This window comes from Peromyscus maniculatus, chromosome 2, assembly GCF_049852395.1.
Source record: "Peromyscus maniculatus bairdii isolate BWxNUB_F1_BW_parent chromosome 2, HU_Pman_BW_mat_3.1, whole genome shotgun sequence".
Taxonomy (NCBI): domain Eukaryota; kingdom Metazoa; phylum Chordata; class Mammalia; order Rodentia; family Cricetidae; genus Peromyscus; species Peromyscus maniculatus.
Window position 1 is genome coordinate 13050555 of NC_134853.1, and position 72089 is coordinate 13122643.

The window sequence follows — 72089 nt, forward strand, 5'->3', positions numbered from 1 at the left end:
ATATTAACAGAAATTTTGAAAGTGACTTACTAAATCAATTTTTGTAGCTAATTTAAATTTGAAATTTTCAATAAGATATATGGTTTGTGATACCAGGTAGAAAGTACACTTTGGTCTGGCCTAAAACCAAGTTGACAAAATTTTAGTTTAGAACACAGCATAAAAAAATTGTACAAAATAAAAATTAAGTACTTGTGTAAACCTCATATAATATAATGTATATGAGAAATACACATATATTTTTGTCAAAAATGTTTCTGCCTTTGGTGATTCTACATATTATAATTGATTATTGACCTCTAAAATTAAAATCCAACCCTATAAAAAGTTTGTTAATAGAGCATTATTTCTCATTGGAGCATATGTAATCTATGTAGACAAAGACAATGAGCCCTATTCTACTAATATAAAAATTTAAGAATAACCTGAACTTTTAAACATGAGACATAAAATAGGTGTTTTCTCCTTAGAAACACAGATAAGTGGACTGTTTCTTCAAGTGACAAATTCATACAAAGATATAGCTAGCAATTGTAATGTATCTGACATCCATGGTAATGGTGCTTCTGTAGATGAATATAAAGATTACTGGTGAAGCAGTCCTCATCAGTCAAAGCCCATCCCAGGAAAAGAAATGCTGTGAGCAGGGAGAACCACTGATCTGGTTCCCAGCAGCCATGGCTCTGTGGCAGCATCAGTAACAAGGTATCAGAACACATAAAGTGAATAGCCAACATGGTTCCCTTGTCAAGACTTCAAGTTCATTGCCAAAGATCTTGCTTCATATTTTGAGTATATCTTTCCTCCCCACCCCCAACACAATGTCTTTATTAATTATTTGGGAATTTCATATAGTGCACCCAGCTCGCCTGCACTTGCTTCCCATTCCTCCAAGGTCCACTCTTCCATCCTTAACCCCCACCCATCTATATACATATAAAACCAAACCAAACCAAAAAGAAACACCAAACAAACAAACCAACAAGTCCAATTTGTGTTGCCCATATACTCATTACAGCATAATCAAACTCCCAGCCTCCAGCCCCTTAAGAAAACTGAGACTTTTCACCCCACACCCCCTCACCCCCTAAACCCTACTCTGCCAGAAGCCATCAAGTGTGAAGAGCTACACTTCAGCATATCATAATTTCTAAGGATTCTCTTCAATAACTCTCTTTCATGACTCATGTCTGGACTATTTCTTTTTTGCCTGGTGGTGTTTGCACAGAATCCTTCAATGTCTCTTATTCTCAGTTTTGAATCTGCAGTCAGGGATCCCACAGCATAAGATGCCTACTTGTCCATAGCAGCTGGAGGCAGCATGGATCATGGGCATCAACATGGTTTATGGTGGCAGCACAGATCACAGAAGTGTTTTAAGGAGACAACCCAGAAAATGAAGCATTCTTCATCTTGGATATCTTGTTGCTCAGAGTCATGGTGGTCGTGTGGGTGGGCAGCAGGTAGGGAGTAGACAAGATCTGTGAGAGCTCCAGGCTGCTTCACACCACCCTGTGCTTGGTGCCGGCTGCCCTATTGGAACCTGGGCAGGACCGAAGTGTTGCCATGACCCTGTGCTCTCCTTCCATGACCATGATGAGATGAGAAGTAGCATCAGTGGTGGCTTTATGCTGCTGAGCCTGTGAGCCTAGAAGTGGCACCATGCTATCAGGCGGTGATGAGATGAAGAGGGCCTAGCAGTGGCCTGAAACTCCCGGTGAACAAGGTCCAGGACTACTCGGTCTCTAGTTCAGCTTCTCTCCTTCAAGCTGTGTTCTGCCATCTTTTTTCCATCTCTTGAGTCCATCTTTTAAAGTCAGTAGCTTTGGTCAAGTTATTTCAATTCTCTTAACCTCAGTGTGCATAAAATTAGGAAAATAATAGTAACAACTGGAGAAAAGCACTTAAAACAAAGCTCAGAACTGTGCCATGTAAAATTGAGTTCAAATGCAAGCCACACAAATATGGTTGATTGATCTTTTGTTTGTTTATCTCAAACACATATTGCGATGTTTGCTTTAAAATATTTGTTGAGCAAATGAACAAGTTTATTCCATAGTTCTTTAAATGTTAAAGAACACATAGAACATAGAAAATGGTATGTGGGCCACAGAGTATTTATCTACATTATTGTGAGTTAACAAAGTAGGGTTCAGTAATAGTCCTTTGGGAGGTTAAGTTACATTACTTTAACCAAATAGGACTTGATCATCTCTGGAAAAAATAAGTTTTAAATTTTCTGACCTCATTAAGATGGGAAGGTAGATAGACAGAGACAGCTAGTATGAAGACTGACAGACCCTGGAATCTCAGATACATCATTTCCCACCTGAGTGATCTAGATCATGATCTTCATCTATATTATTTGAAAAGGAGTCATATAATCTGAGTTCTCTTTGGAACAGAATGAGTTAAAATATATAGTGATTTGCATAGTATGCAGTATACAGTTGTTAAAATGTGCTCCTCACACATGATACCACTTAATTTATTAATACAGCCCCCCCCATCCCCAAAACCTGCCACATCAAACTGGTAACATTTCACTTGCTAGGAATTCTCATTGTGGTAATAAAGGAGGGAAAGTAAAATGGGAATTAACACATGGGGTCCTATAAAAAGGAACCTGGGGTTTTAGAAGCTCCCAGAAAGTTAAATACATATTAAGTGGAGATAAAGTCAAGGAAGATTTCATTAAATAAGCTCTGTCTAAGCAAGTTATGAACCAAGAGTGGGTTTTGAGGCAGAGGAAGGCACTGTATGAGTATAAAGAACATAGAAGAAACATTGTATATACAGCTCACCATCAACTTTTAACATCTTTGCATAATTCTTTAGAAATTAGAGAGTACTATTATGTGTTTTATTCATTTCTTGACTCTAACCTCAGATTAATTATATTAGATAGATTAGATTCTAACCTCAGATTATATAGAATTCATATCCAAAGTTGAAAAAGAAAGCTATTTCCAGAGTCTGTTTTAGACACTCCATCTAAATTTTAGAGACTGGCTTATCCTTTTGTTTTGAACTAAAAGTTGAGCTATGTTTCTTCTCATGTTTAGTTTCTGATGAGTTCTGCGACAGAAAAGAGACAAAAATCTGAGAGTAACTGTTACTGAGTAACAGTAATTAGGTAATTATCTACTTCTTCCTTAGGTAATAATGATTGATGCTTATTGGGGAATATTATAAGGGCCACTCCACGTAGTTAAAAGGAAGATTTATTTAGTGGATGACTTACAAATGAAAGAATGGATAGGTCGCGGGGGTCTGGGGAAGGCGTCTAGCAATCCAGCGGTGTTCTCTGGAGCTCTGCACAATCAATCTCCACCATCCAGGGTCCAGGCGCAGAGCGCGCGCCCAGAGCGAGCGCTTGCCCATCCAGCTCCTAGGTTTCCAGCACCTCCCCTCGCCCCGCCTCGTAGGCGTGACAGTTGCCAGAGTCTCAATGGGGGTTGGAGCTTCCAGATCCAAGCTGGAATGGCTACCCACTACATCTCCCCCTTTTTGTCTAAATAAGAAGGTTCTAAACTAATACAAGACTATATACAAAGGAATGGTTATCAAATATTGTCCAGAAATAATGAGGGATAATGACCTAGATAAGATGTAACTACAACCAATGCAAACAATATCAAGCAAGAAACACATTCTAAAATCCAGAGAAGTATAGAGCATAGGTAAACGGCATGTTATAAAGATCATTCAAAGGTGTCCTATCCTAAAGAACCTGAATCTAATACTTAATATGTTCTATCTAAGATATTATATATACTAAGTTGTAACTGTAACTGCTAGTCTTCAATCCCATCAAAGACCTGAGAAGGAACATAATGGTACCTGAGAAATGGTAGACGGATGCAAGCAACTTCGGGAATCTTGCAAGAGTAGACCAAGACAGCTGGCAGCCTGGACAGTCACCTAATGTTTCTCAGCATTGTTGGTGCATTCAAATTGGCTACAGGCCTAGAGTATCTGACAGACCATTTTCAGAAGCAGGATTTCTGAAAGACCATCTTACCCTGTCTTGGCAGAGTACAGTGGTCACTTTCCTTGTGTCCTGCTTGTCCAGAAAGGACAGCATTGCATTTGTACTGTCAGCCATCAAGGCAAGGGCAGTTCTTTGCCCCGTAGGCCATTTTGTGCCAAAAAGACAAACTTCCAAATGGAAATGTCTTAGAAGCCCAACATTCTCTCGGGATCAATTGGTGCAGCCAGGAGCAATTGTGCCTCACGTCAACAGAATTCTAAGTTATTTAAATGCCATATTCTCTAGGTCTATGAAGTGTTTGAAGATTACCTGTCCATCTGACCTATGTATCTGTAAATCTGGATAACCTAACTAACGTAACTATAGAGATGACAGACATAGGCGACCATAAATCTATAAATCTTATCTACCGAAATAACCTAAGGACTAAGGCTTCACGTAAATAAGGTAAACAGTCTATAAGCAAATGTATGGTGAAGAACGATGACTTCAAAATTGTGACAATACACAAGATATTTATAACAGAGGTAGGAATATATAGTGCGATATGCAATATGACAATAATCTTAAATATATATCAATATACCAAATATCCTAACAGAAGTAGAACATATATAAAGTATGACAGATATAAATTTACATTTGTATCAATATAAAAATGTTTCAAATAAGAGTAGAAATATATGTACATTATAACAAATATAGTTCTGTATTTGTATCAATATACAAATTATCTTAAACAGGAGTATAAAAATAGTTTACATGTGTATCAACATATAAGAATCTATAACAGTACAAATTACAGTGCAAATTGTCTAAGGTTGCTATTTTACCAAGTTTGTTTACTAGTATATACAATGATTTACCATCATATCTTATACCTATCCGTTCCATTTCTTCCGCCCCCCCCTTTTTTTTTTACAATACTGAGTTAATATTTTCTTCCACCCCCAACCCTACAACCGTCATCCATAACCCTGAGAATTATGAAACCTAAGGGAGAAGGGGCGTCGTTTTCTTAGAATCGCTTCCTGCCATTTAGGGGGTGATGTTATCTCTGTTGGGTACTGTGAGAAAGCTCAGATAGTTAAATCTCAGTTAGACTAACTGTAGGTTCTGCAGCAAGTTTTAGAGTAATGGGTAAGATTGTCTGAAATTCTGGCAAGAAGTGTAGTATGATGATGATTACCATGGCATCATTCTGGATTGGGTAGAGTTGTTGTTGTTGGGGCCCCATCTTCCTTCTGGTGACTTCTGAGATTGCTATTGGAAAAACTTATTTGTTATCAAAAATGGGAGGTTTGGATTTAAAGAGGACATAGCATGTAAGAAAGGATTCTGAGAAATCAAGAGTAAGCATGGAGAGAATTAGAATTTAGAAGACAATGGTCCCTTTTTATTGGTTTCCTTCTGTCTCACACCAGAGGGCTCTTCTGATATGGGACTGAAGAATCTCTTAAACTTTTCTTTTAGCAATATGCTTGGGTTTAGAGAAGGAGTGAGCCAATTCCATCTCCAAAGCCAGCTTGGCTATAATTGAATTGGAACCACAACTTTTCTAGATTGATAGAGAGAAAGATGTTAGACAGTGAGATTTTACCATGTGTAGATAGATTGGTACCAATAGATTCTTCCTTTCTGCTGTAAAGATCCGGATATCCAAGGCCTTATGAGTTTTGGAAGATGGGTATTTCCATTATCCTGGAAAGACAAAAACAGAACCCTACCCCACCCTTTGATTGTTAAATTTTTCTTACAACTTGTAGAGATGTCACATTGGTGGATGATCTTTTACTTCTCTTCATCAAGGGGTTTTTCCTGTTCGAATCGGATTTTTATTAATTTTGTTGGTATCCATAGCTTTTCTTCTCCTGCAGAAACAAAGGCAAAACCCCTTCCCCAACGTAGAACATATCCAGGTTTCCATTCTGAGGTCAGCACATCCTTGAAATAAACTGGTTGGTTTAGCTCAGGAGTTTTGTCTGTCGTCCAATGTCTCTCCGCAGCTGTTGTTCCTTTCTCATTAGCATTGAGAAAATTCAAGGTTAATAAAGCACTATGCAGTCTATTTCTAGGAGTCATTGTTACCTGTTGCTGTTTATTTAGCATATCCTTTAAAGTTCGATTGGATCTCTCTATGACTGCTTGGCCTGTGGGATTATGTGGTATACCTGTAACATGCTTTATATTGTAATAAGCAAAGAACTGTCTCATTTTATTGGAGACATATGCTGGGGCATTGTCTGTCTTAATTTGTACAGGTATTCCCATGATGGCCATAACTTCTAATAGGTGTGTAATCACAGAATCAGCCTTTTCAGAACTCATAGGAGTTGCCCATTGAAATCCTGAATAGGTGTCAATGGTATGATGTACATACTTTAATCTTCCAAATTCTGCAAAATGAAACACATCCATCTGCCAAATTTCATTTCTTTGTATACCTTTTGGATTACTCCCTGCAGGTAATGGAGTTTGGTTATAGATGGAACAAGTAGGACATTTTTTCACAATATCCTTAGCCTGTTGCCAAGTGATGGAGAAATCCTTCTTCAAACCTTTGCTATTTACATGGTGTTTCTTATGACATTCTGAAGCTTCTAGCACATTACCTATTAGTAACTGATCAATCTCATCATTACCTTGTGCTAAAGGTCCTGGTAGACCTGTATGGGATCTGATATGTGTTATATATATAGGATGTTCCCTTTTTCTGATGATTTCCTGCAATTGTATGAATAATGAAGTTAATTCTGTATTATCAGGAATAAATTCAGCAGTTTCAATATGTAAAACAACTCTCTCTGCATATTGAGAGTCAGTGACTATATTGAGGGGTTCTGTGAAGTCCATCAGTACCATAAGAATGGCATACAGTTCTGCCTTTTGTACAGAGTTATATGGACTTTGTACCACTTTACTTAAGTCTCCTGATTTATATCCTGCTTTCCCTGATTTATTTGCATCAGTGTAGAATGTGAGGACTCCAGAAATTGGCTTTTGTCGTACAATGTGAGGAAGGACCCATTCAGTCTTCTTTATGAATTCTATTCTCTTGCTTTTGGGATAGTGGTTGTTAATCTCTCCCAAAAAGTTACTGCAGGCTCTCTGCCAGTATTCATTATCTTTCCATAGTGATGAAATTTCCTCATTAGTTAATGGTACTACAATTTCTGCTGGGTCCATTCCTGTCAACTGACGAAGTCTTAATTTACCCTTTTGAATCAAATCAGAGATCTTTTCTATATAAGTCTTTAATTTCTTATTTGGTTTACGTGGTAGGAATATCCACTCCAATATAATATCTTCCCTCTGCATCAAAATACCTGTTGGGGAATGTCTGGAAGGGAATATGACAAGAATGCATTTAAGTTCTGGATCCACACGATCCACATGTGCTTCTCGAATTGTCTTTTCTACTAGAGCCAATTCCTTCTCAGCTTCGGCTGATAATTCTCTTGGACTATTTAATTCTTTGTCCCCTTCTAGAGTATTAGCCAAATTTTTTAGTCCATCTTTGGGTATTCCCATGATACCCAGTAAGTTGGAAATGCTTCCTAATAACTTTTGAAAATCATTAAGAGTCTTCAATCTATCTCTTCTTAGTTGTACCTTTTGGGGTCTAATTTTTTGTAGCTCTATCTTATATCCTAAGTAATTAATAGAATCTCCTCTTTGTATTTTTTCAGGAGCAATTTGCAGTCCCCAGCGAGGCAAAACTTTTTTTACTTCTTCAAACATGCTTTCTAATGTATCTAACTTTGGATCAGCTAATAGGATATCATCCATATAGTGATAAATTATGGATTGTGGAAACTTTACACGAATTATCTCTAATGGTTTCTGCACAAAGTATTGACACAAAGTAGGACTGTTTAACATTCCCTGTGGGAGGACCTTCCATTGATATCTCTTGACTGGCTGAGAATTATTATAATTAGGTACTGTGAAGGCAAACTTTTCTCTATCATTTTCCTGTAAGGGTATGGTAAAGAAACAGTCTTTTAAGTCAATAACTATTATAGGCCATTCTTTTGGTAGCATAGAGGGCAAGGGGATCCCAGTCTGTAGGGAGCCCATTGGCTGAATTACTTTATTAATAGCTCTCACATCTGTCAGCATTCTCCAATTACCAGATTTTTTTTTAATAACAAATACAGGAGAATTCCAAGGGCTGGTAGATTCTTCAATGTGTTGAGCATTTAACTGCTCTTGAACCAGCTGTTCTAAAGCTTGTAGCTTCTCTTTTGTCAAAGGCCATTGTCCAACCCAGACAGGTTTATTAGTTAGCCATTTTAAAGGTAAGGCAGTTGGTACTTCTGAGAGTTCAACAACAGTCGTGCTCTGTTTGTGAACAGCCTGAATGGTTGGTGACTGATTTTTATAGCATGTTATGATATTATTCCTAGAAACATGCATTGGTCTGTATTCCTTTTCTGAAAGTGTAGGAATTTTAATCTGGGTATTCCACTGTTGTAACAGATCTCGGCCCCAAAGATTTACTGCTACATTTGCTACATATGGCTTCAGCCTTCCTCTCTGTCCTTCTGGCCCTATGCATTCAACCCATCTCGAACTCTGTTTTATCTGAGATAGGGTGCCAATCCCTAACAGTTGGACATCTACCTCTTGAAGAGGCCAATTCGGATGCCATGATTTTGGTGTAATTATAGTCACATCTGCACCTGTGTCTACCAGGCCCTCCAGAACCAGGCCATTAATTCGAATTCTAAGCTTTGGTCTTTGTTCATTTATGGAAGTCTGCCAAAATATTTGTTTTACAGTGTTCTTTGTAAACTGTGATCCATCTATCAAAGCTGTTTTATCATCCATTGCAGTATCGGTTTTTACATTAAGCATTGGTTTATTCAGTTGTCCTGGAGAGGAATTTCTTCCACAGTGGCTGGGAATGTTCGTACTACAATTGATTTGGGGGCCTGCAAGAGGCCCCCTGAGGCGTTTCCCGCCAGTAAAGGGTTGCCTCGTATATCTATTTTTGATCTGCACTCATTGGTCCAATGTTGGCCTTTGCCACACCTTCTACATAATCCAGGAGGTGGTTGGGGTCTCCTGTTTAGGCTATTCCTAGAAGGAGTATTACTCCTAGGAGTACCCCACGTACAGTTTTTACTTATATGCCCTGGTGTACCACACTTAAAACATTTGGTAACACGGGGCCTTCTTTCACCTCTGGGATTTGTCTCTCCTATCCAAGCCTCATTACTGTAGTTAAGAGACTGAACACCATTAGTGTACTGAATCCATTCTTCCAAAGGAGCTGATCTGATCTTTAGTGGTGTAAGTATTCTTCTGCATTCTGCATTAGCATTGTCGAATGCCAAGGACTCAGTTAATACTTTTCTTAATTCTTTATCTGATATAGCTTTTGTTATAGCTGTGTTCAGCCTTTGTAAAAAATCAGTGAAAGATTCATGTGGTCCCTGAAATATCTTTGTGTATACCTCAGTTGGTTTTCCAGGTTCTGGAATTTTTTCCCAAGCATTTAGAGCTGCTGTACGGCATAGGGATATTGTATGCTCATCATAAGTGGCTTGTACATTCCTGTCAGCAAAACATCCCTCACCAAGTATTTGATCTTGGGAGATCACAAAACCTCTGAGTTTACCTTGTTGTTCTAAATTTTTTGCCTCTTCTCTCAACCAGCTCTTCCACTGTAGCTGCTGGCTATATTCTAGAACAGCTGAAATTAACTGATGCCAGTCATCTGGGATGATTCTATGTGAGGTAGACCATGAATTTAACATCTGTTTTACGTATGTGGATTGTATCCCATACGTAACTACTGCTTCCTTTATATTTTTAAAGTCCCTTGTTGAAATTGGTTGTAATGTATATGTCATATATGGCTCGGGGTGTGTGTCATCTGCTGGCTTCTCATGGACGATAACAGGATAAGCCATTGTATGAGAGCTGTTTGGAGATGTTACAACCTCTATGGTCTTGACCTTCTGCTTATTAGTTCCCTTGTCATGTTTACTGAGAGTTTCTTCTAGGGCTTGCAAACGAGCACCTAGGGTCTGTTCTAGGGAGTGAACCTCCTCTCTTGCAAGGGACTCCAGATTTCTCATGGAATCATAGACATTTTTATTTTCCTCAGAAGCACATGATTCCATGGACCTTATCTTATCAATTAATGATAATCTTTCTTCCTTATGCAATGTCTGAGTAGCCATAACTTCACTCTGGAGAGTTAGTGTTCTATCCATTAGATATTCATATTTATTATCAATAAAATCAATTTTGGGTACAAGCCTGTTTTGTAAATCCTGATTAGCAGATTCTAGAGAAAGAATCTTTTCCTGTAAGCCTTCATTACTATCTTTTAAAGCAGATTCCAGAAAGAGAATCTTTTTCTGTAAGCCTTCATTGCTATCTTTGAAAGCAGATTCCAGAAAGAGAATCTCTTTCTGTAAGTCTTCCTTGCCATCTCTTAAAGCAGATTCCAGAAAGAGAATCTTCTTCTGTAAGCCCTCACTGCTATCTTTGAAGGCAGATTCCAGAAAGAGACTCTTTCTCTGTAAGTCTTCATTGCTATCTTTTAAAGCAGATTCCAAAAGGAGAATCTCTTTCTGTAAGCCTTCATTGCTATCTTTGAAGGCAGATTCCAGGAAGAGAATCTTTTTCTGTAAGCCCTCATTGCTATCTTTGAAGGCAGATTCCAGAAAGAGAATCTTTTTCTGTAAGCCTTCATTGCTATCTTTGAAAGCAGATTCCAGAAAGAGATTCTTTTTCTGTAAGTCTTCATTGCTATCTTTTAAAGCAGATTCCAGAAAGAGAATCCTTTTCTGTAAGCCTTCATTGCTATCTTTGAAAGCAGATTCCAGAAAGAGATTCTTTTTCTGTAAGTCTTCATTGCTATCTTTTAAAGCAGATTCCAGAAAGAGATTCTTTTTCTGTAAGTCTTCATTGCTATCTTTTAAAGCAGATTCCAGAAAGAGAATCCTTTTCTGTAAGCCTTCATTGCTATCTTTGAAAGCAGATTCCAGAAAGAGATTCTTTTTCTGTAAGTCTTCATTGCTATCTTTTAAAGCAGATTCCAGAAAGAGATTCTTTTTCTGTAAGTCTTCATTGCTATCTTTTAAAGCAGATTCCAGAAAGAGAATCCTTTTCTGTAAGCCTTCATTGCTATCTTTGAAAGCAGATTCCAGAAAGAGATTCTTTTTCTGTAAGTCTTCATTGCTATCTTTTAAAGCCTGTATCAGTCCCAATAATGACTCATCTTTGTTCTTATTATTAAAGCAGTGTTTGAACACTGTGTGAATTATTACGATGAATGCCAAAATGGTACAGGCCAAATATGCCTGAGGAAGGTCATATATTTCCAGGAGAATGTCATTCATCATACAGGCAAAAAGGTTTTTAAATTCTTGTGAGGTAATGTTGTCAGCCATATTACAAGAATTACTCAAAATTTGTTAGTCAATTTTAAGATGTAAAATTATCAAGTACTTTTACTTGAAATAAAATGCTGGTTTGCTTATCTTACCTTTCTGTGGTATGGGGGGTGTAGTAGCGCTTTTCAACCAGCAGGCGGTGCTGGTACAGCTCCAAAGCAGGGCCTGCTGGCGACCTTGGCTGGCGGCAGCTGGAGGCAGATGGCGGGATGGCCGGGAGCCGGGTGCGGATACCTCACTCGCAGCGGTTTTTCACTGGTCTCGGGGCTAAGCTAGGGAGCTGAGACCGGACTAGCTGCTCCCCTTTTCGGGAATGGACTGGTTATATGGAACTTTGCAGGCGGGTTTAGGTACCCGCCAGCCGGGGAACAGGCTGAGGGCAGGAGCCGCCCAGACCTTTGGAATTTGACCCACGTGGGCGCCAGATATTGGGGAATATTATAAGGGCCACTCCACGTAGTTAAAAGGAAGATTTATTTAGTGGATGACTTACAAATGAAAGAATGGATAGGTCGCGGGGGTCTGGGGAAGGCGTCTAGCAATCCAGCGGTGTTCTCTGGAGCTCTGCACAATCAATCTCCACCATCCAGGGTCCAGGCGCAGAGCGCGCGCCCAGAGCGAGCGCTTGCCCATCCAGCTCCTAGGTTTCCAGCACCTCCCCTCGCCCCGCCTCGTAGGCGTGACAGTTGCCAGAGTCTCAATGGGGGTTGGAGCTTCCAGATCCAAGCTGGAATGGCTACCCACTACAGATGCTATATAGTTTTAGATGTATTATTTTGGCTTTTACTTTGAGACTTCTTGTGATATGTATAGCAGTTCTACTAACTTACAGGGTTTTTTTTTGTGTTTTCTATTAAAAGTGGAAAACAGAAATAGCCACATGAATTCTGGCTAACTGATTATTCCACATGTACACTTTTCTGTGTGTGCAAGTGTGTTTCTGTCCACAATGTGGTTGTACATAGGTATGTTGGTGTATCTGTGTGTGTGTGTGTGTGTGTGTGTGTGTGTGTGTGTGTGTGTGTGTATGGAGGGGCCAGAGAACAACTTTACACGCCATTCTTCAGGCACAATCCATTATTTTGGAAGGGGATCATAGGGTTTCTTTGACCTGCAATTCATCAAGTAGACTAAATTGGCAGACCAGCATGCCACCATACTTTACTTTTAATATAGGTTCTTGGCATCAAATTTGGGTTCATAATTGCAAGGAAATCTTTTCCTGATTAAGCTGTCTTCCCAGCCCCCTCCATATACATTTTTATTGTTAGTTCTTTGAGTATTTTATAGAATGTGTTTTGATTATACCTACCTCAATTCTCCCAACTTCTTTCAATTCATTCCACTTTTCTACCCACCCAATCTCATGTCCTCTTTATTTTTAAACCCATAAAGTTAAATTTGTGGTACGCATACATTTTGGGATGTGTGGCCTTTTACTGGAGCATGGCTGACATTACAGGAGCCTCACTTTTAAGGAAAACTGACTTTTCATTTCCCAGAAGCTGACAATTTTCAGTAGCTCCTCGGCTATTGTAGAGGTGAGACTTCATGCCTACCTTTTCTATCCATGCTGAGATCTGGTCTGGCTTGAGATGACACAGATCTTGTATATGCTCCCATAACTGCTGTGAGTTTATCTGTGAAGCTTACCTAATGTGCCTGGAAAACAATCCTTTCTCATTGTCATCTAGTAACTCTGGCTCTTATGCTCTCTGTGCTCCCTCTTCTACAATGATCCCTGAGCCTTGGGAGGAAGGCACGTGGCATAGACATTCAGTTAGGATTGAGAATTCTGTAGTCTCTTATTTTCTGCATATTGAGAAGGCTTGGGTCTCTGTGTTAACTAAAATCTACTTCATCTATTTTGGTGAAAGTTGAGAGAGGAAGAAATCTAAGAGTTTAATAATAAGTCATGAATAATTTGATAGTACTATGTTCACTTGGCAAAATGATAGTAATAGGTTCTGTTGTATGGCCTTTGACCTGTCTGGTCACAGGTTCTTGGTCTGCTGATGGTGCCATGTATTGGCTTCATCTTGTGAAGCAGTACTTAAATCAAATCAGAAAGCGATTAGTTACTTCAATGATCTTGCCATGATTGGACCAATGAATATATCTTGCCAGGTCAGTCATTATTGTAACTTGCAGGATTCACAGCTGAAAACCCTTGCATAGCATCTCCCAGCATTATGAAAACTAACCAGTAGGGATGAAACTTCCAGCTCAGTACTGCCTTAAGCTTTTTGTGCCGTATGACATAAACATCTACATATATTTGATATCCAAGCAGGAGGATCTGATCTCCAACACTCACATAAAAGTTGGGTGTAGCAGCATGCACCTGTAAACCCTTATGCTGGGGATGTGGAGACATTAGGATTCTATGCACTCATGGGCCAGTCAGTGTAGCCCAGAGAGGGAGTTTTAGAGCAGTGACAGACCCTGACAAAAAATGGAAAAAGATAGAAAGTGAGTGAGAGAGAGAGATAGAGATAGAGATAGAGATAGAGAGAGAGAGAGAGAGAGAGAGAGAGAGAGAGAGAGAGAGAGAGAGAGAGAAATAGAAAGAAGTCTGAAGTTGACCTCTGACTTTCACCATCTATACAAATAGCACAGCATGCCTGGGCACATATGTAAATACATGCATACACCACACACACATAATCATTTCTAATTCCATTTAATACATTTACATATAAATGTAGTGCAATGCAATTTTAAATAATTTTTCTTTTGTGTGTTATTAATTTTATGTATATTAAGTAAAAAATTAATTAGCTCATTGGCCCAGAACAATTACTATAGAACTACTACGTACCAGATTCTGTGCCAGGCATATCACAGGTCATATGGTCAAATTCTAGTGACAATGTTCTGTATTATCTTCTTTTTATAAATAAGAGAAAATGATGGATTTTACCAAAGTGACTAACAAGTAACAGATACGGAACTTCAAGCCAGAATGCATCAGCTCTGGATTCCAGTTGATTTTGTGCAGTCTAACTACTCATTAAATTTCTACCTTTGTATTGTGTTCCAAATGTGTGCATTTTCCACTTAAATACAGGAAAATTCTTCACCTGGGAAATTCTTGTCCCTACATTTTGAGTTTTGGTGTGGTTTTTGGGACATTTAGCATACTATTTTCTTTCTGCTCATTCCTATTTTGCATTTGCATGTGTGCCTGTGCAAAGTACTACTGAGTTCATCACTCATCAGAATCCCTTCCGAACACTGATGATTCCAGTGTGGGTTTCTTCTTGCTTCTTATCTCCTTTTATGAACCTTTACTATATTCACCTTTTTCTTTTACTTTTGAGATTGTAATATACTTACATCATCTTTCCCTTCCCCTTTCTCCCTCCAAACTCATATACTCCTCCCTGCACCCTTTCAAATACATGTCTTTTTTCATTAATTGTTGCTACATGCATATATGCACATGCATGATATATATATATATATATATATATATATATATATATATATATATATAATGTGTGTGTGTGTTTATTTCTAAATATAACTCACACTTAATCTGTATAATGTTACTCAGATGCATGTTTTCAGGACTGACCATTTGGTCCTAGATAACCAATTGTGTGCTCTTCCCTGGAGAAGATTATTTCTCCCACTCTCAGCATTCCTTAGGTGCCTGTACTTCCTTGGGTTGTGTTGAGTCCTCATGTGCTCCTTCCCCATCGACTTTGGCATGTCCATTGGTGCCATCCTTGCTCAGCAAACATTTAGGCAGTCATGTTGGCAAGTCTTTATGGATGTAGCTTCTGACTAGGAGACACAATCTCACAGCAAACTCCTTGGTCCTCTGGCTATTACAATCTTTCTGCTTCATCTTCTGCAATGAATCCCAAGCCTAAAGTATGGGAGTGTTGTACAGATGTGTCCCATAGCCCATTCAATATGAATGAGACAGTTTTATCCTTTATGCCTAAGAATAACTTGTATTTACTGATTACTAAATTAACCATCAAATGTGCTTTACTGAAAAAAGATTTTCAAGCCGGGCAGTGGTGGCGCACGCCTTTAATCCCAGCACTCCGGAGGCAGAGGCAGGCGGATCTCCATGAGTTCGAGGCCAGCCTGGTCTCCAAAGTGAGTTCCAGGAAAGGCGCAAAGCTACACAGAGAAACCCTGTCTCGAAAAACCAAAAAAAAAAAAAAAAAAAAAAAAAAAAAAAAAAAAAGATTTTCAAGTAAAAACAACTTGGTTTTTGTAATCCAAGAATAATGCATTGTTCTGAATTCATGCTGCTATTGGAGAACAGCTATTTGTTTTATGTTTTAATCTAGGTTAAAGAGACTAAATTAATATAAGATCACTGAGCCTGGGCAGTGGAAGGAGTTGCCCTGAAGGCTTTCAAACAAGATGTAGGCAGCATCTGTGCTTTCAGTTTTGTGAGACGGAAGTACAGTTTCCTTTAGAACATGGCAGGAGCTGTGAGATAGGGGAAAACACAGCATCACATTCTGGTTCAGAACATTGCTTATCATCCCTTTGCTGTCTTTACAGCTTCATTTCAAGTGTCAGGAGAAGAGAAAGAACCATGAAACCCATGAAGTTCTGGTTGTTTCCTGTTCCTTCATGGAGTATGATCTACAGAGAAATATTAAATGGACTATAGGTTCCTAATGGTCATGTCTCAGAGTTCAACGGCTGTGACTGCTCTATACACAGCTCTGTGTGTAACTGAGGATGACTAGAACTTTGATCCTGTTCTCTGTACAGAGAAAATGTTTAACAATTATAAGACTTTGATTAACACCATCAGTGTGCTAAGGCCTGTTTTATATCCCAAACACTGGGGAAAATATGCTTCCTGCTGTGAAGACTGTGATTCCCTCAGCACAAAGAGTAAAAGCCTGGAGGATTTCGTATGTGACAAGAACGAAAGGGTGTCTGTGAAACCCCAGTTGCATATATTACTGATCTGCTACAGAGAAGAGGAAATTACCCAGTCAGAATAGATATGTCTCTGTAGCCTTGTATCCGCATTCTAATAGCCACAGAGTTTATCTTAGTCTGAATGGAGCTCTAAGTTATTAATTGTTTTAATGATTTCATTGATTTCTGTTAATCTAGGTAATGTGCCTTACTAAACTCGGTAGTTTATTTTACTTTTCAATTAACCTTTTACTTTTGTTATATCATTTTTTATTAAAAACAAAGGTTTTATCTGCATTTTAATGATATGCCCATCTTAGTGTATTATGAATAGTGTTTGGCTGTACAGCAATTTCCCTGAATACTTCAAGGTAATGGCCAACCACAATGGGTATGTTTTATTTCAGTTTATTATCAGTATGAAATATTTTTTATTGTTATTTGAATAAATGCTAGGATATTTTACATAGAACCGAAAATCTTTATATCAAAGAATCTAACTGTAAAGATAAAATTCTCATTTATGATTTTGATTCACTTCTTCAAGTTTAGAAATCATGAAATTATTTAAATTTAATTATAAGTTGTTTTAATTTTATTTAATTAATAATTGTAAAATCTTATTAAAATTTTGTTGTACTAACATCTTTTAAAAGAAAAAAAGTGTTCCGTGTATACGTTCTGGGGATTATAAAATATTTTACTAGCATATATTGATTATTTAATATTCAATTTATTCTGCCTAATTAAGGCCTCAATTTACTTTGAAAGGTATGAGATTGTGCACTCACAAAACATTAATAAGATGACTAAGCATTATACTAAGAGATTCTTTATTCTTCCACTCTGGAGTAGGATATCCACATACAACTTTTGTACCAATTAAAACTTGTTAATGACTAAACACTGCAATTGATTAGTCTTTGTATGTTTACAGCTCACTTTAATTGCTGAAAAACGCCATTTGTCAGCTTCATGTTGTATCGACAATGCTATTGACTTATCTGAATTTGGCTTTGTCTTGTCTCTCGTACATAAAACTCACATATGCAGTTCAAATGGGAAATGACTGTATTGATTTCCTTAACTTGAGCCCAAATGCTAAAGATTTTTGGATAAGCTTTCTCATTACTTAAGCCAAAATCAATAAGAAAGAGCATCTTTTAATGAAAGAGCAGTTTGAGCAACGTACTTCAGAAATAGGGTCCTGTTCATTCTTTGCTTTACAAATCGATCTCCTAGGTTCCTTAAGTGAGGTCCAATTGGTTGACATTGTGGTTTGTCTTTGTGTGTAAACTTGGAGCTTCAGAAAAGAGAAGCTGAGCTATGTAGACAGTAGAAGGAACATGCTCCCTGGGAAAGAAGGTATCTGCTACTAGGTGGAAAATACAGCAGGCAACATGACTTACAATCACAACAACACTGTTTCACATGCTTTAAGTTTATGCTGATGCATTTCATGACTGCACCTCCTTCATTACCTCATTTTCTTAACAATTCTCTATTAATGTTATATGCATTCATTTCATACATTTCAGTGTTATTTCAGTATTAGCTTGTAATTAAGTAAATATGTCTGCAGGTTGGTGCAGTTTATATATTGTAAAATAATTTATAGAAATATTAGGCCATTTAAAAATGGGTACTTTTTTGAGTGATAGGTTATTTTGTGTGTGTGTGTGTGTGTGTGTGTGTGTGTGTGTGTGTGTGTGTGTGTGTAATACTTCATCTTCAGGAAGACACACATAGAAAATGCACTAAACACATAATGTTCCTGTTCTGAGGAAGAGCAGGAAGAACTGAACACATAAAACAAGTGTGGACAGGTCAGACGTCAGGTACTATACTACGATACCATTAACTCCAAGAACTACATAAATTAAGCTGATTATGCCTTCACTTAATTAACTGACAATGACCTATTGATGCATAGGCCGAGTGAGCTAGAGACCGCCTGCTGCACTGTACTTAATTTATTGGTTTTCAATTAGTTCTTCTCTTGCCTGTGATTGTTGAGGAAAAAAGTCCATTTACATCCGTGTCTTGTGGTATGCTTTTATGCACAGTGGATTTATATTTAAACCTATCTTCTCAGTCATTATCATTATTAAGAATGTTAAAGTTTATGTAAGTACTTGTTTTTAAATTGCTTCATATAATTTGATTTCTGATGGAATAAATATGCTAATTAATTCTATTACAGGGACATGATATAAAATACTGTTAGATGAGGTTTACAAAGATCTCATATTCATTTCAAGTGTCTTGCTTTAGTAAACTTTATTTTTTTACCAAAATTGCTGAAAATATGTTTTTTTATAAGAAATAGGCAAACATTATAGGTTTCACTGTTTTCTATTTTAAAGAGTTTTCTTAAATATAAGGATTATACTCTGAGTTGCAGCTCTGAAATTTTTATAGTAAGTAAAACTTATTGTATTCAACATACTTTCAGGTCAAATTTTCCTTCAGATTTTGACATTACAGGTACAATATAGCTGCTACATCTTACTCTGTTGCTATTTGCTCTGTAGACTGTCTAATCTACTATTTTGAGTATAATTATTGATCATTCTTAATGTTGTCAGCCTTTTTTCTTGAGAGTACAGCATCAGATACTCCTTGTCTGTAGGTATTATAATTATTTGTGATTACCTATTATTATATGCACCTATAAATTACTAATGTACAGGGTCACTGAAAATATGAAAGTAAATAAAATATAAAGGTAACATGTTAGCCTGCTGTGGTAAGCCATGCATGTTTTTCGATCTCAAGTTTGCATTTGGGAATAGAGTTAGCAGAGGAACCTGGCTTCGGAGCTCCATTTAGAACTGTCAGTTCTCATCGGTGGACATGTTACTTGTTTTGGAAGTTCAGAAGAGATAAATGTTCCCGTGAACTGGGGAAGTCAGGAATGGATTAACAACTTAATTGCTCATACAATACACATGGGTAGCACTCTATTGTCCATGTCTTTAAGTTCAGTGTCAAATACACTATGCATATACCCTATATTAGCAGAGGAATTTTGAAGTTATTTTAATACTGGTTTATTTTCTTATTCATTTGTTATTTTCCTACTTTAAGCTTTTTCTCTAGAGAAAGAGCAATTGAGAGGGAAATAATAAGGTATAAGTGACTTGAAAGGGGAAATGGGAATAAAACAGAGATGGACTTTAATTAGGGTAAGTCAAGAAACAGTAATATAGAAGACAGAGGGAGGAAGATAAAATAACAGGAAAGATGTCTAAAAAAGGCATAAAGAATTATATTATTATTTATCTACCTAAAATTACATATAATGTGCATAAGTCTGTATAGACAACAACATATATAGTATAAATGGAAGCTTATGATCCAAGCTGACTAATGCTTCCCAAAGAGCTATAGACTATCTAACAGAAAGCCCAATACTATTGAGAAGCCCCCATTTGAATTGTTGGTCAGAGTTTCCCAGGAGACTCCCCAACCTGCATTTGCCATTGTCCTTGGTGCATTCCAGAGGTCACAGGCAAATCCCTATTGCTGAAAATACCATGTACTTTAGACAAAAGGTCTGAAAGGACTGAGATATTTTGAACTGAAAGCCTCCTCACTGATAATTAGCTTTCATGATTCTAGAAGGCATCATGCAACTTCTAAGGGGGGGGGAGAGCAACCGAAATTCCAACCCAGATATGCTGTCTATGAAAACAATAACCAGCATGGAATGACATCCCTTAGGTCACAATAGTGCCACACATGCTGTTGTGGTAATCAGTAGCTCTCTAAGTGGACTTCAAACCTATTCAACAAGAAGGAACTCATGCCTAGACTAGACACCTGGTCATGTAGCCTAGGTTATTAGAGTCATGATCCTGAAGGAGAACATACAACTACCACTTTACTAAACCACTATAATCCAAAAACTACATTCTAAATATTTACCCTATATCCACAGATAAGTGTATTCCTCACCCTCATCAAAAAATGTCTTTTCAACCTACATAGACCTTTACAGAAAACCATTACTGATCAAATACAGAGACCAAGTGATCATGTCATGCCCATCCCAACCAATAAATCTGTGTATAGTACAACTCCTCAAGATAAGACTCAGGATTCATAGCCAAAGAGCAGGTGGAAAGATTGTCAAAACAAGAGGAACAGGAAGTTTGCTATGAGATTGTGTCTTCTAGAAATGTTAGAAAAGCTATATCCAAGAAGACTCATCAACATGGCTGCCTAAACAAGAACTGAACAATGAAGGCAGCAATAGTCATGCTGACATGGAAGGGGGAAAACTCATGGGGCCTCAATCTTATACAAAGAACTACCAGCAATTAAAAAATTTGGGATAATTGTCTTCTCTTGGGAATTTATATGTATCTTGATCTATCTATCTCTGTCTCCATAGCTATATATCTATCTGTACACACACACACACACACACACACACACACACATACATATATATGTATGTGTGTGTGTGTGTACAGGCAACAGAGATAGAGTAATATATATTTAGATATTTAGATATTCACAGGGAGGGAAAATATCAGGAGGGTGGCTGCCCCTGCTCAGGTGAGAAACAGCAGAGAACTGAGCAGAAGGCAGAGCTTATGTAGAGTTTCTTGAGAAGTGGAATGGAACTTTTAAGAGTGAAGATTTCTAGAGTGGGGATTGTTGGAATTTCAAGTCCAGAGATTGGGCTTTTTGCTTGGTAGTGTCAGGGGCTGGGCCCAGCAGTTAAGGCAGTTAGAGTATTCTATGTGTGGGTCCTGGCAGTTGTAGGTATTCAGGGGAGGGGCCTGGTCACTCATGTGGCTCAAGAGGCTTACCTTCACTCCCTTTTTATTATTGATAAACAATCATGTCCTGGGAAAGGGGGTGATTTTATTATTAGATTATTTCCTGTTGAACTGGGACATTGGAGTGTTGGGGTGAATGTGATCTTTGCCATTAGTGTGTAATTGGAGTTTGCTGGCCTCTGGCTCTCTAGTTAGTGGCCAGTAATCCTTTAATAGCAACTGCTTTTAAATTCTGGTTAGAAATCTTTTGAATTCCGCTTGGTGGTGGTGCACGACTTTAATTCCAGCACTCGGAAGGCAGAGACAGGTGAATCTCTGTGAGTTCCAGGCCAGCCTGTTGTTCTATAGAGTGAGATCCAGGACAGGCTCCAAAGCTACAGAGAAACCCTGTCTTGAAACAAACAAACAAAAAAAAACAAAAAAAACTTTTGAATTTATGGTTGAAGTAATCTAGACAAGAGGTTTATAAGGCAGGTGACACTAGCGGGATTAAGAGAAAAGCAGAAGGGGTTAAGGAGGGTAGTATATAATTCCATATTGGACTGTCAATGAGCCACTGTCTAGAGGCATTGAGCTGTTTCTTACGGTTTTAGAGATCCATCTAGAGTTGTTGGATCTTGTCTTTTACTATACATGACCGGCTGGCATGGAAGCAACATTCCACCCTGAGGAAGACACAAAGACCACCTCCTTCTGCTGTCAGTGAATCTAATCTTCACTGATTTTGTAACACTTTGGTGGCCCATAAATCTATTTGGCCCTAGAAGGTAAGAATTGCTGGAGCCACCCATTGGTGATCCTGGATGAACTGAGAGAAAACCGATGATAAAAAGCTAGGGGAGTAGTCAGTCCTGCTGCTCCAGTGGCGATGCCAGCAGTTATACCCAGGACTCCTGGAGAAAGGGTAGGACCTGAAGTGCCCATTTGTTATGCCATGCGATGCGAATTGGCAAGGGTTCTTCACCAGGTACCACCTAAGTGGTTCTTATACTACCAAGTTCAGCTATCAGTATGAGTTACATTCATGTGTGAATATATGGAGTTGCACTTTAATTATCAACCCTGTTCTTTGTGATTTTTGTTTTCAGGACAGAAATTGTACAAAAATAGAAAAAACAGGCAAAGAGGTAAAGCCCCAGTGACAGTGAGATGGATAAGTGAATTATAGGGAACCAAACTGGCCTTTGACAGCTAACATAGAGCAATTTCCCTACTCTATTAGGACGGGCTATTGGTTAGAGGTGGGAGGGGGGATCTTGATATGTAAGAGTGACCCTGGACAGGTATACTTAGGAAGAAATAGAGGAGGAGAAAGCATGTTTAGCTGTAACAGATTTTCAGATCATTTGTTTGCACACTGGCAGAAGTTGTGGCCATTGAAAAAAAAGCACACCAGTTTAGGCCATTGAACAGTACTGAGGCCAAGCTGTTTGTAGTAAAATGGAAAGTATTTAATAAAATCTGAGTCAGTGAAGAAAGAGAGGAAGGGTCATAAACGAACTCTGCTTGGGGGGTAGTTTATGTAAGTTCCAAGTGGAGACTGAGAGGCAAGAGAGAAGCCCAGGAGTGCATACAAAAGCTGTGAGACTTCCAGGATGGAGCTGAGAGACAGGAGAGACAAGGTCACAGAGGCCCAGAAGAGCTTAAAGAAGCTGCAGGACATGGAAGATAGCTCCTTTTGAGAGGCAAAGAAAATTGCTGCACATAGGCCCAGGAGAGCACTAGGAGAAATAGACCAAGTAGCTCCAAGGGAAAGAGGGCAAGAAAAGGTCTCAGAACCTGGAGCATGAAGGCAGCTCCTAGGGGAGGCGAGGAAGTTACAGAAGGAGCTGAGAGAAGCCATGAGGGAGCAGAGGGCTAAGTGTTGTGATAGCAAAAATGTCAATCCAGGGTGTTCTCAAGTGGGCTGAGAGACTTGGCAGAGAGAAACGTCCCAAACCAAAGAAGAGAGGCATCCCTTTCTATGTGATGGGAGCCTGGCAGGGCAAGAGGAAGTGTCCTAGCACACTGATGTGTAAAGTAAACAAAGCAGGGAGCTCTGCAGTGACAGTAGAGGGGGGAGACAAGCGGTTAGAGCAGGTAGATGAGAACATAGCTGAAGAATTGAATACGTGGTAGGGCCCTGAAGGGTGTTTCAGGGAGTATTCCCACGCGGTGGACAGGGCATAGTGGGGAGATGCCCACTTGGCAGGTGATCCAAAAGGGCAGAGCCAGGAGCAAAGACATTGAGTAAGTAAGGAGACATGGATGGTTAGTTAAGGTGAAGAGAAGCAGCTAAAGAGGCAGATTCTAGAATCAAATCTGGTGGGTGACAAAAGCCAGAAGAAACAAATAATTGGTGCATACCTTAGGAGCGTCAGATCAGTAGCTCGACGCAGTTTGAAATGTTGAGGGCATGGCTGACAGTTAAGTGTAGCATTCCCTACCAATGCTAACTGAAGAGAGACACTTGTATGTTAGGGGATGGGGCAGGTGGTGAAAAGAGATGACAATAATGGGTAGCCTGAAGGTTAATCTTTTTTATTTGTGTATAAGTTCAGCTGCAGCCAGAGCACACAGGCAAGGTGCCCATCTTTGGACAGTATGTTCTAAATTTTTGATAAGTATGCAATGGATGCACAGGAAGGTGCCAGTTGGTGACCCAGGATACTGAGGGCACATCCCTCCTCTTTTTTCTCTGTAACCCAGAGAAAGAAGGGCAAGTTAAGCCTGAAAGATGGTCTGTTGAAGCATATGAAATGGCTTAGTAGTGAGTGTAAGAAGGGGTTTATGTGAGGGGCCAGGGGCCATCTCATATAGGGTATGGTCAAGAAGAGAGCAGGAAGGAATCTAAAAACATAAGAAGCTGGCCATCCCTAAGAACGGTAGAATTTCATCCTTGGAGGTGGGAACTCTGAGTGATTGAATTAAGTGTTTTCTATCTAGGGTAATGGACTTGTGAGTTGGAATGATAGCTAATCCCAGATAAGAAACCCTGAGGAGTGGACAGCTGGATCTTAGCAGGTGAGACATTATATCCCCACCTGTTTAATGTGCAGGGATGGACTCGGAGGTTAGAATTTTGCCAAATAGATGTGGGATGTGCTGGAACCCCTGGGATTAGTCTGGTCCAAGTAGGTTGAGTAGAAATGTGAGTGTCTGGGTTAGTCCAAGTAAAAGTAAAGATGTTTTGTGATTGGAGATAGAGAATAAGTCAGAGGCTAGAGCCTGACCAAACGAATGTGCGGTTTGTTGAGGCTGGTAAAGCTGTCACCCTACTTTGAAAATAAAGAGAAGGAAAGGTGGATCCCTAAAACCCCATCAGGACTAAGTAGATGGCCCCAGTGTCCAGAAGGGAGAAGTGGATCTCCCTGATAGTGTAATATTTACCCTATGCTCCCAGTCAGTGGTGGCAGTGGTCCTGTAAAGGGAGCCTGGACCCTCTCAGTCGTCCATGGCCAGATGTAGGATGTCAGATGAAGGGTCATCTGGGCTTGATGTGCCCATGCCACAAGAGACATGGGGGCAGTCAACACGCCAATGCCCTTCTTAATGGCACCTTGTACATGATCTGTGGTGGTTTACATGGGTTCAGAAAGGCCTGGGCTCAGGGACCATTCTGACTGCCTTCAAAACAGGAATCTGGAGGTTCTTGGGCTTTGGGAGGCCATGGAGCCTTGGCAGTTGCCATGGCCAGTCAAAAGGCCTTTGCTAGATCAGATACTTTTGTTTTGGGGTATTTTGCTTTCATCTCTTTCATGATATATCTTGAAGGTGACAGCTAAGGTTTCTGCCTGTGGATCTAAGGGTCCTCTCTCTAGAGATTTAAGTTTGGCCTTAATGTCAGGGAAACTCTGAGAGAAGAAGTAGGTCATCAGAAGTTATTTTCCATCCAGGGACTGAGGATCCACATAGGTATATTGTAAGAGGGTCTTTGTAAGGCAGTTGAGGAACTGAGATGGGTTTTCATGCCTTTCTTGGATGACCACCTTTTCATAATTTTCTATCTTAAGGGAAGCCTTTCAGAGACTGGCCAGGAAACAAGTTATTCCTAGCAAGGATGCCTCCTGGAGTATTGAAATTCCACACAGGGTTCTAGTCTGGGACTCAGCCTTGACTGGATGGGCAGGCTGTCACAGAGAAGGGAGGAATAGAAACCAGAGAATCTGGAAAGGAAGAGAAGTGACTGTGGGTTGAGGTAGATAAAGGGGAGGCTTTGTTAGTGTGATTAAAAATAGTGGATGAATCATCTAGTTTTGGTCTCACAGCAAGGAGGAGCTGTATTTTCCTTGGTTAGCTTATGTTGTATGGTGATTTTAAAACAGAAGTATTACAGCCCTTTTCAGGGAAAGGTTTCCCTAATGCAAGTGTATTAACTCTAATCCTTCAAAAAGGGAGGGTACCCAGTGAAAGTGTTTTTCTGCTCTGCTCTGCTCCAGTACCCACAACTCTGAAGGGAAGATGGGAGAAGAGGGCGGGAAGAGGTACAATAGCCTTGTTTGGCCTAAGGAAACTGAAAGATTGCAGCTCCAAGGGTTAGGGTATGGGATCAAGTGAAGAGGGCCAGCTGTAGCCTTAGAGACAGTGGCTGAGGGTATGTCAGCCTCCAAAAGTACCAGAGGGTATTGGACACTCAGTGGTCACTTCTTCAGACTCAGGGAAATATTGACACTGACCAAAGGGGAAAATTATCTAATTGCTGCTTGTGGATGAGGTACTGAGCAATGAGTGAGCTAGAGGTGAGTCTGTTGAGGGTGGACTAGAGATGAGGACAGGGTCGCAGTGAAGCTTAGGGAAAACTCGGGCACAAGGAGAACCTATCCTGGGTTTCATCACCAAATGTCAGTGTTACAGCTTGGATGGAAATGGAAAGGTATCTTGGCATTCAAGAGCCAAGGAATATCACAAAGTCACACCACATAACAAACCTCAATACAAGAAATTTATTGGAAGACAAAAAGAACCAGGAGTGTGACTGACTCTGCTCAGGCTGGAAACAGTAGAGAACTGAGCAGAAGGCAGGACTTATATAGAGTTACTAGGGGATGGGAGGAAGGGGAACTTTTCAGGGTGATGCTTTCCAGGGTGAAGATTGGTGGGATTTCAAGTCCAAAGATCAGGCTTTTCATTCTGTAGTGTGTGGGGCTGGGTGCAGCAGTTAGGGCAGTTAGAGTGCTCTGTGGGTCAAACTGGCAGTTGGAGGTCCTTGAGGGAGTGGTTGGGCTACTTCAATGGTCTATATAGAAGAAAAACAAGACCTCTAAATGTTCATCTGCACTAGGTTTCAACAACTTCTCATACATAATTTTTATTACTGATCATTTTTAATATGGCCTCTAACCAGGAGGCACTTATTGCAGCCATGTATATAATTTGTGTGTTCTCAGATTTTAAAGAGTTTTCAGTCACTGTTATATTTTCATGGCAAGTTGACATGTATAGACATTTAAGAAATTTCTTACAAACATGAATAATTTCAGTATGTTATTAAACTGCAAAAGTTTAGACATTTATTTATGAATGCCATTTTGATATTTTGTATTCATTCTCTCATAGTTCCAATGTGGAAGGGACTCATTAGGACCCATTTAAAAAAAAATCTTTGTTTAACAAACCAAGATAATAAGGGCAGATGTGACAGGGCTTTCACAACTCTCTCTCTCTAAATATATATGTATATTTAAATGTATTGGCTAATACAACAGCATTATTAAAGTGCAAATTGTTGGACACATAATTTTCCAGAATATTAAATATATAAAATAGTCATAATTTAAAGTCCATGGATTTTGAGGGCATGATGGTGAAGAATATGTGCATGAGTAAATGTTTTTATAGTCATTCAGTTTGCTGACATTTGATCTTTTACTTGTTTTAATCATAAAAAAATTCTCTCAAAACCTCTTAATTATAATTTTCCTAAACTCGAAGCCCAGTACTCTTTATTTTGGATATTTTCATTGACTGAAAACTTTGCAGTAAGTAGTTCAGACCTACTAATTAGGAGATCCTTTTCTTCCCTCATTTGTTTATTCTCTGAGTAAAGCAACAGAACATTTGCGCTTTCATTCTATTCACGACAATTTAATTAGACATCTTTCAGAAGGTTCTAAGGTTATTGATATTTCCCCCAGATTAATGGCTTCACTCAATGTGTCTCTATAGGTTAGCATCCTTTTACGATAGAGTATGGGCATTCTCCCACAGGAACAAGCAACCAGCTTAGCAAACAGAATAATTGGTACTATTCTTTTCACACACACAAAAGTAAGTTAAAACAGGATAGAGCTTTTATCATCAATTGATTCTTAGAAGTCTTTTCTTGATATTTCAGCCCCAAGGCTTATATCAAAGTTGTTTCCTTCAATGTAGAAACTTCAAGCTTCCAATTCACCAGTCCGCAAACCCTGAGCATCAAAGCAGACCTGCCCTGTGATCCACGGCTAAACACTTACTTTCTTCAAGTGATGCTTAGTGCTCTGATTCAGCATCAAGATCTAAGGTTGCTGTTATGACAAGATAAATTAGGAAGCCCTACGATTACACCCTTTGGCCTCCACTGAGATCTTCCTGAACAGAAGCACTTGTCTCTGATTCCTCTTTGACACTTTATTGTTTCCATATGGCAGCCATTGCTCAGAATTCACACTTGACCAACAGACCACACTTTCCTGAGAGATTGACATGTGTGGAGCCTGCTGCTTCACAGGTTAGCTGCTGGGAGTTCATGGAAACCAAAGGCTCTGCAACTGCATAGTATCTTCTTTTTCACTATCATTTTATTTAATGCCAGAACACATATATTTTTATATAATACTGAACACAGAAGTTTTAAAATCTCTGTTTTTAAAAAATTCTCTGGTATTTTCTTTCATCTATCATCCTGATGGTTTTGCAGTTCTATTTTTATTTAAAGACACTGTAGTTTTAAAATCATCATCATCACTATCATAGTCACCAATCTAATTGTTATCCAATTTCATGTAAACAATAGGAAAACACACACACACACACACACACACACACACACACACACACATATGTGTATACACACGAAAATACCCACATATATTTAAAATATTGCCTGGTCATACAACTTCCTCATGTGTTATTTGCTATATTTTGTTCTGATGTGATACTCCAAAATATGTCCATTTTTCATCATGCTGGAGATCAAACTCAGTTGCCCATATGTGCCTTGCCCCTGACTTACCATTGAGATTCCCTGATCTTCTAGCCTCAGCTATATCACCTTGGCACCTGAGAAAGTAGCAGAAGCAGGAAAGTCATTCTCACCTTCCCGCTGTGTTTCTTCAAGAATGCTGTGAAGCTGGGCGGCGGTGGCACACGCCTTTAATCCCAGCACTTGGGAGGCAGAGGCAGGCAGATCTCTGTGAGTTCAAGGCCAGCTTGGGCTACCAAGTGAGTTCCAGGAAAGGCACAAAGCTACACAGAGAAACCCTGTCTCGAAAAACAAAACAAAACAAAACAAGACAAAAGAATGTTGTGACACTTTCTTTTCAGAAGTACCCTCTTTATTCCCAGAAGCAGGAATCCTTACCCCTGAAGATAAAAGGACACAGAAGGATGTGAACAGTTGTTAATATCTGATACTTTGCTATCAATAGCTCCTGCCTCCTTTCCCTAGTCAGTCTTCTCTATGTTTACATAGTTCATCAAACCTAGAATCTTGAGGTCTTATTTTTCACAATGCCTCTTCTTGCACAGGGATGTTTATCTCATAAATTCAAATGCTTTACGTGTTAATTCATTCTTATAACGGTGGTGGCAGACATGAATATCGCAAGGCAATAATGAGTAAAAAATTTTTCCTCCTTTATAGAGTCCACATACCATTATACAAATACAAAATAGATGCTTATAATCCACTTAATTTTTCTACCACGTGCTATTAAAAAGAGATGGAATAATTTGGAAATATTGTGTTCTTGCTATTTAACAGTAGCAACAACAATTAAGAAATTGAGAGTAAATAATAACTTCAAGCACAACAGAATAGTTCTACCTTTACATGAATCTTCTTAATTTTAAAATTTTTGTGTTTATATATGAGTATTTTACCAACATGTGTGTCTGTGCATCATATGTATGCAGTACCTCCAGAGCCAAGGAGAGTGTCAGAACCCATGTGTCTTAGTTAGGGTTTTTTTTTTTTTTTTTTGGCTGTGAAGAGACACCATGACTATGGCCACTCTTATAAGGAAAACATTTAATTGGAGTGACTTTCTTACAGTTTCAGAAGTTCAGTCCATTATTATAATGAGGAACATGGATGCAAGCAGGCAGATGTGCTCCTAGAGCTGAGAGTGCTACATCTTGCAGGCAACAGAAGTCAAATGAGACACACTGGGCAAGTCCTGAGCATTGGAAACCTCCAATCTCCCGCCACTGTGTTAAATCTCAGATGTAGCTGCAGTAGGCAAGAAAATGCCCTTCCCTGTATTCTGAATGAGCAAACCCCCTGGAAATTGGTGCCAAGCTCTGATTAACTTATTGCTATATTCTTTTGAACCCAAATAAAGCATTTTCTTGGCTAAAATGAGCAAGCACTTCAAATCTTGAATCCAGTCACCCAATAGACACAGGTACATTTATTTCTTCCAAGCAAAAACAAGTCCTATTAAAACAAAGTCTATAATAAATGCTGGTGAGACCAGCTTTATCCATTCCAGCTCAAGAATGTTGATTAAAGTCTTTAGGCTGGATTTGCTTACCTCAGGTTCTAATAGAAAGTATTCACAGAGGAGGCACAGCTTGGGAAGAGTGGCATCAACTTTACAATTCATAAAGAGTAAATAGCAGCTGGTTCCGGGGAATATTTGTGTCTCTTTATCATGAGAAAACTATTAAACACCAGGGTCTTCTGTGCGTTGTTGTGTTTTCCATGTCCCCTGCAAAACTTGCATTTAGTTTTGACTGTTTTTTTTTAGCTTTATTCTTGAGCACTTCATGTATGTGTGTTCAATGAAATACTATCATGCTTGCCCCCATTTCATGCTTTACATCCTCCCATGCCTCTCTCAATAGGCCTCCCTCCCAAACTCATGCCTTTAAAACCAATCCACTAAGTCCACTTAGTGGGGTCTATGTGTGTATGAGTACAGATTTATCCACTGGCACATGGGAAAGCTACCAAGAGGCAAATCTTCAAAGAGGAATTACTCTCACATCTCCACAAACCATCAGTTGTCAACAGCTCCTCAGTAAGGAATGCCACTTGGAGATGATCTATTCCATCTTTGCTGGCTTGATAATGTACAGGGAGCCACAGCTGCAATGAGTTCATGAGTGCGATCGTGATGTCGTATTTCAGAAGGCACCATTTCAGAGCACTCCTGCCCATCCTCCAGTTCTCTACTCTTTCTGTATCCTCTTCTGTCATGTGCTCTGAGCCCTGAGGGGGAAGGAATTGATATACTGATTCTGCACTTTGAGTAGTTATGTGTCTTTCTGTTGACTGATGTGCAGAGCACAAAGAAGCTTGTCTGACCAAGGTTGAAAGTAATGTATATTTATGGGTATAAATATAAATAAATATCTAGGAACCTGTTTGACAGTATGACTAGTCAACAAAGCAATATCGGGTTCCACCCTTGGCCTATGAACTTGCCAACCATAAGATTTTTCTGGATTGAATACCAGGCATCAGATTTCTTCCTTTTGGGACAGGCCTAAGATTCAATTAGAAAATCATATCCTTTCTCCTTCAGCATCCTGGAGAGCACCTTCTAGCATTATAAAAGCTAGCTATCAGGGAAGAATTTTCTAGGTGGTTTCATATTGGTTTCTGTATATGCTATAGCCAGTGTGTGTTATCTTCAGCAATAGGGCCTTACCATGTAGTTATGGATGATAATCAAGGCAATAGCTTGGGGTGCTTTTCTTTAAACTCTGGTACCTACATAATAAACTCTCAGGGAGGTATCCTATACCTTGCACAGCTATTTTTACCAGTAACTCATGTATTCTGATTATAACTTTGTCTACCAGTATCATGTATTTCAGCTTAAACTCTGTCGTTTTATTTTTAAGGTTGCATTTCAAAATTAGCTTCTCAACTAGTAGGGTTATAGAAGGTATATAGATTTAGATTGGCAAACACACTAATTACTCACGCCTCTATCCATCCCCCATCCCTGCCTAATCCTTTAATCCCTAATGTGCCCCTGTTTTATTCATGTCTTTATATATGATACCATTCTTCCATTATTGTTTTTAACTGAGTTGTGAGATAGTATGTGTCTGTATGGTTTTCCATACATCTTTTGTTTGGGTTACCCCTTCCTTCATCCCTTTGTTTTCCCATATTTTCATGTTCTTCCCTTTCTGCTCCAAGTATTGCAACTTTCTATGTTTATTTTACTGTAATGTATTATCTACCTTTCCTTAATGTGACCATCAAAAAACAAACAAAAAAGCCACTTTGTACTTATAGTCTTATTTATTTTTTAATTAAAAAATTTTAGTTTTATTCATTTTACATACCAACCACAGATCACCTTCTCATCCCTCCTCCTGCTTCTCCCCAGACCCACCCCCCGAAAAAGGTAAGGCCTCCTATGGGGAGTCAGCAAAGCCTGGTACATTCAGTTGAGGTAGGACCAAGCTCTTCCCCCCTGCATTAAGTGTGAGCCAGGCATCTGACAATAGGTAATGAGCTCCAGATATATATATGGAAGTTATATAGAAATAATTGAAGGTCAGCTCTGTAATAAAACTAAAACTGAAGATCGAAACAAAGATGTAATAATATTGCATGTTTTTAAAAATTTTTGGTTGGAGATGAAGTGCTGAGTACATAAATGGGTAAACTAGGCCTCAGAATTTAAAATAGTTACAATTATGCCCTACAGGATTTTCACTTGTCTAAGATCTAATCAGTAAATATGAATCAGTTAACATACAAAGTGATATTCTTCCAGGAAAACCCTAGTTTCTGCAAACCATTGAATAAGCTTTATAATTTTCATTGAGACCTAATGGAACAGACCAAGACCTGGTTTCATTCATTATCCAACAAGGGTCCCATGAAGACTCATGTTGGAATTGTGTACTTTTTTTGTTTGTTTGTTTGAGACAGGGTTTCTCTATGTAGCTTTGCACCTTTCCTGGAACTCACTCTGTTGCCCAGGGTGGCCTTGAACTCACAGAGATCCGCCTGCCTCTGCCTCCCGAGTGCTGGGATTAAAGGCGTGCGACACCACCGCCCGGCGTATTTGCACTTTCTTACAGCTGTCCTTCAATACTCCTCCCTGTACTCCATTCCTTTTTGTTCTTCCTTTATTCAAATTATTCCAGAGCAAGAAAGATGCAAGCTGTGGACTTTGTTACAGTGGTACCCTAAACAAAATAATTTACTCACTCCTTTCCTATCTACCTGCAGGGAAATATTTAGCCAACTTTTATTATGACATTATTGACATTGTATTTTAGAAGGCTCCTCTTTAATTTGACTATTGATTACATGTTTGAATATTTGGAGTGTTTAATTCTGACCCCTGAGATGATAACTTTCATTATTTGTTTGGTTGAAAATGTAAGACTTATGAAGACAAAATACCTTTTTTTTTTATTTTTCAAAGAATTCAAAGCACATAACTCACTGCCACATTTAAAATAGACCTTAATGCATATTAGCAGCATTGAAACTATTAACAGTGGACTGGGAAAAAAAATACACTTTCTTTCCCTAGACTTACTATGTTCCAAATGAATTTAGATTTTGATCTTGATTCTTCTTCCATATATAAGCCTAAAATACAAGCAATATTTTTTTCTCTTTGCCTTATATATTTAATTTTCAGAATTCTCAAGTGTATGGCACTTAATTAAACTAAAATTAATTTCATCAAAATGGCCATTGATGAACTGGAAAATACTATAGGAAGAAAACTTTAATAAAAATTACAGTGTCAGGTTTTTACTTTATTTTCAGTTATCTTTATTTTTCTTAACCAATTATTTGATTATTATAAAATTGGTAAGTTACTCTCTCATTATATGAGAGAATGCTTTAAAACCTTTTCTAATATTTGTGTATTAATTTAGTAACTTTTTAATATTGGTTTGAATTATTTATTTTATTTTACAGGATAACTTAAAGGAAACCTATCTGAATATCTGATAACTATTTATATTATTATTTGTGTACACGTTTAAGCTTGGAATCCCAAAGGTCTACTCTGATACCCATTAATCTTTTTGTGTGTGCATGTGTGTATACTGTTAAGAATGGAATTAAGACAGGCTCTCTGCCACTTGGGCTAAATCTCACACAGATTTAGAAATTCTTGAGAGGCTCACATTTTAATTGACTGAGAATGCAATACAGAGGAAAAATACATAAATCGGGAACAATTTTAAGCAGTAAAGATATGCGTTATCTATGTGATAATCGAGTGATGAGGAACCATTCATCCTGGCAGAGCTGTGTCTACAGTAGCTTGTCTCTGATTCCTTTGTTTGCCTCCTGACTTTGAAATGATTTCTGAAACAAGTAAAGTAGCAACCTCATTTTCTATGTTCATTTGCATAATTGCCATCATAACTTCTTTTATCTTCCATCCGTGTGTGACAAAAAGCTCAGAATGTTTTTATAAATCACTACTTTTTACACGCTTTTCCAAAGAACTATTTAAAAAGTTGGTGATTCTGGGGCTCATCCTTATAATTATTAAACTAAGAGAAAACAGGTGTCTTTTAACAGTATGAACACTTAGAATAAATTGGGCAGTAATTTAAACACTTAGTATAAAGAAGAAAATATATAATAGGGACTCATTATGACATGCCTTAATTTGGTATTGGAATATAAATAAGATTAAAATACAGGAATACTGAATAAAAATCAACCCCTTTGACTATGATTTTAATGACTGATACAAGTTTCTTTGAAATTAAAACAAACATTGGATAAAGAAGATAAGCTTTCCACTCTCAATCTTGAGCAAATTATGGTATTTTGACTTTAGCATATCTGAGATAAACTAGCAGACAAACAAAACCAGTCATAGTTTGATAGTGAGTTGAATATAAGGCTGCATAAGTAACAGATTTTACCTCCAAAGTAGTAATTTCTTCATAGGAGTGTGTGTGTGTGTATTTTGTGTGTGAAGCCTGTGTTTCCTGTATGTGTGTCCTTCTCTTGTCCTATGCATGCACATGGAAGTCAATCTCAAGTGTTGTCTTCTATTGCTTTCTACCTTAGTTTTTTCAAAGTCTTTCAGGGAACCTGGAGCTCACTCTCTTGGCGAAATAATGACAGGCCAGCAAACCCAAGAATCGTCCTTTCGCTGTCTCCTCAGTGTGACCTATGACATATTTTACTATCCACAGTGTTTAAGAGGATTCTTGTAATCTCTTTTGGCTAGAAGGCAGAACTGATAGAATGAATGAATGAGTGTGTGTGTGTGTGTGTGTGTGTGTGTGTGTGTGTGTGTATCACAAGCAGGTTTATTAGATTGGTTTATGTGATAGTATCTAGGTATTCCAACAATGTCTGTTTCACCCACTACTATTAATCTGGCACTGAAGGTCTGGAAGATTCTTGGAGAGCGGCTGTTTTTCACTTCATGGTGAAAGTCCAAAAAGCCTGGGTTCTATTATGAGAGAAAGAATAGAGCAACAGCAGATCTGCAGCAACAGAGTAAATAAATTCTGCACCAAGACTCAAAGGCAATGAGGCAAAAAGAAAAGCTATTTCCTTGTCCCTTCTTTTATCTGAGCTGCCACATTTAAGATGGGTTTCTCCAGTCTAATAACCTGATCAAGAAAATCCCTCACCCTCCCTATCAAACACAAAATGTTCTGTGAGACACTCAATGGGATGGATACCTTAAAATGGAAGGTAAGACTGCTACACAGGGATATTTTTATATAACAATGTCATCAAATTACCAGGAAAAGTGGTGGATTTTCACTGGTTGGAATAATAGAAAAAAATTTATCTCTTTGTTGATCCTAGATCATGTTAACCACTAAGATCATGATCAAAGGACTTAGACTCAGGTCTGAGCTTATCAAGCAAGCCCACTGAACCATTTGACCAATTTTTAGTTTTTAGATAATTAAAATTTTAGACATGAGATGGTTTAGAAATTCTACTGAAAGATGATTTGTTTTCATTGTAATATAAAATAAAATACCAGAATGTGAAATTACATAACATCAAGATCTGTTACATTTAAGAATACTAAAAGAAGAAATGAAGAAAATAGTCCATGTATAAAAATGTGTGTACTAAATAATTCTAAAATTTATTTTAATAAATGTGATTGTATTCTTTCTGGCCAAAATCAAAGTGGCTGGTTTTTTTTTTTTTTGTATTCTTTATATAGAATAACAGAAAATACAACCTCTAGAAGTATTTTGAACACTTGTTTGAATTCTTATTTATTTCCATTTTTGTATTTCAACCTACTTAGCTTATTAGATGAGTATTTTAATTTGAACATTTCAAAAAGCAATTACACTAGTAATTTTTTATGACATACTTGTTATTTTATGATTTATGTGTTTTATCTAAATCTTGGGAAATAGTGGAATGTTTTTGGCACACTTGTTTAAAGATGAGAGAGATTACAGCTGTAGACATTAGCTCAGTGTTTGAAGATTATCATTCCAGGTGTATGGAAAAGCTAAGACAAACTCTGCACTCAGGCTGAGTGCCTATAGGGGCGCTACTGTTTCTATTCTAGTACACCAGAACTTATCTCTGAGCAACATTGACTATGAAATAAATATGCCTAATCCTATGGTATATTACCACGAAAAGAATCACAGCATGTAAACTGAAAAGCAATAGCATGCTTACACCTCGAGAACGCTTTGCAAATAGCATCCCCCTTTAATCCAAAACAAAGTAACACCCACTTCCCTGTCCCATAGTTTGTTTAAAGAAGCCAAAGGTGCCAAGGTAGTATGTTACAGGCTAATTTCCTCCAGTTAATATTGTATGTAAAGACCATATATTTATGGGTTCAGAAATCAAGTGAGATGGGCTCATGGTCACAAATTTTATCAGTTCTTCTGATATGCCACTAATATATTTCCTCCTCCTCCTCTTCTTCTTCACCTTCTCCTTCCTTCTTCTCCTCCTCTTCTTCTCCTTCTTCTTTTCTTCTTCTTGTACTCTGTTGGGCTGTTTGGCTTGTTTTCAATCTCAGAATGTTCTATTATGAGTCACACAATGGGTTAACTTAAAATGGAAAATGAGACTGCTACACATGGGTATTTATATATAATAATGTCATCAAATTACCAGGAAAAGTGATGGATTTTCACTGCTTAGTATAAGTGTTTGTGAGTTAAAAGACATTGTTAATAAAGAGTAGGTTATGCCTATGGTGAAAATGATTCCTTGGAATGCTTCCTTCTCCTCCTGTTACTTGTGGTTCAAATAGAGAAAACATTACAGTTGTCCAATCCAGTCAGGGATGAACCAATGCAGACTATTCAGACAGTATTAAAAGTTTGAGTCATCTCAGCAAGTGTGGAACTTTGATCAGCTGAGGGCCCCTGAGACCAAAAATACATAGTGACAGAAGTTAGTTGTAACCTGGCAAGTATCATGTTACTGAATATATAAAGAAACATTTTAGCCGGGAGGTGGTGGTGTACACCTTTAATCCCATCTCTCGGGAGGCAGAGCCAGGCGAACATCTGTGAGTTCGAGGCCAGCCTGGGCTACCTAGTGAGTTCCAGGAAAGGCACAAAACTACACAGAGAAACCCTATCCTGAAAAAACAAACAAACAAACAAACAAACAAAAAAAGAAACATTTTAACAGTCAAGCACATTTTTCTATTTTAGATATATTAGTATATTAGTTAACCAATATTTCACTTTGCAGTTATTTTTCTCCTGCTAACATCAGATTATTGCTTTGAGATATTCAAAGATGCAATATTTAATTTATAATACCATACAGGAGCTATCATTTGGTGAGAGAAATGTGACATCTACTGAAAAAGTCTGGAATAATTTTGTTTGTGTACAGTGCAAGGTTGTAACATAACCTAACTACTATCTTTACAAATTAGTTTTTATTACAGGTGGTGTGTTTGAATGCCTAGCTGGTAAAGGGCAAGTTGTGACAGACTTAGAAAGTGTGGGTAAACTGATCCACATTTGTTTGACTTTTTTATCCTTTTAAAATTTGCTCATATTTAGACAGAATATATAAAAACTATGGGAGACACATCAGCAACTTCAGCTACCACTGTTGTTTGTTTTTGCACTTTTAGGGGCCTACCACCCAGCTCACAGATAAATCGCACACAGAGGCTTATTCTTAATTATAAGTGCCTGGCCTTAGCTTGGATTATTTCTAGCCAGCTTTTCTTAACTTAAATTATCCCATCTACTTTTGCCTTTGGACTTTTCCCATTTGCTTACTTCTGTAAATCTTACTCTTACTCTGTGGCTTGCTGTGTAGCTGGGTGGCTGGCCCCTGGAGTCCTCCTCCTTCCTTTCTCATTCCTTCATCTCCTTTTCCTCACAGATTTCTCCTTCTATTTATTCTTTCTGCCAGCCAGCCCCACCTATCCTTTCTCCTGCCTTGCCATTGGCCAGTCTTTATTAGACCATCAGGTGTTTTAGACAGGCTGAGTAATACAACTTCACAGAGTTAAAAAATACAACATAAACAAGTGCAACACACCTTAAAATAATATTCTACAACACACCCTTACTACCTGGCTGTGGACCAAGTGCTTTACATAACTTCTTATATCTCTACGGACCCGCACTTCATGTAGGAACCCCAGGCTTGCACTGATAGCCCCAAACATTCTTGCCATATGTCATTACCCTCAATTCTAAGCAGGAAGCTTAGTACTCTTCTACCAACTTCCTACGTGGCAATTACACCCATCCATGTATAACATGCATAGAAACACCTCTGGACAGAAATAGGAGGCTCATACCATATGTTCTACCCTGTGACCTGAGGACCATCACTCTCCATTGAAGGACATACCAGTAAGTCAACCTATCCATAATATGTACTCCAGCACTAGATGCCCCATGCCTGACTTCCTTTGTCTGTTCTGGAACTTCTGTTCGGGTGGAGCTGCCAGACTCATGCAACTAACACTATCATTGACAGGACTTTGTTTGCATAGCTCCATCTCTAGGCTTAGCTGTAGTAGGAAGGTTTCTCTGGTCCTGCCAGGACCTGCAGTCAGGACGAATCTCTCCCACTCTCATCCTGCAGCTGCTTATAAAATAATCACTCAGAAGCTGATATTAATTATAACTGCTTGGCCATTAGCTCAGGCTAATTACTGACTAGCTCTTACACTTAAATTAACCCATAATTCTTATCTATGTTTAGCCATATGGCTTGGTACTTTTTCTCAGTTCTGCCTTGTCATCTTGCTTCCTCTGTGTCTAGCTGGTGACTCCTGACTCAGCCTTCCTCTTCCCAGATCTCTCCTTGTCTGCTCACCCCTCCTATACTTCATGCCTGGCTACTGGCCAATCAGCAAAGTTTTATTTATCAACAAATCAGAGCAACAATAAGCTTGACTATCATGGATGACTAATTATTAATCTGTATTTCTTAACTATATATTACAATTTCAAATGAGCTGCACAAACATACCTTAAACAAGACTAGAAACATACATACAGTATAACAAAATTAATTTTAAGTTTGAATTATAAACTAAAATCCATAGCAATGTAAAACATTTTAAACAATTGTTCTTTAAAAGTAGGTTCAATAATCTATCCTTTTATCCTATCATATCTATACTACCCCCTTCTCTTCTTTAGAAAGAGATTGCATTTATGATCAATCTCCTTTAAATAAAAATATACATTTATTAACAATATTTTGGAAATTTGGGCATAGCTTCTCATACTACTTCCTGCTGGTTGTGGGCACTGGCAATCTTTATGGGGATCCTGAGAAAATTCAAGATAATGGTCAAGACCTGAAAAGACCAGCTATAATCTTTTTTCATAGGTACCATCTGTTAAGGTTCAAGAGTTCTAGTTTGATCAAATCTGATCTATCTTATCCTGAAACAAATCCACAGCTTCTTGCTTCCTGTGGAAACAAAAGCAGAGCCTCCTTTCCATAGCACCATATCCTTGGATCCAAATGTTGAAGTCAAGATACCTTTAAAATATACATAGTGGTTTAATTTAGCAGCCTTTACAATCAAATGTCTTTCTGCAGTTACAAACCCCAAAGACAATAGAATCTGGACTGTGTGATTTCCATCTTTACATGGCTTACTTTTTATATTACTTTTACTGTCTCTTTAAAAAACTGTATTTTTAAAAACTATTTCTTTATATAACTATCTATCCTCTGTTTCTTCTCTCACCCATGCCTATGTACATTTTTACACACACTGTAAACCACTTAGAGGTTTATTCCATCTGAATCTACCTAGCTGTGAATCTATAATTCACAACAGGAGATATTTTAAACTGCCAAACTGCATGTTTAGGACTGAATCAGCAGCCTTGGCTGCTGACTCCACCCATTTTATCTTTTTAACATGGCAGTGGTAATTCACCTCCAGCTCTGGGAGGAGGTGCTCTCCACTGACTCTGGGAGGCAGTGCGTCCATGCCTCCATCCAGCAGTGTGTAGCCCAGAAACCTATTTTTTTTTGTGCTAACAAAAGCTAAATCCACTATGCAGCCTACTGCATGGCTTGGATATTCCTCTGTATGCGGTGGCTGGAATCCGTCATGCTGCAGGTCAAGCCCACATGCTGCAAACCTACCATACTGGCTGCAAACAGCCTTGGGAGACACACTAGGAAGCTGTTTTTAGCTCCATTTTACATTTTTTTTTTAAGTTCTCTAAAGTTTCAGGTGGAAACTCAAGTTAACATGTTGGGTGCTATTTGTAACCAGAAGTATTCTCCAGTTCTGCCCGGACCCTATGGTAGGGATGATCTCTCCCACTTGTGTCCCACAGCTGCTTGATCCCAAATAAACATATAGAGGCTTATATTATTTTCAAACTATATGGCCTAGTAGCTCAAGTTTCTTGCTAGCTAGCTCTGACATCTTAAATTAACCCATTTCTATAAATCTATACTTTGCCACATGGCTTGTGGTTTACCGGTACTTTTATATCTTGCTTCTCCTGGTGGTAGCCAGCAGCATCTGTTTCACTCTCCTTTCTTCTCTCCTATCTCACTTGGATTTTCCTGCCTGGCTCCATCCTGCCCTGTCAGAGGCCAATGCAGCTTTATTTATCAACCAATCAGAGCAACACATATTCACAGCGTTCAGAACAGCATCCTATAGAACATAGCACCTAGACACCCTAGACACCACCAACCCTACCAGTTTCATATCGCTGGGCAGTGCTCTACAGATGACCAAAGGAAAAAGTAATCCTCAAATCACCAATGATACCCATCTGTAAACATTGTGAGATAGAATAATAACTTGATGACCAAGATGTGTGCACTAGGGCAATAGGGGTGTGAATGTCATGAGGTAACCAATTATTTTCTGATTGTATTTAAGGCCTGCTCCACAAGATGAAACTTGTACATGTCACCATTATTAGGGCAATAATCTGTGGCTAAGACAAAATGTAAATCCTAAAAGAGAATTTAACACTATCATTCTGCCAAATGTACTCAGTATGAAAACAATCCCTACTATCTTATCACTATAAGCACAGATTAAGGCATAGCTCAACACTCCTTCGAGAAGCTTCTGTTTGCAGTAGATGAAGATCAATACAGAGATTCACAACTGTCCAAGTTGCAGAGAAGGAGACTGCAGAATTTTCAGCCCTAAATGGAACATATATACTGCACTATCCCCTCCAATGTTCAAGGATCATTGTAGAAGAGGGGGGAAAAGGAGTGTGAGAGTCAGAGTCAGTGCATGCCTACAAGAAATTAGTGTCTTTTGGACTCATCAGGGAAGCTGCCCATATGAACATACAGTAGGTGCAGCAGCACGCACCAGACCTGTGCAAGTCCAGGACAGACCAAGTTGCAGGACGCTGAGTGGAATTAGGCATGGAGTTCTACAATGAGCTGAAGAGATATTGACAATTGCTAACCAGCAGGAGATGAAGGGTCCATTTTCTCTTATACTTATAGGCTCTGATAAGTCAGCTACACCCCAGTGGAAGGCCACATGTCCAAAAATATCAGAGCAGCACACACTGATTTTGATGGCAAAACAGAGATGGGGTGGGAAATGAATAGAGGAGGATATGGGAAAAATGAGAAGAGTTTGGAAAGGGTAGGTAAATATGAACAAATTACCTAGCATGAACTTTCCAAAAAACTAATATATATTAATATAGGAGACTATTTTTGAGATGATTCCCCACATAAGGCTCCAATAGATGAGGTCAAACTAAACTGAAATCACTCATGTTAAATATCACATATTCAAACTGAAACTTTAAGGAAGCAAATAGAAAACTAAACAGAGAAGTTTTCCTCTAAACAGGGGCTTCTATTGCATATGACTCTACAAGGAAATGCTCCATGCTCTAATCCTTAAAACAGAAATAATCTGAAGCAATATAATCTTAATCAAACAGCATTTTCTGTCTTTTGTCCCATTTCTTTCTGCTCTCCTTGCAGACCATTGATCCATTTTTGCTTAGTGGGAGCTCATATTGTACTTTGCATAACAGAAATTGACCTGATTCATGACATTACTAAAATTAGTGTAATTTTGCCCTTTGAAAACAAAAACAAAAACAAAACAGAAATAGACGTCATATTTGAAAAATGAAATCACAGAGTAGCAATTTAATCCACTGAAGAATAAGGTGGAGTGTCTGGTTGTAGCTCATGCCTATCTTTCATGAATCTACTTGTATTATTTGTGGGGACAAGCAAACAACCCCAGACCTACAGGCCAACTGAAGCTCTATGTCAGGGCAGAATCAAGTGCAAATTTGGTTCATTTTCTAGAGTGACATTTTCTTCTACAAACAATGATACAAAGGTTGGTAGCTTGGAAATGAGAGAAGAGCGATACTGGTTCTCATGTCAAGTATATATAATTTTAAGTGCTCAACACTTTGCAGGAATTCTTAATTATTTTTTCATGTCTCTCTCATCTATGCCTTCAAAGTCAACAGCAATGAAATAAAACAAAATAAAAATAAAGACCCAGAAATAACAGTGTACTGCTCTATCAGTAGCTAGACTTACATTAATTCAAAACTCTAGACTAAATCGTCTGTTCTGCCTCCTTTCAACTGGCTCTGTTCTCTAATTTAATTCTAATACCATCTATTTTATGACACGTTACCACTTCTTTCTCAACAAGTAAAACAACCTAAGAAATAAATGTTTGTCAAAAATCTGAAAACAAATTATGTAACTACAATACATTACTTTCAGTTCTTTAACCATCATTATCAAAAGTTGGAGTGCAATACAGTAAGGAGCCTCTCACTGATTCAGACTTTGATTAAACAAGTTATTTCAGGAATTGGTTAAAAAAAACTCCAGGTTAATAACTTAGGTACACTGATGCAAATATGCAAGGCCTGTCTGTCAAGAAGCAAATGTAAGTTTAACTAGTGCAAAGAAACTAAACATTAGGAACAATAGGAAAGACGAGCTAAATGCAATGCAAGATAAAGCTATAAAAAGGTTCAGTGACTTCATTCAAGTAAAGAAATATGATGAACATGACAGAGACTTCAAAATTATGGTCATAAAACTGACAAATGAGGTCAAATGAATGATGCATGAAAAACTGAGTATTTCAACAAAGAGACAGAAATGTATTTTAAAGTGCAAAACAGGAGTTTTAGAGCTAAAACATTTTATATAATGACTAAACAATTTAATAAAGGAGTAGAACAGACAAGATTAAGCAGAAGAAAGGCTAGTTAATTTGAAGACAGGTCTTTAAAATACTCTAGTTATAGGAACACAAAGAAAATAAGTATGAAAAAAATAAAGACACCTTAAGGGAGTTTTGGGACACCTTGGAAAAAAAACCAAAGCATGACAAAGAATTTTTAGGAGAAAAAAGTAGAAACAGACACTTATTTAATAAGACAATAACTGAAAAATTCTTGTAAGTTTAGAAACAGAAATGCATGTTCAGATTAAGAAAGCTCAAAGGACAACAGATGAGATTATCCCAAAGACACTCACATCAAGGCACAGTGAAATTCAATCAACAGAAATTAAATGCACAAAGAGTTTAGAGGCCGCTGAAAGAAAAGTGTCAAAAGCAGAGGAACACCCAGAAGATTATGAGCAGATTTTTGAGCAAACCTAATGCTAGCTTTGAGGGAGGGGGCTGTAATATTTAAAATACTAATGAATAAACAAGCAGTCTAAATGTTACAGTCAATAAAAATGATTTATAAAGACAAGTCAGATATAGAGATTTCTCTCAGACAAACATAATTGGAAAGAGCTAAAGCCTGGGCTTGCTTTATGAGCAATTGCTGATGAATGCTCATTAAGTTGAAGTGAAAGGAGAAACTTGCAATACAAGATAGTAAGAAAGTATAATTCTGTTGATAAAGGTATATATAATAACAAAGAGAACATTATATTACTATGATTTTGTAATATTATAATAAGTAAATCATCTTTAATTAAAGTATAAAGGTTTCAATGACAGGTACATTATAATACCCATGGCTAAGCTGTATGAAGAGAAACATAATATATGTAGGTGTAATTTGTCGCATCAATGGCATGTAATGGAAGGCAGAGATATGGAGAGAAGTACACAGTTACTATGCAAATAAAGTTAAGAATTTTATGACTACAAATCCATATATAATAAATATATTAAGTATACACCATGGTAGCCATAAAGAACTAACTATAGAGCTTAAGAACACAGTTTAGACTATTAATACATACCACACCTCCATCATTATCCATAAAGAAACAGCAAAAAGAAAAGAACAAAATAAATCCAAGACAAAGCATTATGAATTGTAACAGTGTTTTTTTTTCATATTAATAATTGCCTTTAATGGAAACAGACTTAACTTTTCAATCAAAAGTTATAGGGTTGATGAAATAAATTAAAAACCTCAATCCTACTTTATGCTATATACAAACAAAACATCCCACTTTAGACTCCAGGACACACAAGGGCTTAAATTAAAGATAGAAAACATACTTGGTCTAAATAGAAATAAAAAAAAGAAAGTGTGAGTGGTTCTGTTTTATAAGGAACAAAAAGATCAAAGCAAACTTGTCTCTATACCTAAAGATCATTATATAATTATACATATATACATATAATGACATTTAGGGCTATATTCAAGCAGATGAGATAAGAATTATAGTATATGCATTTAATTTCAGATTACCTAAGTACATAAAACAATTATTTCCCTAAAGAAGAGACTAAGAGTCATACATTTATATCAGAAAACTTCAATATTCTACCTTCATAGACTATTTGAGCAGAAAGTCAATTAAGCAGTGTGAATTTGAACTATACCATTGAACAAATGAACATAATAGGAATATACAGAAGTTTACACTGACTGACAAAACATGACACCTCTTTTGGACATGCACATTGGATTATCTTCAGGATAGGTCACATAGTAGGTCAAGAAATAAGTCTTAATGTACTTAGATCAATATCACACCACTACCTTCTAATGCAATGACAATGTCTCTACTAGATAGACCTTCACTGACTAAAATATAAAGAGCTCAGTGCCAGATAATGGTTACTCTTCCAGGACTGCTCCCCAATGAAGTTTCACAGAAATTCCCTTCCCAAAACTATAGGCTACTGCTAATGCTATTAGTTGCCCTCCATGATTTGACGGTAAGATCCTATTTTTGAAAAACAACAACAAACATATATTTGAATCATGCAACATAGAAAGCAAGATGGTACTTACCTGGAAGATTCATCCCCACTGGGTACTTTCTATGGTGCTGAAAGTTGCTCACCATGCTACAAGAAGAGAGTAATCTTCAAATTTACTTACCATATTACTATTCTTCTGTTAAATGCACATCGTACTAAACCAACTTCTAATGACTTATTTCTATGCCGATAGATCAGTGTATCCCTCAACCCTTAAAAAAGCAGCTTCCTTTTGCAGTAAATGGCCATAACTAGAGTGACTCACAACATGTCAAGGTGCAGAAAACGAGAGACTATAACTATTCAGTACTAAATAGGACATCTACATGACACCCTTTTTTCCCACAGCCTGGAGATCATTGTGGAAATGAGGCAGAAAGATTATAAGAGCTAAGGTTGTTAGCATTCAGACTTACTGGGCCAACTCCTTGGGGACCTGACAGGATGCATTTGCTAACCTTCAGGCAAATACCTAGATAACCATAGTCTGCACATGCGGTGCGTGGATGTGTAGTCTCCGCATGCATATGCTAAATCCCCTTATTAAAGGCAAATCCCTCTGCCTTCTTTCTCTTCCTCTCTCTCTTGCCTATTTCCCATATCTTCTTCTCTTCCTTTCTTTTCTTTCTTTTTTTTTTTTTGTTTTTTGTTTTTTTGTTTTTCGAGACAGAGTTTCTCTGTGTAGCTTTGCGCCTTTCCTGGAACTCACTTGGTAGCCCAGGCTGGCCTGGAACTCACAGAGATCCACCTGGCTCTGCCTCCCGAGTGCTGGGATTAAAGGCCTGTGCCACCACCACCCGGCGACTTTCTTTTCCTCTTTTATGCCTCATCTCCTCAACCCTTATCTCCAGAGGCACACTCTGCACTCCTACCCTGCTCCCCCAATAAATTATCCAAGTGACTTCTGTCCTGTGGCCTGGCTTTCTAGGGCTCCTTGGCCCCAACTCTTGAAGGCTGCCTTTCTGCCATTTTTATTTTTTTAAAAAAGTGACAAATGACTAAAAGGAAACAATGTTTTCTAGACACAACAGGACAGTTGTGATGGCATGAGGAAAACCTGCTTAAGGTCAAGCCAGACAGCTGAAGCTCCACTCAAGCATGAAGAAAGGAGAAAGCAGTCTCCCCCCTTGCTGAGGTACTACTGATAACTGGTAGCGGTTGGAGAGGGGCAGTCAGTTTTCTTTAGGAGTAGATGCCTACACAACATACAACATGTGAGTTGCACACGCTAGACTCCATGGATTTAAAAAGAAAAGAGAACAAGAAATTTGGCTGGTAGAGACAGGGATAGGTGTTTGATCAGGGATGAGTTGAGGGAAGGCAGTGAATACAGTCAACATATATTATATGAAATACTCAAAGAATTTGTAAAAAAAAAAAAATACAACTTGGATCAGGGGTAAACCAATCAAGGGGACAGCATTTAGCAAAATTCTAGAATGAGTTAGGGTTAAATCTTTAAACTTTTTAGATTTACATCTTTTTCTTACTTGTATATTTATTTTTTGTTCTTTTTAAATAATTTATTTATTTATTATTTATTTTACATCTTGACCATAGCCTTCCCTCCCTCCTCTCCTCCCACTGCCTCCCCCCATCCTCCACCCCCCCACACAATCTACTCCTCCTCTGTATCCACTTAGAATGGGACATTAGCAAAGCATGGCACATCGAGCTGCTATAAAATGAAGCATACTCCCTCTCCTTGTACTCAGGCTGGTCAAGCAATCCAGTATGAGAAATAGGTTCCCAAAAGCCAGCCAAAGGATCAGGGGGCCCACTATTAGACCTAGCACAACTGTCCCATATATGCAGAGGGCCTAGGTTGATCCATTCCGGTTTCCTGGTTATTGGTTGAGGCACTTTGAGTTCTCATGAGACATGCTAGCCATTTCTGTGAGTTTTCTTCCTCTGATGTCCCTGACACCCCTGGCTCCTACAATCCTTCACCCATCTCCGCAGTAGATTTACATTTTTAAGTAATAGACTTTCTCTTTTTAAAAGAAAATAACTTTTGACACCTTTGAAAATAAATGTGAGCATTGTCGACCTACTTAGTACCAAGAATATTCAATATTTATTCTTCCTGTGTTGAGTGGTTGAAAGAATTTGTTTTTCTTTTTTTTTTATAACATGAATTCTTTTATGGTTGGGTAGCATGTTTTTAAATTTTAAGCAAGAGCCTTAAAATGCATCAAATAAAACATTCACCTGTGTATCTACTGTACCTACTAAAATCAAATGGTAGAATCCTGTGATTTGTTTCAAGTAATTTTTGAATAAAGAAAGAAAAATTTAAAATACTTTTATAACTAATAAATTCTACAAATTAACATGCCATAAAACATATACAAATTTATGATGTTTCTTCACAACAACAATAAAGTATCTAGATAAATAATGAAACAATACCATATGCAATTACATTAAAATGAAATATGAATAAATATGTCTAAGGAAGTAAAACAGCATACAATGAGAACTATAAAATGTAGATTTTTAAAAAAGTTGAAGGAATAAGATATAAACAACTAAACAACGGAAGGACATCTTTTGTTCACTGAGCAGTAGGATTATAATGGTGAGTGCCCCCCCCAACACAATCTGAACAGGTAAATTTCTCTGGTACTCTCTTTCCACATAAATATTAAGATTTTTATGAGAACACAGAATCTTCAAATATCACGAAAATTCAGGTCAAAGTTGAAGGCATATTATTTCTCCATTTTAACGGAATGAAAAAACGTATGATACTGGCATGAAAAAGATACTCAAATCAAATTAAGATACAATCTGAAATAAAGTCCACATCTCTTCAGCTAATTACATTTTGGCAGGGATTCTGAGAATTTCTCCAATAAGGATTATTGAACCCAAGAAGTTAGTTGTCTATGTGAATAAGAGGAGTATCCGACCCCTATTGTACATCATACAAAAATTTTCAAAGTAAAATTAAATATTTTATTAGAACTTGAACTGTATTTTTGGTTGTGAGCCTAGCCTGTAACATCCAAGGCACCAAAGCTACAAAAAGAAACCCTGTCTCAAAAAAAAAAAAAAAAAAAACTTAAACTATAATATTGTCAGTAAAAACACAGGGCCTGACTCATTGAAATTGTAATTGGCCATCATTAAAAAGAATTGAGATCAAATGCAGAGGCAATAAAAGCAAAATTTTAAAAAAATGAAATCACATTAACGAAAGCTTCTGTGTGCCCAGTGAAAGAAAACAAAACAAGGAAACAAAAAACAAACAAAGAAAGAAAAACAGAGGTCTACTAGAAACACCATGATAGTCTCAAGCCATTCCTAATAAGTGGCTAGCTCACAAAATGAACAATAATTTAAAAAACCTGCCCAACTTACACAACTCAAGCACAGGAAATACATAGGATTTAAATCGAAACTGGGTAAAGGATTTGAATAGAAATTGTTTTTTCAATGAAGAAATAAAAGTGGTGAATCTGTATATGAAATGGTGCTTGGAATTATTAATAAACAGAAAGATACCACCCAATCGTGAAAACCTTTGTCTTCTCACAGCTGCTGTAGGGACTATTGCAACAACAATAAGAAGTAATAGGTGCTGGAGAGGCAGAGGCAAAGAAACTCTCGTGCTCTGAGGATAGGAATATGAATTTGTACAGATTACATGAAAAGCCATTTATATGCTTCTTAAATAATTGAAAATGGAACTACCAAAGAAGCCAGTAATTTCTCTAGTACATTTACATCTAAAAGAAATCGAATCATTATTTTAATAAAACTTAAACATTAACAGTAATTAAGTTATCAATAAACATCATAATTTACATATCCCCTTATATTATATACTCAGTTTTTCTTTTAAAATTCACTTTTAAAATATTTTATATGTTTATTTTTGAAATAATAATGCATTTACATCATTTCCCCCTTCACTTCTATCCCTCCAACACCCTCATAGTTAACTCTATATCCTTTGTAAGTTAACTGACATGAATATAAAGTCTACTTTAGATTTTGATAAAGATTCTATTTTCTTCTATGTATTAGGATGTCAAGAAGTTCTAGAATCATTAGCGGAAGGACCATCATTTTTCTATTGCAATGTTGTTGAAGAGCAGTTGGCTCCATTTTTGCATTTCAGTGTCTAGAATCTGTTGTGCTTATTGTTTTCAGTTTTCATCTGTTTTCTCTGTTAGAGCTTTCACATTATTGTTTACAGAAGATCCTGCTGATGGTGGCATTGGAGCTCCAGCTTTGGTCCTATCAACACTGTACTGGTTATCTGAGTTTCAACTGTTCCATGTTAACTTTGTGCTCTGCTTGATATTTGCATAATAACTGGCTAGGGTTAGGAGTGTAATGAATCTCTAGCTAAAACTAAGAAAACTTACAATTTAACTATGAATGTTGCCTCCATAGTATGTGAAGCATGTCTGTTCATTTTACTTATCTCTATCATTTCTTCCATCCACTTACATTTTTTTTATTTCTCTAATTTTGTATGATATTTTGTTTGTGTTCTGACAAATAAAACTTGCCTGGAGATCAGAGGGCAGAGCAGACCACTAGTTAACTATAGAGCCTAGGCAGTGATGGCACACACCTTTAATTCTAGCACCTGGGAGGAGGAAGCAGGAAGATCAGGAATTCGAGGCCACCCTATGCTGCAGGAGATTGAAACAGTCTTAAAGAGAAACAGAGCCAGGCAGTGATGGCTCACATCTTTGATCCCAGCACTTGGGATCTCATGCTTTTAATTCCAGCACAATTGGGAGGTAGAGACAGGAATATAAGGCTGATGGAGACAGGATCTAGACCACCATTCAGTTTGAGGATTCATAGAGAGAGGATCTCAGCCCTATTTGGTCTGTGATTTCCTAGAAGTAAGAAATCTCTAGTGGCTGGCTGCTCTACTTCTCTGATCTCCAGGCAAGCTTTATTTGTCAGAACACAAACAAAATATTATACAACACTCATATAGATTTTTTTTTTACTTTGTGTCTATATATACTTTGTTTTTAGGTGTGTAAATTTAAATTACATTTTACTTTAGATTTTTCTGATAATTCTTGGAAATAGGAAAATAATTGACATATTTATAATCTTGTTTTGTGAAATATTGATATGATTACATATTAATTTCAGATTATTTGTCTATTTTTCTGATTTTCTGTGTAGTGATATTACCTACCATCAGAGTTCCTTCTTTTTCACTATATATGTACATACATATATACATACATAATATATATATGCATATATACCATTTATTATATTTTCTTTTCTTAATCCATTATCTGGGACTTCTAGTAAGATATTAAGAAGGATTATTAAGAGAAGTAATTACATTGTAGTCTTCAATAGATAGTAATGTAATATTGAGTTGGTTGTTTTTAACTTGAATAAATACTACAGTGTAATTTTTAAAAACACTCTTCATATAGCAAAGGATTTTACTCTTAAATATATTGTCAAGCACTTTTGACTTTAGGTTCATGAGAGATATTGATCTGTACTATCATTTTTCTTTTTTTTTATATCACCTTTACCTGTTTTGAGATTAGAATAATATTTATTTACTTGCAGGAATTAGAGATTATACATATTTTTTGCAAGAAATTATAGAGAATTAGAAAAATATCTTCTTTAAATAATTAGTTAATGCATCTAATGTGAGTATTTTCATTTTGGAGTTCTATTAGTTTTTTAATTAGTTTACATATCACTCATGAGTATATATGTCTATCATTGTGGAGTCAGCTGATTAGGTCTATGAAGACTTTGGCCCATGTCTTCTAAGTTATCAAGGTTGTCTACACAGAAATTGATACCACTGATACACTATCTTTTAAATACGCATCTTAGCTTTCATTTCTAATATTAAAAAATCATGTCCATTTTATTTTTATTTATTCCTCCTTGAAAGATTATTTCATTAAGTTTTTACAAAAAAGCAGCTTCTGGTTTCTTTATAGATTTCCTGCTTCCAATTTCATAATCTCTACCCTAAATTTTTCTTCTATTTTTAACTTGTTTGGATATAATTTAATTTTTTCTTTCTATTTTTCTAGAATTAAAGCTTAAGTCATTTATCTGTTATTTCCTTTCCTGATACATACATTGAAGGTATAATGCACCTCTCTGCACTGATGTTTGTATGTTAATATTTTGAATGGTTTTCTTTCCATTTTACTGTTTGACGTATGATTAAAGTTTGCCATGAGATATATGCTTTTATTTATGTATTATTTTAATGTTTTATTTCTTGCTACACATTTTCAGACTTTCTATTCATTGTTTTACTATTGCTTTCTAATAAAATTCCATGATTATCTGAGAACAGATACTTTATGATTCTATGCTTTTACATTAATTAGCATCTGATTTATGGCCTTAGATCAGGTATATCTTGGTGAATGTTCCATGATAGCTTGAGAGAAATTTTTATTCTTCTTTGGATGAATTAATGTGTAGATGTCAATTATATCTAGTTGATTGATTACATTGTTCAGTTCAACTATGTTCTTACTGATTTTCTGCCTGCTGGATCTGCCCATTTTTGATAGAGGAATGTTAAATTCTCCAGTTATAGTAACAGATACATTTGTTTGTCCTTACACATCTGTCAGTTCCCAGCTCCAATGCCGCATGACTCATAACCACCTGTAACTCCTGTTTGGAGTTAATCAATGCTTCTGGCCTCTGCAGATACCCTCCGCCCCCACCTCTCTCTCTCACACACAAAATTAAAAGCAAAATATTTAAAGTAAATAATAAATAAACAGAAGGTATATACCTAGAAAATGTGGTGAGGGTAGGAATCACTAAGTTACTGTGGACACTAAAGTGACCAGAATATGGCTAAGAGATGGAGCAGGACAAAGGTGGCTGCTGCCAGGTCAGTAGACCTCACTGCAATCTTCATAACCCACATGGTGGAGGGAGAGAGCAGTCCCCTGCAAGGGGTTCTATGATTTAAACGTGAGTGCCATGACATGAATGACTTTTCACTATTTTATAAAAGAGTATATAAAACAGAAAAAATTTAAAAATACTACTTCTTATCCTCATCATTGCCCATAACTTGCATCAGCTGTAAACAATTATGTAATGCATTTGTGTACATTTCTTCAGCGAAAATATATTTATGTGAAGTGATATGAGCTTTAGGTCACATTAGATAATGAATGTCATGGAAGTGGCTTCTTCTGCAACAAACTGACACATTTAACTTTGATAATTCTCAAAGAATCAATTTTTATGTAAGCGGGAACTTAATGTAACTGCGAGCTCCAATCTTCCCCATCGGTGACTGGCAAGACAGTGATTTTCTTTGTGGTTGTAACCTAACCTGGAGCTGAAAAAGGAATAACAAGCAAAAGACAAGTTGAAAACCTAACATATTATGCACTTAAAAAGAAAGATGGGGAAACTGAGATCAGGTGTATTATGTGAGATAATCTCTTTTCAATCAAGCAGTCAATTAATAAAGATTTGTTTTATGTGGTAGCCACAATGGCCAACGTGGGTGTAACCTGTGTTACAGGTGATTTTGAGCTACCAGATGAGATCTGATGCTGGGAAACTCGCATTTAAGGAATAGGTGTAAGCCATTGTTAGTATATTTCTAAGCGTTTGCTTTGCAGCTACATAAGTCGGAAATAAAATATTTTTCAAAGTTGTTTTGTAATTGACTATTTGAGTTAAAAAAGACCTGACATAAAAATTATAAATACTTGTTGAGTTGAATAATTATTTTTCAGGGTGCTTGAGTGCTCCCTTTTACACTTTCATTCTAGAAAAAAAAAATGGAAAAATATGCATCGGTGGGCATTTTAAAAGAAATGATAAGATGGAGTTGTGTCTTGTGATTTCAAAGCAGACATCCAGGGCACAGCACATGATATAAGTGCTATTTCAATTCTTTTTAAATATTAAGCAACAGATCTTTTATAATAAAAGTATGGTAAACATTTTAATTTATTTTACATATTCCTGTGTTTATTCTTGTAGTTTGTTTTTATAGAAAAGCTCCATTTTCTAAGTTTCGAATGTAATTCATATGTAGTGGGTAGCCATTCCAGCTTGGATCTGGAAGTTCCAACCCCCATTGAGACTCTGGCAACTGTCACGCCTTTCGAGGCAGGCAGGGAAGGCGCCTGGGGACCCGAGAGCTGGATGGGCCTGCTCTCTCTCTGTGAGCTCTCTCGGTGCCGGGACGCTGAACAGTGAAGGTGGACTGTGTAGAGCTCTGGAGAACACCGCTGGACTGCGTTACACCTTCCCCAGACCCTGCGACCTACCCATTACTTAATTTGTGAGTTACGCCATTAAATAAATATCCTTTTAACTACGTGGAGTGGCCAAAATAATTTCTCCAATATTCATATAGTATATAACACAAATATTTAGTGTTCATAAATGACGTGCTTGGTATTATTAAATCTTAACCATAACATTGTACCCTCGGTCAGATTAACAGTACTTGTTCCACTTAATATGAAGCAGGATAAATCTATACTTTTCTAATAGGTTTATATGTCAATATTTCAATGAAGTTATTGTCCCATAATGTTTCAATTGCTGTAGATTCCTGTTTTGAAACATTAAAAAAAACATCAGCTGAAATGTAAGTAGGTATCACAATTAAATAAAATAGGAAAAAATATGTACTGTAGCTCAAAATTTGTAGCATAAAATTGTAATCCTATGCTCTAATACTGTTCTTGAGAGGGCAGTTAAGTGGCTGAATTGATGCATTTGTTTATACATTTCTTTTTAAGCTTTAGTTGAGGTGGATACAATTATATTTAGACAAATATATTAACCATTCTAAAATGTAATATGCTGTTTCCTTGAATGATAAAATATTATTTTAAAAGCTGTTGTTATTGATACCTAGATAATATGGACTGACATGTACTTGTCGTCACCCAAATCATCCAACCGTGTGCAGCAACTTCTGACTAGGACTCCTCGTTATGTAACTTGCTTTCTAAGAGAGTAAGTCTGCCAAGCTACTCTAGAGAAGGTTAAATGGCATGTTAGCACTAGTATTTCTTTCTTTCTTTCTTTCTTTCTTTCTTTCTTTCTTTCTTTCTTTCTTTCTTTCTTTCTTTCTTTCTTTCTCTCTCTCTCTCTCTCTCTCTCTCTCTCTCTCTCTCTCTCTCTCTCTCTAACTCTCCTCTTCCTCTATCCCTCCCTTCTTCCCTCCCTCTCTCCTTGTGTGTTTGTGTGTGTGTCTGTGCTCAAGTGCATGCTTAATGTTTACATGTTTATGTGTATGAGTAGAGGCAAGAGGACATCAAGTGTCATTCCTATGCTATTGTATTTAGGATTATCAAACCTGTAATGATACATCAGAACCAAAGCAAGTTTGGGAGGAAAGGCTTTATTTGGCTTACACTTCTACATTATAGTCCATAATTGAAAGTCGTTAAGACAGAAATTCAAACGGTAATAATCTTGAGGTAAAAGCTGATGCAGAGGCTATGATGGGGTGCTGCTTGCGGGCTTACTTAGCCTGCTTTCTTATAGAACCCAGTACCACCAGCCCAGGATGGTCACTCCCAGAATGGGCTGTGCCCTCCCATGCCAATAGCTAATAAAAAAGATGTCCTATAGCCTGATCTTATGGAACTATTTTCTCAAGTGAGGTTCGTTTAACTACAGTGATTCTAACTTGAATCAAGTTGGCATAAAACTAGCCAGCATAATTGACCTTTTTCCAATTTGACACAAAAGTACATTACTGTTAAGTTACATTATTGACTTTCTTGCCTATCCACAAGATCACACATTAATAAAGACATCACAATATAAAACATTTACAAACTTAAAATGTCCCACAATCCTTAGAAAGTCAAACAATTTAAAAAGTTCAGTCTCTTTAAAAATCCAAAGTCTGTTTTAAAATTTAAAATCTCTTTTAGAAGTTCAAAGTCTTTCAACTGTGGACTTATGTAAAATAAAAAAAAAATAACTACTTTCTTACTGCAAGAGTGAAGAATAAGATCATAGTAACAATAAGAACAAAGCAAAACCAAACTCTAACAGTGTAAATAACTCACTGTCTAATATCTGTGATTCACTTAAGGTCTTCTGGGCTCCAGCTGGCTCTACGCCACAGTTGATGCTATTCTTAGTGGTCACCCCATGGTACTGGTATCTACAAAATTGTAGGGTCTCTCTTGCAACTGGATTGTACTTTCACCAATAGCCTTTCCTGGGCTTTCTTCATGAGAGAACCTCCATAAGTTGAGCTAAGCCTCAACCTCTCTCCATGATTACACCTTCACCAATGGTCTATTCTGGTTTCTCACAGTGCCAAGCCTCAGCTGCTCTCCATGACCACTTCATGCCTTCAAACCCAGCACTATTTGGGCAACTCTTACACACAACCAAGTTTGGCTGCCAGTTCAAGATACAACCTCTGCCACCTTTAGAACACATCTTCTGTGTGCTAACTCTCATGAATCGCTTCATAGAAGACATCACTTCAATGATGTTGATCTCTTCTTCTTTTTCTTTTATTGATAATATATTTTTTTCATAAAATACATTGTGATTACAGTTCCCTTTTCTACTTCTAATTCCTCCTCACTCTTACCAAGATCCATACTCTTTCTGTCACTCATTAGACAATAATCAGGCATTTAAGTAATAATAATTACATAAAATAAAATAAATAAAAAACAAATTATATTGTGACAAGACAACCATATAAGAAAAAAGAGCCAAAGAAAAAGCATAAGAATCACGTATAGCTGCAGAGATACACATATCCTAATAGGAACTCAGGGATGAGAGAAACCTCCTGAGGAGAAGAGCAGAAGTTCACTTGATTATGATTTTCTTTATAAATTTGGGGCAGGCCCTGATCCTTTTGACCTTTAGAGGTGTAATCAGTAGGTGTCAGAAAAGTTCCCGTAGAGATAACTGGTGGTCAAGCCTTCATAGAGGACACCATTTTTGATCCTTCAATATCAGCTCTTCTTATCATTATGAAATAGAACTCATTCAGTTGGTCTACTCTATTTTTTCTATTAAGAAATTTTTATTCATTTTACATACCAATCGCAGATCTCCCTCTTTCCTCATCCCACTCCTCCAGCCTCCCCCCACACCCATCCCCCATTCCCTCCTACAAGAAGGCCTCCCATGGGGAGTCAGCAGAGCATGGTACATTCAGGAGAGGCAGGTCAACACCTGTGGAGTCTCCACGGGCCTGGTCTAGGCCCTCTGCATAAGCAAGACAGTTGTGTAGCTTGATCTGCTTAAGAGGCCCCACACAAGTAAGATCAGAATGCATCCCTGGTGCAGGAGCTGGCTTTTTGGAGCCCACTACTTATGGTGGGACATCTTACACAACCTTGATGCAGGGGGAGGGGCTTGGACCTGCATCTACTGAATGTACCAGGTCTTCTCTTAATAAAAGTTGATTCTACAGCCCCAGCTGACCTGTATACATTGTCCTAACAAAGCAAAGGTTTCAATTCAATGATGTTGGTCTCTTTCCCAGGTCCTGATGTTATGGAGGTATTTTCTCAATTGAGGCTCACTCTTTTTCTCTGACTCTGGCTATTATTAAGTTGACATAGAGTGAGACAGTACATATGCCCACCTTGATTTTCTTGAGACATGGTCTTTTATTGAGCAGGAACTTGACATGTGTGCTATGATGGCTAATGTCCATCTTCCCAGCAATGAGATAACCAACACGCAACTGAACTCAGAGACTTAAACTTAAAAGGTAAACACTTTGCCAGCTGAACTCTCTACACTGTCCAACTGATGTGATTTCTTAACTGGTACTGATGTGGACGTGGTTGATTCATAGTTTATTTTCCAAATTTAGACAATTCACAATCTAAATTCTTCATTGGATTCAAATTTTTCTTTGTCTTCATAGAATATGACCACAGCCTCTTTCTTGTGTAAACTCTGGCCCACATCATAAAATTCATCCTTTGTTATCCTGCCATTTTTATTAACCTATGTTTATGATTGTGTCTCCAATGGCTCTCAAAGACACATATGATTGTCTTTAATGGCTCAGATTGTCTGTTCAAAATCTTGTCAAAACTTTTTAGAGAAGAAAACTCTTTAATAATTGTGCATTTAAAATTGTTATTCTGTATAATTTCTAAATATAGAATTTTCCCATTTTACTAAAAGATTATTTTTATTGTTAAGGAAAGCAAAAGAAAAGAAGAGGCAAGATTAGGTTTGTATTTAATTTTATTTTTCAAAATATAATTGGTTATTTGAATTGAAGGTAAGATTGTAAAATCTGTAAGTTAAAATATTTAGGGTTTATATTTTAATACTTTCTACTAATATAAATTGCTTAGGTTACTGACTTCCATAATACATTGTTAAAGAGTGAAGATATGTAAGAGGCAATAGACCCTAAAATTATCAATTTAGATAGTGATTAGATATCTTACTATACTGTTTAATTAGGAAGTAATTAGGAATGATATTGTATCAGTAGGGCATGTATTCATTATTTGTGGGCAGATTTAAAATGGCAATATAATTGTATGTCTAAATTAAGGACAGGCCATTTTTGAAAGAAATTTCTCACAGTATTTCCCAATTCTACAAGTATGTCAAAACTTACATTAAAGAATGTCCATTATAGTAACTTTGTTAAAATAACAAAGCTTAGAAATAAATTCATGTCCCAAAATAGAGTGCTAGGGTTAAACATTGAGTGTGTGTTCAGTCTGTAGCTACACACAACCACTTAACAATGTGGAGACCTGTCAATATTGACATGGGAAGACCTACCATATGTAGTTAAGTAAGGAAATTAGGATTCAAATAGCAATAATAATAATAATAATAATGATAATAATAATAATAATTGGAGTTGCAAAACAGAGAAAAAATGCTTACAATGAGACAGGTCAGTTTTGCACTTACTTTGTGGACATGGCTTTATGTACTATTCACAATTTTCTTAATTAGATAAAAGCTTCAAGTAAAAATCTGTCAAAATGCATAAGTATTAAATGGTAGTGTTCTGACGTCTCTGTGTTTCTGTCTATTCGCTGTTTTGTCTTATACTCTAACTGTAAGGATACCACTAGAGTATGAATTTCATATGGAAAAAGTAGAGACACTTCAGCATGAGAATAAATCATATGCCCACTAAAATAAACATATGTAAATAATTGTATAAACATAACACAGTTATGTATCTATCTATATACAGTCACACACATATTTCAGGTGTTAAAAATTAGGCCTCTAAAAGAAGTTTACATTAAATTTCCTTGATAAATGTTTTGATGAGTAAGATTATTGAATTCCATCAAGAAAAAAGTTCTCTGTTTTACATAGTAACTTCATGAGATTTCCAGATACTTTAGAAATGGTATGTCAGTCTTCAGACTGAGCTTAATTATAATTCTCTGCATTTCAGCTAAAACTATATTTCATTTTATGACCTCAATATGGAACCATTTGTCCTAGCTTTACATTTTGTCCGTTTGTTTGTTGTTTGTTTTTCAAGACAGGGTTTCTCTTTGTAACCTTGACTGTCCTGTAACTCACTTTGTAGACCAGGCTAGCCTTGAACGCAGAGATCTGCCTGCTTCTGCATCCCAAGAGCTGGGATTAAAACCCTGAGCCACCATGCCCAGCTCCTAACTTCACTTTAAAAAATAAGTTTAGAAATCAACCAATAAATTAGCCTATAATTCATTTCCCCCCTATCTTTTTTCTAATTTTATTTAGCATGTTAAAACAGAAATGAGAAAATTAACAGATATTTAAGCAAATAATCAGTGATGAAAGGATGCCAGTTCCTCTGGAGAAAAAGGAAGATACAATTTGCAAAATGATAACATGAAGAGATAGGTAATTTTAAATCAAGTCCTGGAAGTTTTGAGTTAAATATAGTTCTTATCACTGACAATATGGAAATAATGTATCCTACAAGGTCTGTTGTTGTCCGAGTCTGCTTTTGTATATTTATCACATGACAAACTGCTTCCAATGCTCCAAATGAGGAGACTTGGATCTGGCCAGCAACACCTTGAGTTGAGGGATTGCTCGGGGTCAGAGAGCTGGTCTTGGGACCAGAGTGACTGTCATTTTCAGGCCCCACAGCTCACTTCACTGCTTCTCAGTGGGAAGGACGTGCAGGAGAGCCATGCCAAAGGGAGTGTCGCCAAACTTGGGAAAAGCTAATTAGAGTGCAAAATATTCTTAATGTAAAATTTGATAGCAATTTGTTTTAGCAGCGAGCTGTAGGTAATTGTGCAGTCTCGTAAGTGGCTTTTATTTCTGAAATTGTGTTGTGCAATGGCTATTTTCTTGTTCTTTGCATTCTTTGTCATTTTTAATATCTTTAGTGATTTTGAAATATTTGGCGCTGGATCATTCTGCTGCAAATATGACCTGTCATTCCAACAAATGGACTGATTGAATCTGTCACACTGGTGGGATTTATAGTAAATTCACCCCAGCAAAAGTAAAACCATTAGAAATTGCATTGGTTTAAATGACTGAATAGAAGACTCACTGATTTTATCAGCAGGCTGGTTTATATTTTCTCTCTAAATAACCATGGAGAATCTTAAAATTACATCAATTTTAATGTGCACATGTTACTGTGTTGATTTGTCTTTCAGATCTGCAACATGATTTGTCCTCTAAAAAAATCTCCACATTGAAATAATTTATGGGAAGAATTAATGAGATTTTATACTGTAAAATGTTTTGCTTTGAGAAGCATAAGTAAACTTTAAATATTTCCTTTTAACTTTAATTGTGATATATGTATACATTAGTATAAAGTACTTTTAATGTACTTATTAGAATTCTTAAAATCATTTGCATTAGCTTTTAGACTAACCCACATCTAAAGTGAAAGAAAATTACTAGCTTAGTAAGCAAACTACACCTACATCTTTAAGTCGACATTCTGGATTTGATAATGTAGAAAAGAATAAAATTATTTGAATGTTGTCTTTGTTCACAGAATTCTTGTTATTGCAAATAAAATATTTTGAATCATTTTAACCATTATGGAAAAAAATGAATTTAACTTTTCATTTTGTAGCACATGGCAAATATTTTGTCAATGATGCATATATTTTATTAAAGTTATTGCTGATATATCATTTTATTGTGTTATATAGTTATAGTATTTTTATTTTCTATTGTTTGTCTTAGTCCTAAACCTGGATTTTCTAGATTTTTAAAAATATATTTAATGTCATGTTTTGCAGTTTGTTTTATTTTGTTAACCTAATAGTTCAATTTGATACTATTCCTATCTGAATACTAAAACCATAATAAAAAACTACCTTAATAGTCTTGTAAAACACAGCACATAAAACATGAACATTTATTTTAGTTGAAGACATGTGCTAATTTTTTATTGAGAAATGCATTAAACATTGATACCTCCAACCTCTGATTGAACCTCCAGACTTGTCACATGTAAGGGCTGCAGAAGATTTATTGCACAATATAAAATTAGGCAGATATAGTAAACTTGATAGTAAATGACCTTTGCCAACAAGAGGCTGACACAGAGAAGAGTCGAACAATAGAAGAGGATTTGAAAAACACATTTAATGACATTCAATGATGAGTGGTGGACACTGAGAAAACAAAAGACTAAAAATTATCTGATGAAATAGATACATAGAAATTGTATTTTCCAATAAATAATAGATATTTTTAACACAAGCAATTTATTCATCTACTAAAATCTTTACTAGAGAGCAAATGTTTAACTTGAAGTGTAAACATTCTTAATTAGTACTCTCATTTCAAATGTACTTGTGACACACAAATATAAAATAAAAAGCTTAACACACAAAAAGCAGCCATCTAGTAGAGAACAAAGCCTTGCCTATGAGTGACTCTCATGTGTCAAAAATAGACTGCTCAGGGCCTGACAGGTGGATTTCTTTGTGGATTGAATTTAACCCAGGCTCCTAATATTATAGGTCCACTCTTTTCTCTCTATTTTTAATTTCTAGCTGTTTCACTCTCTCTGTCTGACTCTCACTTTCTCCCAGATTGAGGTGGAGTCTCCATGAGTATCAGGCAACTGGTAGACAATTATAAAAGTGTATCCTTGGCACAAATTTACTGGCCTCGTGTGCTAATGATTATTTAACTATAATTCATAGAAATTACCAAGAAAGTCATGAAATTTTAACATCGCTTAGTCAAAATGTATTATTACAAGCATCAACTGGTATACAAAAGGCACTAAAAATATTTAAAGACATTCTAATTTATTTTCTGCAAGTGAGATCAAGTATGAATTTTTGAAAAAAAATAAAAGCTACTATGAGTCAACATTGTTAGTACTTTATCATATCTGATATTAGTAACTGAGAATCAGTAATTCTCAAAATGGTTTTTCAAAGTTACATAAATTTCTGGGTTATATGATTTATTTTCTATTAGAAAGTTTGCAGTTGGAGTTTATTCAAAATATAAAAAGTAATTTTTTAATTTTATACAATTTTAATTGATTTTATGAGTATCTATAACATTTATACATATAAATAGTTATATATAAATGGACAGAATATTGAGAGTACTACATTAAGATTCCTTTTATTTTCTAAAACATTGGTAAATATTGCTTTTGCAGGAATAAACTATCACAAAATAAAATAAAGTACTAGTGGTCCTTCATTTTTCTAAAACTAGTATTCTAAACAAATAGCTTATGCAATACTTAACAATAACCTGACCTAGTTTTCTAATATTAGATGTACATCTTTGAAAAAATAGTTTATTTCAGCATTCTAATGATCAGATGCCATCATGGACCTCCGAGTCCAAAACCAGGTATTAAGTCTGAATTAGCAATTAACATTTAATCTTAAAGGGATATATAGAAGGGCAAGTCTAAAAAGTTATGATTATAACAGAGACAATAATCAGTGGGTGATTTTGTTTGGTTGTCAAGTGGAGTTCAACGTGATATAGAATTTACTCTTAGAACAGAAACATGATACTAGACATGACTGAGGAGGAACCACCGTTAGATGTGAACTTGCCTGATAGAACAGCATTTCCTGTCTTACTCAGTATAGTTTGTTGTTGTTTTATATGTTCCTTGGGCATTTTTTTCTAGACCCCCCACCTTTCCTATTCTTTCTTTATTACCTTCACAACTTTTCTCCATTGTATTTATTTAGTTTCTACTACAACATTACTGGGGGAGAGGAGCATGTACATGGAGAAGTACACCATGATACTTCTCTCAGACTGGAATACAGAAGGAAATCCATTTATTGAATTGAAAGTCTCACATAGAGGATTAAAAATGACCTAAATCTATTCTCCCTCTTAGAACCTCTCTGTACTCCTTGCTGTAAGTTAATAATTTTTTTTTGATGTTTACCAATTGTTTTGTTCTTTAAATAGAATAGAGTTTGAAATTTTCTGACATGGAGCTATATACATGAAGTAAAACGGGGAATGTTTTGGAGGATGATTCATCTTCCCTTTGCTTTTTTTGTTTGTTTGTTTGTTTTAGTTTTGTTTTGTTTTTGGTCTGGTAAGCCTAGGAATTTCTTAGCTGCCTCTCTGTGCAGCCTAGAATGGTTCTTTGAGACATGGTATGGACATTCCATCAAGATTCCTAGTCCTTGTATTGCCCACCGCCATGTTTCTAAGCTGGCTGCTGTGAAGTTTACACATGAGGGTATTCATTCAGATTCATGTTATCCCCGAGGATGGATGGATGGTTAATGGACAGATTCTGGAGTTTAGGTAAAATGTATGAATAAATGAAATTATCCACTCTAGATTAGAAAGATGGTTCAGGAGTTAAGCGCACCCTGTTGTTCATGAAGAAGACATGAAGTTTGTTCCCAGGACCTAACTTGCGACTCACAACCATATGTAACTCCAATTTCAAAGGATCTGACCACCTCTCCTGGCCTCCAGAGGTTCGAGGCACACATGTGGGACATACACATACTTGCAAGCAAAACGCTTATGGACAAAAATAAAAAATGAAACAAATCTCAGTATAGAAACAGATTTATTCAAATGATTCAATATGTTTAAATTTAAATTTGTAATTCTTGACATATTTATATGTAGATGATTAATTTTAGTTCTTCTCACCCCCTATAACTCTGTCTCATTTTTCACCCTCTCATTTAAACATTTCTTCCTTCCAGCAAGGTCGCTTCCTCTTTTCTTACTTTAATATTTCTATTTATTTATTTCTGTGTGTGTGTGTGTTTGTGTTTGTGTTTGTGTGTGTGTGTGTGTGTGTGTGTGTGTGTGTTGTGTATGCATCCCACTGAATTGTAATAGGGTTGCCTGTGTGAACATGAGTGGTAGGTTGTTTTCTAGAGCATAGTAACTATCAGTGCTCATACTACATGACATCCCTTCCCCCAGCTACTGCCAATTGCCAATCATCTCTCATGGAGGGGAGGAACCCCTTCAGGCCTTTCCCTTCCATGATGAAATGTTTTTTTGTTTGTTTGTTTTGTTTTTGTTTTTGTTTTTGTTTTTCGAGGACAGGGTTTCTCTGTGTAGCTTTGCGCCTTTCCTGGAGCTCACTTGGTAGGCCAGGCTGGCCTCGAACTCACAGAGATCCTCCTGGCTCTGCCTCCCGAGTGCTGGGATTAAAGGCGTGCGCCACCAACGCCCGGCTCCATGATGAAATGTTGATGAGGTCAGTCTTGCACAGCTCTTGTGAGGATGGTCCAGCTGTAGTAAGTTCATTGGCTGTGTTTTGTGCAGAGGAAACTATTTTGCGGTAGTCTTCCCTAGTCTCTGACCCTCACATCTTTTAACCTCTTTCCTTCCAGTTTCCCCTGAGCTTTAGTGTGTGTGTGTGTGTGTGTGTGTGTGTGTGTGTGTGTGTGTGTGTGTGTGTGTACATACCTAAATGAAATTAATGTCCTATTTATGGCCAAGCTCTCCATAGTCACATACTGTCTGCACTTTTCCCAGTTGTAACTCTGTTCTAATTTCCATCCACAGTAAGATGGAAATAAACTTCTTGGAAGAAAGTTGTAAGCTGTACTAATCTATGTGTATAAAGGTAAGTATTTAGAAAATACTTCGATACTTTGTTCAGTTAGTGAGCTGACAGTAGTGGGCTTTCCCCTAGAGCCTCTGATCCCAAAGCCACACATGTTGGGCTAGGTTTATAGCACCAGACATGAGTTCCCTCCAGTGGCACCAGCCTTAAATTTCATCAGACATCTGTTAGTCATAGAACATTCACAGCAGTGTTGTACCTATGGGCATATCATGCCAGGGCAGTTATTATTGTAGCTTGTAGGATTCATAGGTGAGTAAAACTGCTGGTGTCTTTTCTGTGGCTGGCACCTGACATTATACCTTTTGCCTCTCTGCAATCTGGCCAACAGGGAGAAAGCTTTAAGGATGGTATAAACTGACTTTCACCATTCTATGATGAAAAAGTCTTTAGCAACAGGGTTTTATCATCAAGTTTTGATGTGAAATCAAGAGCAAAAGAGCTCATATTGTTCAAGGGGCGCCTCTGGGAATCCCACATCAACTACTGGAATGGAGTTATCCAACCTTTGGCACTAGGGTTATTGTTTAATATAATCCTTTGGAAGGAACATTACTCCGCGACATAGGGTACCTCCATTCAAATTCTTAAGTTGTCTGTTTTAGAAAGTTTATAAACCAGTTTCTGCATGGGTTCTTCAAGCACTGACAGTGTGACTCAGCCCTCCTCTTTTACCTTTATCTTCCTTACCTTCTCATCCTTGACCCCACTTAGACTCCCCTCTAATTCCTCTTTCCCCTTCATCCCACCAGTTTTCTATTACTCCTTCCTTAGATTCCATCTCCTATACTGTGGTCACTTTTGAGTTTCTTGTGTCCTACAGGTCTTACTTTATTTTGTTGTGTTTTTTGAGATAGGGTTTCTCCCTGTAGTTTTGATGCCTGTCCTGGATCTTGCTCTGTGGATCAGGTTGGCCTCGAACTCACAGAAACCCACCTGGCTCTGACTCCTGAATGCTTGGACAAAGGTGTGCACCAGAACCACCCAGCACTACTTTTACATACACATACTAGTCCAGTAATCCAAACCTAACATCCACAGATGAGAGAGAACTTATAGTGCTTGTCATTCTGGATTACTTCATGTGGTATGATTGTTTTGAATTTCATCCATTTACCTGAAAATTTCATTTCCCCTTACAGCTGGATAATATTCTATTGTGTATGTGAACTACATTTGCATGATTTGTTAACCAGTTAATGGACATCTAGGGCTATGCAGAGACAAAAAAAAAGCAATGAAGAACATCACATAGGATGAGTACTATAAGGTATTCACTTTGGGTAGATGGGGAAATAGAGACACAGGAAGGGCTCAGAGGAAAGATATAACCTTCAAAAGTGTATGCCCAATAACAAAGTTTCTAGATCCCGGGCTTCCTTGCCCATTCAATATTAGCTCATCAAAAGATATACTTAGTAATGAATTTAGTCCATCAGTACATTAACTTTTTATTAGTCCAGCAACTTGGAAAAAAGCTTCAACACAAACTTGGGAAGCCCCTTCATATACAAACCATAAACATTGATTATGGGACTCTATCTGACCTTTGCAAGGCTCATGTGCCTCTCATATTGCAAAATGCATTTATCCCGTCTCTCATTATCACCGTAATCTTTACAGTTCTATTGCGTAGGGAAGTATTTTTCTTGGATTAACCTCCAAGGCACTCAGAGGCTGCTGTAGCCATAGTCTAAGTAGGCCAGCAGACTTCTCCTGGTGGCAGCAGAAGTCAGTACCATCAGCACAGTGTTGATAGGTTTACAAAATGCAAGAGTTCTGGGGTCATTGATGCTTGTATTAAGGTTACAAAGAAAAACATGCGAAGTCTGCTGCCGTGAATAGAATGCTCCCTTTGCCATGTCTTGCAGAACATGATGGATTGAAAACTGTCAGAAACTAAACCAAAACAAACCTTTCCTCCACTAAGGTGGTTCTGTCGGGATTTTCTGTCTTGGCAACTGAGAAAGTAAGTAATACATGGTGAAACATCCTGGACGTCATATGTAAGGCTAACGACAGTGAAGCGCTTCTCTCAGTGTGATGTTACTTAAATGAGTAGACTCAGACCATTTCTTAGATACATTCATCTTTCTTATTATTTACTGTGTGAAATATTTAAGTTGTTTTTTAAATGACTCTGACCTCCCTAAGCAAAGATAGGTCTCAATTTTAAGCATGCTCTTCAATTTGGCCAAACTGCAAATTTCCAAATTTTTCTAATCTGATTTTTACTTCCAATTATCAATATAAATTTGACTAAAAGCAGGCAGCAGTACTGATTTCAGTTTGAAAAGCTGGGTTCCTAGTCTAGATTACTTTGTCCCCTTTAATTCAGCCTCCTAGAAAGCATAAGGACAAAGATGAAATGTGGACCAATTCCCTGGTAGAATGTAATATGAATGGCCTCTAGTGTGGTTTCCAGTGAAATGCTCATCTGTCTGAAGCCTCAGAATTTATGTCCACTGTCCCAGCAGCATAATGAAAATGTATATTAAAATACTAGAAACTAGGTTCACTGAGATGGTTCTGCAGGTAATCGCACTTGCTTCCCAGCCTGATAACCTGAGTTCAATTCCAAGAATCCAAATGACAGAATGAAAAATCAATTCTCATGAGTTGTTCACTGGCCTCCACATGTGCACTGGCATGCACACATGCAATAAATACATAAGAAGTAAATTAATAAATAATAGAAACTACAGGCGATTTCGTGACTTCAACAGTAGCAGAACTACGTGCAGTCTAGCAGCTTTTGTTTAAATCTTAATCTTTGCTTATAATTAGGACTATATTTAAACTGCAGAACTTGAGAGCTGAGTTCTGGTGAGATATCTGGGGTCTTATTATGTCTGATGATGGAATCACCCCTTTGAAACATGGAAGAAAGTTCTTTCTGTCTTCTATCTTTCTCACTGTCTCTCTCCTTTCTTTCTTCTCCACTTACCTCTGTCTATGTGTTCCCCTCTCTCACTGTATTTTCTGACCCCAAACTCCTCAGATTCTAAAGGGCTACTCATTTTGGTAGTGGAGCTTATCCCATTCTAAAGCTGCCCATAGTGACTGAGACAAGGAATTTTCTGTGCTAATGCTCCTCTCCAGACACGAAGAGCTGAAATTCTGTCGCTTCTTCTACCTCCTATTTTTGTCATTTTAAAGACAACACTGTTTATATCTGTATCTTATTGCTTAAATTGTTTCTGATAATAATTTGTCTTCAGTTTTAGCTGTTTCTTCTTATTATTATTATTATTTGGTTACATTCAATAACGTGTATTTATTTCTAATATTGAGTATCTTGGTTTTGCTGTAAGTTTGTGTACTGTAAGTTTGCTGAGCCTATTGAAATGGTCTTTGCACATATTTTTCATCATTATATGTAATGCTTATTCAATATTTTTTGAAAAAAAATTTACCATCCATGGACCTTCTGTTCTGTAACATGCTCCACTGTTTTTTCAAATTTTGTTTGTATTTCTCCCATCTAATAGACTCTATGTTTGTGTCTTCATATTCAAAAATATGTTTCTATTTCTTCTATACAATCTAATATTGTGTTAATGTCAAGCAGGGTATTTCCCATCATATACATGAAGTTCCTACTGATAAATATTCAATTTGTGTCATGATATTTTTAATAACTTCCTTGTCTCCATTTAAAAATTTTCACTTATGGACATAATTGTCACAATCCTTTTAGCATTTTTGCTTTCAAATCCACACGTTTAGCCAGGCAGTGGTGGTGCGTGCCTTTAATCCCAGCACTCAGGAGGCAGAGCCAAGCAGATCTCTGTGAGTTTGAGGCCAGCCCTGTCTAAAGAGGGAGAGTCAGGACAGGCACCAAAACTAAATGGAGAAACATTGTCTCAAAAAAACAAAAAAACAAAAAAACAAAAAACAACTAAACAAAACAAAAAAAAATCCACACATTTATATCATATGCATATTAATTTTGATCATTTTGTCTTCATTGTTCATATTTTTATTTTTTGTAGCCTTTTCACATTTTGTTTTATGATAGGAAAATTTGAATTTATTGGGAGCAGAATATTTAAGTGCTCTCATTTTTTTATGTCTAATACTTAACTGTAAATAATCTTGACATACAGTATGTGATAGAGTTACATTACTAGATTAATTTTCTTTTTTTAATGTCTTGTTTTTAATTTTGTTAGATGAAATCACAAATATGCTCCATGCCTGATTATTTACTTCCCAATAAAGGTACAAAGCTTTTGGTATTTTATTCTGTGCTCCATGAATTATGAGATTTGTGAAAAAATAATTGCTGGAATAAAATACACCATTGCAAGTCCTGAGTGAGTTAAAGATTTACTTAACACTAATCCTATTGGGTGGTTCTTCAGCTTTGAGTAATGTGTTAGTAAGCCTCTTATTATTGTTACAAATACCTGAGATGAATCAGCTTAAAGAGAGGAAAGAATGCAGTGGTCTTGTGGTTTCATTTTAGTTTCTTGAAAAGCAGAACACCATGGCAAGGAATGTGTGATGGAGCACAGCTGCTAACTTCATGACATCTGGGGGGCTGAGTGGGTGACATACCTGGAGCCATGTTTTGACCTCCCTGAGCATGTCTCCAGTGACACAGTCCATTTCAAGTAGCTCAAATCTCCTAAAGATGCCATCTCTTCATTTCAGGTTAACAGGTTGGTAACCAAGGCTTTTTATTATATAGGAATTTGGAGAATTTTCAGATTCAAATGATTGCATTTTGTGTCTTCTCCACAATAGAACTTGTTGGCCTCCTAATGCAAAACACATTTAGTCATCTTCAAGAATCCCTGAAGTTTTAATAATTCCAACATTGCTGAAAACTCCATCTTTTTTTTTCATTTTTCTCTATTAAGAAATTTTCTACTCATTCAACATCCCACCCACAGATTCCCCCCTCCTCTCTCCTCCTACCCCCAGCCCTCTCTCCCAAGCCACCCCACATCCCCACATCTCCCAAATCAAGGTCTCCCATGGGGAGTCAGCAGAGTCCGGCACACTGAGTCTAGGCAGGTGCAAGCCCCTCCCCACTGCACCAAGGCTGTGCAATGCATCACATCACAGGCACCAGATTCCCAGAAGCCTGCCCATGCACCAGGGACAGATCCTGATACCCCTGCCTGGATGCCCTCCCCCCAAACAGATCAAGCCAAACAACCATCTTCCATATCCAGAGGGCCTAGTCCAGTCCCATGGGGGCTCCACAGCCACCAGTCCGCAGTTCATGGGCTTCCACTAGTGTGGCCGGTCAACTCTGCACATCTTCTCATCATGATCTCGATCGATGTCCCCCGTCTGCAGAATCCCGCTTTTCTGTCATTGATTGGATTCCTGGAAAATGCCTAGTCTTAAAGATATCCTAAAATTCAGGGCATACAGCTGTATGCTCAGATAAAATTAAAAAATGATATGACTTTATGTAATTCTAACATACAATGACTTGGAGTCAACATTCTCACTACAGAAGGAAGAAAGTAGAAAATCACAGGAAGAAATCAGACAAAAGCAAGAAAAAAACCCAGGTGACTGCCTAATAGCAATCAGCAAACACTAGTTCCATATTTCTGCACATTCGAAGCCCTAGGTGCTGACATGTAACTTCCAATGGATGTGGACAGCACATGTAACTACAGTCTCACTAGCTGCATAGCCCATCACTTACCTTCAGGTGGCTATTCTCACTTCCTACTGCTTGCCTCATTCCATCTTTCTGAAATCTCCAGTTTTTTGGAGTCTGAATCATAGTTTCACATTTATTCACATAAATTCATGCATTTTTTCCAATTAAAGTTTCCTTAATCATGTTCCGTGATACCTAGCGACTCATTTGAAATCTTGGTGTAATCATGCATGACCCCACAACTCTTAACATTTTTACATGCTTGTTAAATTATTTTGTGTCATTTAACAAACTGTTTTAGCAATATATGCTGAAGAAAAAATTGAAACAACCTGTCATACAACTTAAATACTTTCTTAATTTTAATTTTGAGATGGGGGTCTCACTATGTAGACCTGGATGGCTTGAAACTTATTATGTAAACCAGTCTGGTCTTGAACAGAGAGATCTGCTTGTCTCTGCCACCTTGAATCTTAGATTAAAGGCATGCATCACCATCCCTAACATTCTATATTGTGTTTGATCTTTTATCTTTTCTAAATAGAAATGATGGAGCTCATTGCTTTTGAGCAACTCTTTCCATAAGTTTCCAGGAAGCAAGGCAAAGACAATGGAGGTTCTCATGCTGAATGTCACAAAGTCAAGCTAAAGTGTCTATGAGCAAAGCAGAGATCAACTGATGTATCTTCAATGCAGTTCCTCAGAAAAAAAGAAGTGGAAACATTGTAAAAGCCAAAGGATCAGGTGTAGCTAGAGTTTTTCTCTCCAGGTCCCACCAAACCTCTGGCAGTCTCTCTGGGTTCTGGGTCCCGCCATGGCCTGGCAGTCATGTAGCCCACTTATAAAATAAATATACAGATGCTTATATTATTTAAACTGCTTGGCCATTATCTCAGACCTGCCATTTTCTAGCTCTTACTCTTATACTCAGCCCATTTCTGTTAATCTATATGTCACCACGTGTTCCATGGCTTTTCCTGCTGCCTTTACATGATGCTCCCTGGACGGCAGGCTGGCATCTCCTCTTCTCAGCCTTCCTGTTCTCTCAATTCTCCTCTCTGCTAGTCCCACCTGTACTTCCTGCCTGGCTACTGGCCAATCAGTGTTTTATTTATCAATTAAGCATCCACAGCAATCAGGGATGCAGTTGTGAGATGGTGTTGCCTAGAATTGATAGAGAAACTGTATCCATGGCACCTCAACAATATGGTTGCCTCAACAAGACTAGAACCATGACAAAATAAGGAGAAGTGCTAACATGGAGGGGGAAATTTCTCTGGGCTCCACCTCATACAAATAACTTCAGGCAATTATTGGCTGATAAGAAAGGGGGAATTTTCCCAGGGATGAGCCCGCTGCTTGATTATCAATATCAAGTGGTCAGCCCTGAAATTATATACTAAGAGAAATATTAAAATGACTGAGCAGCTTGTATTTACACATTTATGCATATATGTAACAATTTTGGTCTTTTCAAAGGGCATGAATTTGAGAGGAAAGTAAGAGTGGAAGACATGGGAGGGGTTAAAGAGAAGAAATGTTATAATTATATTTTAATCAAAATAAATAAAAGCAAACAGGAAGCAGATTCCCAAATAAACTATTTTCCCCCAAAACTAGAAATTTTACTTGAGTCTGCGTCATTGCATTAATGGCCTCTTCTGTTTTCTCTATCAGGGCAAAAACAACCAGAGATAGATAACCTGTCACTTTCCTTCTGTGATTTCTTTGTTCCCATGTTGCAAATCCACCTTTTTCAAATTCCATAGGAAAATAAAAGGGGGAAAAAAAAGAAATGGAAATCTTAAAACTATAAAGTTGTATGAATATTATCTTTTGACAAGTCTTAATAAGCTTATATCTACTTTTTCTTTAGTATGTGTTAGATCCTTTCAATAAACATTTTTTCAGTTTTATAAACTTTATTAGAAACAACAATAAAGAAATAAGAAACTCCTTTAATAAGTATCACATATTAATTAAAGATTAATGAAACAATTTTTTTATTCTCCCTTCATATATTACATCATGACCACCGTTTCCCCTCTCTCCCTTCCCTCCAGTCTTTCCCCTCACCTTCTTTTTCCCCCAAATCCACCTACTCTCCATCTCCCCTCAGAAAGGAACAGGCTTCCCGGGGACATCAACCAAATATGGCATAACATGCTACAATACGATCAGGCACATATCATTATATCAAGGCTGCACAAGGACCTAATAGGAGGAAAAGGGTCCCACAAATGGGCAAAAGAGTCAGAGACAGCTCCTACTCCCACTGCTAGGAATCCCACAAGAACACCAAACTGCTCAGCCATAACATATGCAGAGAACCTAGGTCAGATACCTACAGGCTCCCTGATTTCTGAGAGCTTCCATGAGTCCTGGTCAATTGATTCTGTGGGCCATGTTCTCATGGTGTTCCTGATGACTCTTGTTCCTCTGATCCTTTCTCTCGCTCTTTCCGCAGGGCTCTCCAA

The 72089-nt window shown here is 37.2% G+C and overlaps 1 long non-coding RNA gene across 1 annotated transcript; it reads right to left on the reverse strand.

Moving 5' to 3' along the window:
* Nucleotides 1-26055: 26055 nt before the first annotated feature.
* Nucleotides 26056-36247, reverse strand: LOC143271633 (uncharacterized). Its single transcript, XR_013048835.1, has 3 exons — nucleotides 36181-36247; nucleotides 28300-28346; nucleotides 26056-26322 (listed from the first exon to the last, which is right to left on the reverse strand). It is a non-coding gene; the product is annotated as an uncharacterized LOC143271633 (long non-coding RNA).
* Between the last annotated feature and the right edge of the window lie 35842 nt (nucleotides 36248-72089).